Below are 72,089 nucleotides of genomic sequence, written 5' to 3'. Positions count from 1 at the left end.
TATCTTCTAACTTCTTATAAGTAAAGAGAAAATACTTTCTATCTTTGGGATTTGATACTACACCACTCCTCAAAATATTAGGGGATCCATTTTATTAAATAAGTGAATTCCTGACTTTTTTATTTATCATGAGATAAGTAAACAGTTTTTATTATATCAATTCAAAACCGTGTTAATTGATTCTTAGGATGCTTACTTTATCAATTAGATATTTTATCCATAGAAAAAGAGGATATCTAGACATATTGATTTCTTCATATTTTTACTTCTATGAAGTTTCTTTGCTACAACTGATAAAAAATCGTTGTTTTGGACTATATATGTATATGTAGAAAGTCTTTATTATTTATCATTCTTGATATTTATTCTATTAAAATTTGTGGATTTGCTTGTTCTTTTTTTTTCTTTCTATAGTGGAGATAGTCGCACGTAATGACAGATCACAACCATATTATTAAAAGCTTCGAGTAAAAATGAGTTTCGTTCGAGTGTCCGAAAATAATATTCCAAAGCTTTAGTATGTTCTTCGTTACTTGTGTGAATAAGGTCTATGTTATAAAGTATATAACTTTGATCATAGAGATCAATTTCCAGTCACATATTCTCATAATAATTTTGTAAAGCTTTCGCATAATTTCCTTCAGGTTGAGGTGACATTCGTTACGATCGTCATTTGGTTCAAATAATCTCTGTTCCAGAATTGTACGTGAGATTTTCATCTCCATAGATAATATATTATTTTAATTTTTAATATATTAAATATTAATCTTATGATCTTATTAGTTTATTATTTAATGTATTTATCATATTTTGTTGCAATAACATTCTTTATAATTATATATTTCAATTTAATAGTTGAAAAAAAAGAATATTTAATGAAAAAATTGAAACTAAAAAATAAAAACTATAAAAGTATATTCGAACCAAATCACATAAATTGATTTTATTTGGTTCGTTTTTTTTTTTAAATCGAATTATATGTATATTTTATGTTTGATTCGAATATAATTTTTATCAAAAATTGAACCGAATTGCACCCAAAGAGCTTGGTACAAATCATCCTTTAAAATCAATATTATAGGGTGAATTTCAGCTTAATGATTCAACACGTTCCAATAAAGACGGACAATTACTTCATCCATTATATCATTGCACCCAATTTCACTATAAAAAAAGAAAGAAAATGTCTTTAGATAAAATTGAGATATATATAAAAATACATTTCGGACTCTTAAAATTGTTTTGGATTTTTTTTTTCATAACAAACTTTTTGTATTGTGAATTTTTTTCTCTGGAATGAATTTTTTATTTATTTTCAGAATACAATAATTTCTTCCAGATCTACTCTTTCAAAATGTATTATTTTCAATTTCTTTCAGATTTCCATTTCTAAAATAAAAGGCATTTTCGGAAATTTAAAATTGTGTAGGGTGCAGTTTAAAAGGATTGGGTTTTATGTGTGTATGACACAACGAAACATGGGCTGAAAAGGCCAGGCCCAAGGATAAGGAGAGGCCTGCATAGTACCGCGTCTATGGGGATTTCTTCTGCGTAAAACCCTAACAAAAATTTGAGCGTCGACCATGAAACGAATGTGGAGATTCTCTTCTGGCGCAATGCGAGTTCAGTTGTTGCTCTCCCAATACCATTTCCATGGACTCTTCAAGCCCAAAGCCATTCCCTCCTTCTCCACCCCGCTATCTTATCGCAACCTCAACACAATGTCAAACTTGTTCTCAGACCTTGTTCCACTGTTCGCTGCCAAGTCTTATTCTTCAGCCAAAAGGGATCACCACGTCACGATTCTTAGGAACGAGCTAGTTCGGGAATCCTCCGACTCTGTTCGGGTTCAAAGCATTCTGGACGATAAGTATGACCGTCTCAATCGCCGTTACCCCGAGGGATATGTGTTCTTCCAACTTATGAATCAATTGAATTCAAATCCTTCCCTTGCTCTTCAGGTTCAATTTTTATCAACTCTATTTGAAACCGGTTTTTTAATTTGGTTTATTGGCGAATTGGACTTTTTTTTTTTGTGAAGTTATGTTGGATATGGTAAATTGGACTGTCTTTTTTTTTTTAAGTTTCTCTCCTTGCATTAGGATCTTGAAAGTATTGCTATTTTGGTTTATTTTACTTGTGTTTTATTTTAGATCAATCCAGTTTTGTTTAGTTAATGGTGGTTCGTCGAACTTGTATTATTGCGAAATATAAATGAATATAACCGATTTTAATGGTTTTGATTTTTATTTGGATTGTGTTGGTTAACATTCAGGTGTTTAATTGGAGAAGGAAAAGATGTAATGCTGAAAACCCTATGGATTCGAGAGAGTACTCAAAGGGTATAACAGCTGCAGGTAGAGCTGGGAATATTAATTTAGCTGTGAACCTCTTTAACGAGGCTGCTAGGAAAGGTCTCAAGACGACCAGCACTTACAATGCGCTAATTAGTGCCTTTTCATTAAATGGTCTTGCTGATAACTGTTGGTCCTTGTTTTCTGATCTGAAGAGGGATCCAACTTGCGATCCTTCTATTGCCACATTCAACATTCTCATATCTAGTTGTGGTAGCTTGATGCTGATTGATCACATGGAAGCAATCTTCTCTGAGATACGAAGGTTAGACCTTGCCGTGAACATCAGCACTTATAATCACTTAATTGCTGGATATATCACAGCTTGGATGTGGGATGATATGGAAAAGGTGTTTCAAATGTTGAAGTCGAGCCCTGTCCAGCCTAAGACGAAAACCTACCTGCTAATGCTTCGCGGGTATGCAAATTCAGGTAATCTGGAAAAGATGGAAGAGATGTATTCCATTGTAAGGGATCATGTAAATGAACATGAAATTAGATTAATCAGATGTATGATATGTGCCTATTCTAGAAGTTCTGAACCGAATAAACTAATGAGGATAGAATCGCTATTGAAGTTTATTCCAGAAAAGGAGTACAGACCATGGTTAAATGTGTTGCTGATTAAACTCTATGCCAAGGAAGACAGGTTAGAGAAGATGGAGAATTCTATAAATGAGGCATTTGAACATGGAACCTCTATAAGAACCAAGGGTATCATGAGATGCATCGCTGCAACTTATTATCGGTGCAATGCAGTAGAAAGGCTAGAAAATTTTGTGAGACGTACTGAAATCTCTGGGTGGAGTACCTGCCGCTCCTTATATCATTGTAAACTGGTCATGCATGGGTCACAGAAGCCCTTACATGAATTGTATCGTGTCCTTGAGGAGATGGAAAATGTCAAGCTTGTATGCACAAAGAAAACATTATGGATAATGCACAAAGCTTACACCAACCGTGGCCAGAGTTCCATGGTTTTAAAAATACTGGGGCAAATGTTCAAACATGGTTATGAATTTCCTTTGGATGCATTTCCATCATAAAGTATATATATATCTTGAAGTGCATATTATCTTTCCAATGGTATTGTTGATAAGAAGTCTAAAAGTGGAACCACAAACTTCTAACCAACTCAGACCCAGATGTTCCAGGATCTACCATTCAAGTTGTATCTGGAACATTTTTCAGGGTTTGCCTCTCGCTCGGAGCTAAATTACAAAACCAAAATGGTGATTTTTTTTTGTAAACAGAATAAATTGTAGTAACCATTTCTGTTCAGGGAAAAAAATCCATTATTTATATCATGAGAATAGCTCAAAGGCCAATATAAAAATTATATGGCTGTGAATGATTTAAATTACCTGTAAATTAGTGGGTCGAAGTATGTATGGATTTTTTTCCCCTCCATTCTTTGCATTGGGTCAAAGTGCAGGCCACAGTGCATTTAACTCGGGGAAAGAGGACGTAGTACACAGAAGTTATTGAAATGCTGATATTGCTCCACAGAAAATTGATTCTGTAGGTTCCTTCTCCTAATTGTTTTTCTTATCAGCAAATCTCTCCTAATTGTATAATTCACATTTTCTGCAATGCTCTTGATACACATTCATATATACCTGACTTTAGATCAGTGGTATTAAAAACAGAAATAATTCGGAGTTACAATGCGTGTTGTACTGCCACTTTATAATAAATTATATTAGAAAAAGTTTTCTTATACATAGTGTAAATCCTAGTTGAACTTGTTTGGAAGAAAAATCTGTTTCATCATTCATGAGGAGCATTAACATAAAACTAACATTTTATTATGCATGGAAGACTTAAGCGCCTCTCTTATTGCTCATTGGCCTTATTGATGACCTGCTTAATAACATTGCTCGAGTTGGAGACTATATCATTGAGTTTTGTATATCTGGATAATACTAGACGGTAGGCAGCTGTATGATTTTTTATTTGTATTTTAATCCGTATAGATAATTGTTTTGGAAGATATATTGTTTATGGCTGAATAGGTCAAATCACAAGGTAGAGGAGTTTTTTATCTTTTGTTTCCATATGCGAAGGAGAGTATTGAAAAGAAATTCAGAGCTTTGACCTCAGTGTTGGTTACTTTCAATAATACAGCAGGACCTGAAACCTAAGGCTTAAAGAAGAGCAACAGGTCTGCCCTATTTTGAGATGGGTGCCTAAGGTGTGGCAAATAATCCAGGTTTTGGAGCTTGGAACCAGGGCTGCCTCTAAATATCCCCTAATACCAATTTGTTGCGCACACTTACATTGGATAGATCTTAGCTTCTAATCAAAATGTGTAAGTTAGAAAGGTAAGTTTCTCCCAATTTTCTTTGATGTCAGTTGGAACAGTTTTTATTGTCATCTACTGATATGTATGAGTCTCTATTTTTGGATATTGACTTTGCCTAGCCTTTAGTGGTGGTGCATCTTGCAACGTACTTGGAGTATGTTTCATCAACAGTTTTGGTGTTTTTCCTTATCTCTGCATGGTGAGTGTTTTTAAATATACAATCAATAGGGTTTTTAATACTTGTTTTGATTCAGCAGCAGTTGTACTTTCTATCTTATAAAAGGAAGTATTTTCATTAAAATCCAAAAAGAAGTTTATCAAATATATGAAAAGTGAGAATTAAAAAATATTAATCTAAAAGAAAAAGGGGTACACGAGGTAATGTGACAATTTTATTGCGTCATTGTTACAAGAGTTTTCAATATCTAGCTTTTTTCCTTATTCATTATTGTATCTAAAGGCGTAATTTTAAGGTAATAGTAAATTAAGCCTTCTACATAAAATACTTGTTGAAGTCCTCGATTGGTAAGTATTTTATATTATTTTTACTATTCTGTTTTTGGTTGTTTTTTAATGAATAAATCTGCTTCACCATAATACAGCTTCGTATAATTTTTTTATGTTCGTCCCTGAAAGCATGCCCACACTTGGTGTCAATTGTTCGGTTTTAGCACAACAAAAGTTGAGCGGAACTAAATTAGAAAACGGTTCACTCAAATCGAACTAACTTTGAAAATTGATTTGTTAGAATCAAACTGTATTTTAGTTTGATGAACTGTATAATACAATTCACCCAATCTGAATTAAAAATAGAAAAGGGTTTGTTTGATTTTAATCGGTTCAGTTTCATAAACTTGTTTTAATGTTTTGAAGTAACTTTATTCTTGTTATCTGTTTTGTTTTTGTGCTTTGAACTTACTCAAATTTGTAATTTAATTGACTTAGTCTTTACTGAATTGATTTGTTTGAATCAACCAAAAGTGCTATTGGATGTTGAACAGGTTTTTCAATTTTATAAGGTATCTTACACCAAGAAACTATCATTAACACATATTTATGAGCTACTCTAAAATGTAGTTGTATCAAACATTTATAATTTGATAAGCTAGTTTGATAGTTAAAAGGTTAATTTGACGGCTACTAATTAACTTTCAATTAGCAACTAATTTTCATTTAATTTTGTGAAATATAGTAAAAAGTTCGTGCAAGAATAAACTACGTTTCTTCTTATTTTATACAATCAAAAATGAATTTTTGGATTAAGTAAATGCAAATTAAAATATATCGCTATTTTCAATAATTTTGGTATATTTAGCAGGGATTATATTTAAACCGTAATTTTTTATATTATATTATATTATATTATATTATATATATATATATATATATATATATATATATATATATATATATCATTATATAAACACTGTAAATATATGCAGTGGTATCTTTAATAAAAAATTAAAGGGGATGTATTTTTTTTAATTACCCCAATTATAAGTGTCTAACTTCTATGCCTAATATAATGGAGCTCCCCCACTTAAAATAACATAAACATACATTTTCTTAATTTTTAAAATTATATTTGTTTTAAATTATATTTTTTAAAATATTTTATTATTAAAAAATGTTTTATTTTTAAAAAATGTTTTATTTTTAAAAAATGTTTTATTTTTAAAAAATGCGGATATACAACAAGGAGAGGCTCAATTCTCTATCTAACATTATTTATACTTTTATTTCCCTATCTAACACCCATTTGTTTTTATTTCCCTATCTAGCACCCTTTTGTTTTTATTTCTCTATCTAGCACCTTTTTGTTTTTTATTTCCCTATCTAGCACCATTTCAAAAATAAATAAATAAATAATAAATTAAATATTTTTTTGATAATTTTAATTTTGAATACATTAAAAAATAAGTATTTTTAATGTTTAAAATAGTTAGAAATATAATTAATGAATAAAGAAATGAGTTTTTACAAAATAAAATAAAAAAGTAATAAATTAAAAATGTTTAGTTAATTTTTTTTTAAGAATTAAGAAAATAAAAAATTAAACTCTACAACAACATAAAAGTTGAATCTATAAACATAGATTAGTATTTGTTTTTATTATCATTAATGATGTAATCATGTTAATTTTAAGTAAACAATACAAGACATAATTATAAAAAAAATCAAAGTCAATTAGTATTAATTAATATTGAACACACAAATAATATTGAAGTGCCTATCTACCTTAAATGCAAAATCCTAAAAAAAAAACTAATGCAATTGCTACACTTAATGCTTAAAAATGAGAAGAAGAAAAATGTAAAAATAAATAAATATAGAAAATAAGAACAACAACATTGCAACAAATTTTCATGTTATGAAAGACTATTTAATGGAACTCATAAATGAAGAGTATTGGCCTGCATACACTGGTCAAATAGTATGCCTAAGTCCGGACATGAAAATAACCTCAAAGGGGATACATAAGTCAAGTCGAATAAGAACTGATATGGATATAAGAGAACAACATGATTGAACAAAAAAAATGTTCATATTGTCAAACACAGAAAGAACATGTCTCAACATTATTCGATTGTGCACTTCTTGTCATTAATTATGTTTCATTTCGCACAAACTATTTGATGTACCATTAAAGAAAATATTAAATGAATGATCATCTTTCATTTATTTTTCTTTTTATGATCAACATCTACTTATTTAGTATCGTCTTATATCTCTTATCTTCATCTTGTTTGGATTTTTATATTTTTTTATATCTTGTATATTTATCTTATTTTGTTTTGCCTTTATTTTATATCTTATATGTTTTTAGTTATTATTTTTTTTCTGCCATTGTTTATTTATTTTATTTTTTTGTTTTTATTTTCTATACTTATTTATTTTTGTATTTTTTTTCTTCTCATTTTTAAGCATTATGTGTAGCATTTGCATTAGTTTTTTTTTTTTTTTAGGATTTTGCATTTAGGGTAGACACTTCAATATTATTTATGTGTCCACTATTAATTAATACTAATTGACTTTGGTTTTTTTTATAATTATGTCCTGTATTTTTTACTTGAAATTAACATGATTACATCATCAATAATAATAATAAAAATAAATACTAATTTATGTTTATAGATTCAACTTTTATGTTGTTATAGGGTTTAATTTCTTATTTTCTTCATTCTTAAAAAATAATTTAAACTAAACATTTTTAATTTATTACTTTTTTATTTTTATTTTGTAAAAACTCATTTCTTTATTCATTAATTATATTTCTAACTATTTTAAACATTAAAAATACTTATTTTTTAATGCATTCAAAATTAAAATTATAAAAAAATAATTATTTTTTATTTTTTATTTTTTTTTAAATGGTGCTAGATAGGGAAATAAAAAATAAAAGGGTGCTAGATAGAGAAATAAAAACAAAAGGGTGCTAGATAGGGAAATAAAAACAAAAGGGTGCTAGTTAGGGAAATAAAAGTGTAAATGGTGCTAGATAGGGAATTTACCCACAAGGAGAGCGCATTCTATATTATTTTACTTAAAATATTTGATGAAATAAATACTTGTAATGCAAATTAATAAAATAAATATTAAATACTACATTTTGAGGGTAAATTTCCTATCTAGCACCATTTTCACTTTTATTTCCCAATCTAGGATCCTTTTGTTTATATTTTTCTATCTAGCACCTTTTTGTTTTTATTTCCCTATCTAACACCCTTTTATTTTTTATTTCCCTATCTAGCACTATTTCAAAAATAAATAAATAAATAATAAATTATCTTTTTTTATAATTTTAATTTTGAATGCATTAAAAAGTAAATATTTTTAATGTTTAAAATAGTTAGAAATATAATTAATGAATTTTTACAAAATAAAAATAAATTTAAAATGTTCAGTTTAAAAATTATTTTTTTTAAGAATAAAGAAAATAAAAAATTAAACTCTACAACAATATAAAATTTGAATCTATAAATATAAATTAGTATTTATTTTTATTATTATTGATGATGTAATCATGTTAATTTCAAGTAAAAAAATACAGAACATAATTATAAAAAAACCAAGTTGAATAAGAACTGATATGGACATAAGAGAACATAGAACAAAAAAATGTTCATATTGTTAAACACGACACACATAAAGAACATGTTCCAACATTACTGGATTGTGCACTTCTCGTTATTAATTATGTTTCATTTCCCACAAACTATTTAATGTACCATTAAAGAAAATATTAAATGAATGATCATCTTTCATTTTTTTTTTTATGATCAACATATATTTATTTAGTATCGCCTTATATCTCTTATATTTATCTTATTTGGATTTTTTTATATCTTTTATCTTTATCTTTTTTTTTTGCCTTTATTTTATATCTTTTATGTTTTTAGTTATTATTTTTTTTTTGTCATTCTTTATTTATTTCTGTTTTTTGTTTTTATTTTATTACTGTTGTTTTTATTTTCTAGACTTATTTATTTTTGCATTTTCTTCTTCTCATTTGTAAGCATTAAGTATAACATTTGCATTAGTTATGTTTTTAGGATTTTGCATTTAAGGTAGACACTTCAATATTATTTGTGTGTCCACTATTAATTAATACTAATTGACTTTGGTTTTTTTATAATTATGTCTTGTATTTTTTACTTAAAATTAACATGATTACATCATTAATAATAAAAAAAATAAATACTAATTTTAGTTTATAGGTTCAATTTTTATGTTGTTGTAGGGTTTATTTTTTATTTTCTTCATTCTTAAAAAAAATTAAACTAAAAATTTTAAATTTATTATTATTATTTTATTTTGTAAAAAATCATTTATTTATTCATTAATTATATTTCTAACTATTTTAAACATTAAAAATATTTATTTTTTAATGCATTCAAAATTAAAATTATAAAAGAAAAAAAAAATATATATATATATATATATATTTTAAATGGTGCTAGATAGGAAAATAAAAAACAAAAGGGTGCTAGATAGGGAAATAAAAACAAAATAGTGCTAAGGAAATAAAAACAAAAGAGTGCTAGATGGAGAAATAAAAGTGTAAATGGTGTTAGATGGGGAATTTACCCACATTTTGACCTTATATTCTACATAACCGATTAAAAAAGACAATTAACAGATTTTTCATTTATTGAAATTCAAATTCATAATTGAATGATATACTTTTTAACTGTGTGTTGTTTAGAAGAAAAAAATATTACTCAGTGTTGTACTATAATGGTTTAAGTTACACTTGAACTAAAAAATATTGGCTTACGTAAATATGTAAATGAGTTAAAAAAAATACAAACCGTAAAAACTAAAGAAATTACAAATACGATACAACAATTGCCTTCTAAAAATATAACAAGTATCATGAATATGAACATTGAACAATTCAATTTTTTTCTCAAATTTGCAAGAGAACAGAGATACATTCAACCATTAACAAAGAAAGTTGATTTTTTTTCTTTTTATATCTTGCCCCTTAAGAATCATTCTCATCAATTAGGAGATGTCATTGACTACCCCTACCCCAAATATATTTATTATGGGAACAAAAGAAAAGGGAAAAAAAACTGAAGAAGATAGAAAAACTAGCCTGAAGGCTATGGATAAGTATTATAGTATTGGTTTGGTTTGGTTTGGCTTGGTCCACCTCACCTACAACTACAATCACTCAAAGCCTATAAGTAGTATTATTATATTGGGAGTATTTTGTTTTATCATTGTCGTCCAAAGCTCATTAATAATATTTACGAAGCTGGTGTCACATTTCCAAAGTCACACTTTGAAAATGTTAATCAGAAGATTCCATGTGCTTAAGCTGTTCAAAGCCTACAGTTTTTTTTTAATAACAATTGGTGGAGCAGCTAGGAACACAACATTTGAAATTATCTATATCTTCTCCAGTTGTCAACTGCATCATACCATTTGGATCCCATCTCAGGACTATACAAAACTACTTTTGACTTTTCATAACACAACACACATGTCATCATCAAATTCCTGTTCTGCTAAATCCACTCTTCACACTCCATCACAGAATCATAGTTTATAGACCTTTTCAAATCAGCACAAGAGCACAATGAATGGGTTCTTTTCTCACAGAGTGATTGATAAATATTCACTAGAGAAACAAAAATGAAATGCTTGACAATGTCAAAGTAACCACTATTAAAGGGTTGCAGAAAATGATTTCAGACTGAATTGATTCTCTTTGAGTTGGCTTTGTTCTCCTTTAGCATCTTTAAAAACCTTTTAAGCCCATATTTTAAGAAAATAATTTGGTTGTTAATTGAACTTGGAGACATAATTCGTACAATGGACACTAATCACACACACACACCTGAATAGAAGAATGATCATAATGTTGCGAACGCGCAAAGTAGAAGCAATGACTGGTTATTTTTTATATTGTATTAAAAAGCAAGGGACCGACCAAACAAATGAAGGTTTCTGTCCTTAATCCCCCAATAAAGAAAAACTGGTTTGTTGACAATGACTCCTCGCGCTGTCGTATTAGGGAATATTTTCAGGACATAAACAGCTAATTTACTAAGGACAATTCACAATAAGACATGGATTAAGCAAGATAATCTGGTGAAAATCAAAGTTACAAAACCAAACCCAAATTCTATAATGCTCTCCCTCACTCACTCTCTCTCTCTCTATATATATATATATGTTTAGATATTATATGGCACAAGAAAGTCCATAAAAGACAGGGTTCAATGTCATTGTCCAAGCTTAGCTGTTCCCTACCACTTAGTGAGCATTAAACACTTTAAAGCAATCCCAACAGGGTTAATTTTTTTAATTTGGACTTTTTGGTTTCGTGGGTTCCGAAGTGGTCCCTAAGAATACATCCAAAAATCCCAACCACTAAAAAAATGGGTTCCCCCCCGTCAAAACAATGCCAAATTCCCGTATTTGCTGTTTTCCCAAGCTCCAAACAGACCTGATAGAACAGGCAATAAGGAGATGACAAGAATTCATCAGAGTGATGTTGAAAGATAAGAAATTTAATGATTCAAACTCCTGCCAATCATTCTTCGCGTGAAAGCTTTTCTTGTCCTTTTGGTGATTGGGGTTAGGCTTCACGCTCTTAGATTTGTATAACAAAACAACACTTCCCCCTCCCTCTCCTCGACTTCACTTACACGTTTCATCACATTCTTCCTGTCAACCACGTCATTAACAAAACGCAAAACTCTCCTTTCCACCTTCACATTTAGCATCAACTTTTTCGGACGAATCATATTTTTCGAACGTAACGAGAATGGATTATTCAATGAACCCTTAGAGAGAGGGGCAAAAGCAGAGAATATATCAAATGCTTCATCCTTTCTACCACTACTACCTTTTACTCCTATTATACTGTTGCTTATGATTCAGATGCTAAAGAGATGATGACCTTACTTTATATTTTCCAATGTCCCAACGGCAAAATTTAACACAATGCCCTTTTATAACAGACAAAACTCAAAAAGGCTTAACTTTACTTTTCTAGTCAAATGGACACGCCATCTCAATTTTATGTGTCGCATTATCACAGGCTTACTCCCCTTCCCCCTTCCTTTTCCATTCATTCTTTCCCCCCTCTTTCTTTTGCTTCCTTTCAATTCCATTTTACTTTTTCTAATATCCCTTCCATTTGGAAAGGTATGCATCTCCAATAACTCAATACAAACAACATCTGTGACACCATAAATTGAAACTTCTTTATTGGAACCATACCACGATTCAAGAGGATCAAGTAGGACACTGGAGAAGGAGAATTCCAACTAAAATGCAAAACCAAACATCCAAAGGCTTTTTATATAACATAGGTATACTACATATAACATACACATTCATATAAAAGGTTGGGACATTCTCCAGTTCACATTCAGTAATTAGTGCTACAAGAGGAAAACATTCTCTTAATCGAACAAAGCGAACCAATCCTCATCTTCTATCTCCCCTCCTGCTACCAAACTCAAAACGTTAAAAGGGGTTGAGGCGTTGTATACGGTGGTTCCACCAAACCCCCCGAATGAACCGAGTTCTGGTACTGCCAGAGTTGGTGCTGCCTTCCAAAACCAACGAACAGAGGTCAGGAAGCAGTTGCCCGCGGGTCACAGAACTCTCAAATTGACCACCATAGATGTTATGACGATAATAACTAATGCTACACAATTTTATAACTACACACACTTACTACGAAGTAGAGAAAGAAAAAAAAAAATACAAAAGTGGGGGGAAAAAAGAAGAAGAGAGAACCCAAGTAAAATGTCAAGCTTTAGCTATGTATGCCTCCTGTAGGTAAGGTAAGGTTAAGTAGTAGTAGTCTTAGCACTAGTAGAGTATATTAACAGTCAGAATTCACGAAGTTGTTGATTTCCCTCATGAGGCAGTAGAAATGTTCATTGTTTGGCAAGAAGTAGAAGCCAATAGTAGCATCCTGGAGATAAAGAAGTTTGACCTCTTGTCCAGAATCCTCAAGACCTTTTGCATATGCCGATTGCCAATCCTGCAGAAGATCCAAACCAGCCACGCAAACAAGACTTTTGGGGAATCTGAGTCCCGCAAGGCTTCTCCCCCTTGGTCCAAAGGGGTTGCAAGCAGGATGGTCTCTACTCTCTCCTTCAGGCAGAAAAGCCCTCCAATACCAATCACGATCCTTCAACCTCACAAAGTATTTCCCATCCAATCTCAACTCTGATTCCGTCCTCTTCTCTCCTCCAAACAAAGGGTGAAGAAGAATATTCCCCAGGACCTCAATTTCTTCCTCCGCAGCCCTTACCGCAACATGATGAACAATGTTCCCACCAGAACTGTCCCCCGCCAAGTAGACATGAACCTTGGACTCCCTCCCACTTTGCAGCCACGTTCTTGACTTCACCCACTCCAATGCTGCCCAGCCATCATCGTAGGCGCACGGATACCGATGCTCCGGCGATCTCCGGTAGTTCACAGACACCACAGCAGCCTTGCAAATGCTCACAAGGCGCCGGCAGAAGGTATCGTAGATAGCACTATTTGCCGAGGAATGCGAGAAGCTTCCCCCGTGAAAGAATATGATTACAGGAACAATTTCCGTAGTGCTCAAAGGCCTCTCGAGGTCTTTGATACCCCATTGAGCCTCGTCCGCAGAGGATGGCAAATACACCCGGTAAAACAATCCAACGTTTCTATCGACATGGTCGATTGAAAACACCCCATCAACAGGAATTGCATTGGCGGGGACCTTTCTATCAAGAAACTCCGCCAACTCACGATTGAAAGTTCCATCGTCACGTCTAAGAAGCTTATAAGACAGCTTGAAATTCGAGATTAACACCCATGTATTCAGCGGAACAACACTCTACACAAAAAAAAAACAAAAATCAAAACATGTTATGAGATAAGAAGGCGTGTGAATGGTGTGGAGGAGAGGGGCAGAAGGAAAAACAGAGAATGAATTGAAAAACCGGTGCAGGAGAGTGAAAAGAAAGCAGTATGGTATACCAATCCAAGTCAAGTTTCCAACTTGCCAGAACAAGATAAAAAGAGTTACATGGAAGAAATAGAAAAGTACAAAAAAAAACAAAAATCAGATGATCCAATAGCGGGGTCTCATCTTTCTTAACCAAAACCCCTTTAAGATGCTAAGCCAAGAGGAGGAATAAAGCAAGAAGCGAAATGGGAAGTTCCGAAAGCGAAAAAAAGAAGTGGATAATAATTTGTAAGATAGAAGGTACGAGTGGAAGAGGAGAGAGGAGGGTTACCCTAGATTCATTGAGATTGACTTGGTTACTGCCAGCCATGTCTGGTTGTCTCTCTTGTGTCTCTAAAGTGAATATGGAAAGGGGGAACCCACAGAAAAGACCTATGAAGCAGAAGCAGCAGGAACAGCAACAACAACAACAACAGTGATCCCCACGGTAAGCGCCCTCTGGTGCACCCTCATAATAACGAAGAAACGAAGGATGAGAAGAACAGAGTGCAAGACGGTGTGTAGTACCGCGTACGTACCTTGCTACGTACGCACGTACGTATCAGTGTATCTTTCTCTCTCTCTCTCTCTGAGGTTGGTGGCTCTTGCACTACCAACACCACCCAGCACTCGGTGGATTGATCGATCGATTCCTAGTTGAAGGTTTTGCGGAAGAAGGTACACTCGTGTGCGTATGACACTGAAGGAAGAGATAGAGAAAGAGAAAGAGATAGAGAGAAGGATAAGAAGGTGCAGAAGAAGGGAGAAAGATAGATAGATAGAGGGATGAGATGAGAGAGTCAAACGCAAAAGAACGACGGGAATGGACGGAGACGAGAGAGACGACAAAGCGGGCGGCCAAATTAAACTGTTAATATGGGACCCACCATTTTCGTATTTACTTTCCATTTCTTTTTCGCCATTATTTTTTTCTCTTTTCTTTATTCTGGATTTTCCTCCCACATCCATTTTCTTTTCCCTATTTTGTCTTTTTCTCCCCTTTCTCTTTTCCCCCACTATTCACCTCTCGACAACTCCGTTTTCCCCTCGTTTACAATATGCCCTTATTATAACTTCATCTTTCAAAACCCAACTTATACGTCCACACTTCTTCTTTCTTTATCATTTTCCTGCTTCCTCTATACACACCTAATCTATTCTTATTACACATCGCTCCATTCTTCAGTATTCAATTTTATAAACCCTCTTTCAAAGTCTGCACTGCTTGTTTTAAACAAGTTTCCACAAATGCAATCGGTCTATAATGTTAGTTTGGAGATGAAATAAAGTATATTAAAAAGTTATTAATTACTAGCTTTCTATGTTTGTAAAATAAAAATAATAATATAGTTCCATTTACATGCTCAAGGGTTGAGCATAGGGTAAGAATGATGTTGGTTGGTTGGGTTGGGAGTGGTGGTGGTAATAAAAGAAAGGATGGGAGGTTATATTTGGAGGGGTATAATAATTTAGTTGTAACGAATTGAAGAGACGGGGTTTGGTTTTGTAGGCGAAAAAGTACATTTTGTATAGAGACAGTAGATCTGGAAGAGACTGGAAATAGTCAAAAACAGGGTCTGGCAATAGCCGTACCTAATGAAAAATCTGGGTAGAAAGAAAAGAGAAGAAGAAGAGCACAAGTGAAACGGAAGAAGGAGACAAAAGAGTTTCCCAGCGTGCGGCCGACGCCAAGGCACGTGGCGACAAACCCCTCCCTCTCCACGCTTTTGCCAAACACACCATCTAAACCAATTCCCCAAACTACCCTCCCCGTCACGCCCAAACCCCCAACCCTGCCACTCATCCTCTCACACGTCTTTTGTCCACTAGCACCTCCCTCGCTCGCGCATGACGCCATCTTTTTTGTCACACTCTCAAATGAAACCCACCTTTCTTTTCGTCCTTTCCCTGTTTTCTTTTCCTTTTTATTATTATTATTATTATGATAATTTAAAATGTAGTGGTAATATCAGTGAAGGAAATAGTAGAAAGTTAGGAGGGTTTTGGATTTTTGTCGTATTGAGTGAAACCTAGGCGGTTCCGTTGTTTTTTATCTCTATATATGTATCTATCTCTCATACAAGTGGCGTACTGACGTTGCTCTTGGCTGCGGGGTGGGTCCCGCTTGCCAAGTCTTTATTCTCAAAACGAGTTTGATACGATGATCAAATTGCCCTTTCCATGTGGGACACGCTTCGAGGAGACCTTCTCATCCTCTCCACAGGCTTTCCTTCTTCGACACGTGTACATCTCCTTTCTTTTCATTAATCACATTTTTAACACAACCCTTAACAACTACCCATGCAATCACAATGGGATTCAATTCATTTCCTATTGCAACCTATAATATAGAGAGCCCTGGAAATTAACACTTCACATCTTTCATTTTCTTCTTTCTTTTCCCTATTTTTCATCACTTCCTTATCTTTTTCCGACTCACTCACTCAAATAAAGCGACTTCTCTTTTTTTATTTTTTGTCTTTTCCATCTTTATATCATACGTACTTTATTTTTCAATTCGCTTTATATACAAATAAACACTACTAAATTTATTTTTTCCAATATTTAACCTCATAAAAATTTATAAAAATATAATATTTTTCAATTTTATATGTACACTTTCTTTTATTCAGTTACGACCGAAATATTCTCATTCTCGTTGTAAATATATACAAGTATTCATTATAAACAGCAAAATAGATTTTAACCATCTTTATCGCGGTGCATCCGCTACAAAAAAGCTTATCGTTTTCCATGCTGCTTTATTCTTTCTTCAATATGGACAAAATAAATTACCGTTCCAGAATCTATGGCGGCAGCACTTTTGCATTTATTTTTCAAAATTTATCTCATTATATTTTTTTTATATATAAAAGCGTATCATAATGATGCTCGTAAATAGTTCAATCATTCATGTTTTGGAAAATTTACACTGTTTGATTCATTGATAATTTTAATTTTATTATATGAAATTTTATTTCTAAACTTTAGAAAATTATATTTACAATTTTATTACTTCAAGAGAAAACTTAGACCATTTGCTCTCTAAAACAAAACAAACAAAAAATTACGATTTCAAGAGGAATGATGATTTTACACTGATATTATTTTGCTGACGTCACCGACCATTTACGAGATTACAAAGTAGTCGTCGATCTGATCATAATTCTCAATCAAGCAAAACGGCATTGTACATTATCCTTCACTACATAAAAGATATTATCCCAAGTTAACTAACTTTAATCTAATTTACACAGAGGATTTAGCAATGAATTTTTACCTATGATTTAGGTGATTATGATCTTTCCTTTAAGGTCACTTTTTTTTCAAAAGGTTTACAATTTTTTAAATAATTATCTTAAAATGTTATAATAAATTGCGATTTTTTAACAATATATACAGATATATTTTAGCATATGATAATCTGAACTTATTTTAGCACAAACTAATATGTAATATAACATACTCGTGTAGATTTTAATATGAAACTTGTATACTCGTCAAAAGACCAAAATAAAAGCAATATTAACAAGCATTTAATATGTAATAGAATATATAGTATTTCATGTACCTACCATCCACTTAACATTTTAATATTGTTGGTGTGTATTTTTTCCATTATGTTTCTTTCCAATTATCCAAATGTTTGTACCACATACTTTGTTTAGTTTTTTAATGAAACCGTGAAGCTTATATTAACAATAAACATGAATGTTAATTATTTCAAAACGGAGTCTCACATATTTCATAAATAAATAAAAACTTAACATATAGTATATATGTATTCATCTATTTGTTCTTCCTTTTTAACTCAGACGACCTTGACAAGCTTTAATAAATAATTTCTTTCAGTAACTTCTTCTCCAAGCTTTCTTCTAACAATTTATATTAAAAAAAGTTTAAAATTAATAGAAAAACACATTAATGCATCTTAAAATCAGTTTCATTATCGTAAGTAGTTTTACTTCATTTATTATAGGCTCCGTGTTTGTTAAAAAAATTCACACGGAGATAAATTTTGTATAAGGGTTGAATACTTGTGAAGTGTCTATTTTAATTTATTTTTTTACTTTTTACATTTTTTTTCTTGATCTTGTTATGTAGAAAATTTCTTAAAAGGACACGAGTTTAGGAAAATTTATGAATAAAGTATTTTGGATAATTACAAAATGAAAAACTTCAAACAATGAGTTAAAGATATTCTCAATGTATAAAGAAATAAAACAAAAATTTGATACACTTGGAACATAAAATCAAATATTACTACATTAGAGAAAAATAAGAGAAACAGATGATAGAAGGTGACAAAAAATAATGGAGTGAAAAAAAGAAATAAAATAACTTTTGTAAGTTTGTGAGGATCTGTTTTGAAGGAAGTAGATGCCAAGCCTTTATAGGAACCATGCAATGATACATAGAACAACACACTGACCTGTAGTGTATTTCTAGACCTTGTGATTTAGTTGACATGTACCATTGATAAAACTAGATTTTCTTTCCTTAAATTGAAAATAAAATTAATTTCTCATTATTTTCTTGGAATTGACTTATTTTTAAAACTTATCATAAACCATTTAACCTCAGTATTGTATGATGTTCTCTATATGTTAGTATTTGATCCCAAAAAATCTACATCACACTGATAATGAGATTTTTTTTTTTATATACTTCAAATTATTCCTTTAGATTATTTTAATTACGAGTTTAATCAACACTGATATTTTACATATTTAATAAAGACACAAATTCGAGACTGTTCGTATAAGAAAATACGACAAGTACAAAAATAATTAATTAAGAATACCTATAAGTTATCCTTACATATAACTCTCAAAAATATTTGTTGATGATTAATATTTTTGATAATAAAAGAGTTTGGGTAGTGAGTGGATGGTTAGGCAGTTTTGAAAGAGTAAAATGGAGAAGAGAAAAAAGCATGAAGTATGAAAAGTGAGGGAAAAAGTACTTGTGTTCCAGCTGAAAGAAGAAAAGGTAAGCATTTAGGCTATTTTACTGGTGAGAAATATTGATTCTATTTTAGAAAGAGGATTTATTTCCATTAGGGGGAGAAGGGGGGAAGAGCACACGGTGAGATGGATCCATGTCTAAAGAGGTAAAATGGTTGAAGAAAGAAGAAAGAAGAAAGAAGAGAAAATAAAAAAATATAAAAGAGGGTAGCGTGCATTTAAGTATTTGGCTGTATCTGTTGTCCTAATATAGAAGCGGTGGATAAGCATGTGCCACACACACACACATTATTCCAAACATATTTGCCGTGTTGTTTACTACTTCCTTGTTTCTTCCTCTGCTTCCTTTTCCTTTTCCTCTTTTTTCGTCTCTCTTTCTCACTCTGCATTCAATGCCCCATTTCCCCATTTCTTTCTTTTCTTTTTCTCTTCTTTTTTATTCCCTCATTTTAATAATCTAATTTAAAGTTTCTGCGTCGATAACGTGCGGGCCACCTTCCACTTTGGCCTTTTCTGCGTTAGGTCAACAACTAGGAAAACCTTTCGGCCTCTTCTGCCCATTCGCTCAATCCCACCAAATGGACAACAATTCATTTATCTCTCTCTCTCTCTCTCTCTCTCTCTCTCTCTCTCTCTCTCTCTCTCTCTCTCTCTCTCTTCCATCCTCACACCTTCTTTTCTACCAATTCCTTTCTACTCCCACTAATTACAATCCTAATTACAATCCTAATTTCACCTTAACCCCTTCTTCTCTCTTCGATCATAATAATAATAATAGCCATTAACAATAATATCCTTAATACTTTACTCTCTTCTATTCTTAACAATTCCTTCGTCAACGATTAAGGATATTGTACCAACTCTTATTATAACTAATCCTTCACTCTCTCATGGATAGTGTTGGAACAGGAACCACCATTCACGACTTTTTCAACTCTTTCATCCTCAACTTTTTCTCAAGAAAAACTACATTTTTATATGAAAAATTCAAATTTTATAATTAATTGTGAATATAAAAGTATACTCATGAACTTCTAAATACTTTGGACCCCGAAGCTAAGCTAGCTAAGTATCTGCCCAGCATTATTAATACGTTGATAATAGTGATGTTTATTAAGAATTGTGTGTAAGACTCCAAATTCAAATCTCGTTATCATTGTTATATGCTAAAGACTTTAATCTAAAACACTGATAAAATTATTGGCATGGATTCTTAATTCAACATGCTCAAGTACCTAATTGATTTACATTGTGAATACATGAAGTACTGCTTTAATCTTGGAGTTGGAAAGAGACGTCTGAACAGAAATAGTTAATCGAAACTTAGATTGGTGAATACTCTACACCAATACAATGTATAATGAAAAAAATTACATATTTGTATTCTGTGCTAATTTAATAATGTTGTAAGATGTACAAAGCATTGCCTTTATTTAGGGTCCTCTTTAACTCCACTAGGGCTGCTTTTTATTCATGAAGACGAAGGATGCTGCTAGATGCAATGAATGCAGGGTTTTTTGCAGATTAATTCCCTCCTCATATCTTTATTAATGGAGATTTCTACCTAATATTCTCAAGATTTTTGTTCAAAAAATTAAAAGCTATTTTATATAAGAGAATATTGGTGTGTATTTATTATTTACAGTTATTTTTATCTGATAATTATTTTATGAATGTTTATAAGACACTCATTAATTAGCAATATTATTTGAAACATTAGTAAGAACAATGCTTTTAGATATAAAACAAAGACCCACCGAACTTGGTGCAGTGCATTTAGGTCAATATTCGCAGATTAATTTCAAAGATTCTTCCTTGACCAAAAGTAAAAATTAATGTTCTTTTCTCGTAAAAGTTAGGGGGATGAATCAGTGTTGTTCATTTAAAAACTACAACATGTCTAGTAGTATAGTTTCAACACGTATCAAATACAGAAAGAGCTTGGAAATGATTTAGCATAAAAACACCATCACCAAGTTTGAACCATTTTTTTTTTAATTTATGACTTGTGACAATACTAATTGAGAAGAAAATAATTTAAGTAGTAGCATTACTGTTAAGATTTAAGACAAGTTTTTGGTCCATGCAATCTTTAGTCATCTGTTTTTATCTTTACAATTTTTTTCTATATTTTTTTTCCTTAAAATAACTATTGAGGTATTTGAAAAAGTTTTTGTGGAATTATACATATTGTCTTGCAAAAGTAAATTTTGACTATTATAATTTAATTTAATTTTTATTATTTTTTACGAATAACTTGATAAAGGCATATTTGCTTCGCGAGACTTTTGAAGTATTTCTGAAAATATGAAAATAAAAATATTTATTGTTACGTTTGTTGCAAAATTATAAAAAATTCTGATATATTTTATTCTTGTAGAGGTTTCGTTTCTGTATATCTATTCATATTTTATTTTCAGGTGGAGAGGAAGTTCTATTCATGAGAAGTTATTTCTAATTTCACCACAATTTTATTTAACTTTTTTTAATTATTTTAAATTTAAAAAGTATTTTTTCAAAATAGAAAAAAATATGAACAAAATACATTTTTTGATATATCTAGAAATAATATTCTTGATTATAATATGTTTGAAAATATGATACCTTTAAAAGGACATCATCACTTAAAACAAATGTTCCCAAAAACTAGTTTTAGGTTGTTTATTCTTCCACCCCAAAAATTTCAGAGAAGACTATTGTACATCTTCTAAAAATTACTTCCATATTACTCTTCTCAGAATATTTTCAGAACATATTTTATTAATTTCAGATTTATGAATTCAGAAATTAAAAAAATGTGTTATGGAAAAGATATTTTTAAATGATTTTTTGTCTTTTGGATTGTATATTCTGGAAACACCCCTGGTTTATGGAACCCTTATTCGAAAACATTTTTGCTTACGGAATTCTTATTTGGAGTCACCCAAAACAGTAAAAGGATAATTTTGGTATTTCAAAAAATATAGGGGTGCAGGAAGAAACTCTCCTAGTTTTAAGTGTACCTTACAATACTTTTGTGAACTTGTCAAACACCATGTTTGTACCATGGCGGGATCGAATTTGGGCAAAGAGAAACAACTTGGGGCTGATTCTCTCTGCACCCAACACATTTTAATTGGCACCCAATCACATATAAGAAAAAGATAAAATTATCCTTAATGAATTTCAGAATACCACCCAATCCTATTCTTCTTCTTCCTTTCTGCGTGAAGCAGCTGTCGCAGCCACCGTGAGCCACCTTCTTCTCCATTCGTTTGCAGCCATCGTGACCTTCATTATCGCAGGCAGAGCAGCAGCCGCGACAGAGAGCTTCTAAAGTCGGAGAAGGAACCATAAAGGTACGACACGCCTACCGGATATTTGTATCCATAATTCACTATTGCGTTCCGCATAAATTTTTTTGTAATTCATTATTGCATTCCGGATATTTTTATCCGTAGGTGATTAGTGGCTTTCGGATATTTTTATCCGTAATGGACTTTTGACTTACGGATATTTTTATTCATAATACACTTTGGACTTTTGACTTCCGGATATTAATATCCGTATTGAAAATTTTGACTTCCGAATATTAATATCCATAGTGAAAAAAACAGACTTCTGGATTCTGATATCTGAGACCAGCTGAGCTCGAACAAAAACCAAAAACGATTAATGTCTGTGCAGAACAATGAATGTAACCTCCTCTTTTGCAGCTCAAAGCAAAGCTTCACACAACAATGAACTTCCTCTACCTCACCATACAATATTTTCAAAGTGAAGAAGACAAGGGCATGATGGGATTTTAAAAAGTTTGTCGGGTGCCAGTCACAATTGATCGGGTGCAGGAAGCAATTGCCACAACTTGGAGTTCAAGTTGGACCAACTTCATAATGGGTTTGTTTTGGGACAAATCCAGTTCGTATTGGGCTTGGCCCAAAATAATGATTTGAACTTCGTGTTGCACACGGGTAATTAACATTTGAATTCCAGAACGACCTGTGAGATGTGAGATGGCAGAAGCTGTCCTGAACAAGTGAAAGGAGAAGGTGGAAACGCAAAACGACCTGAGGAAGACACGAACACATCTCTGTGGGTGCGTTAGTAGAATGCAAAAACACCCAAAAACGGTCAGAAACTTGCAAGAGTGAGCCACGGAATTGTTACCCAGGTGCGTTCTGCATAAATAGTCCCTACAAACAAACAAATCCACTGTTGTTCTCAAGAATTAGAAACATTATAACATTGATGAATAACATTGACTCCAAAATTTTCACGATGGTCTATGTTTAATTGTTTTTCTAGTACTAATGATGAAAATCTGACCTTGTATTCTGACTGCAACTTTAATTTGAAGGAAACTGTTCACTTTAATCATTGATGGGTAACCTTGTGTTTTCTTTTAAATATACTGGACAATACGCTAGCATAAAAATTGCAGTAAAAAAAATCCAAGTTGTTGAATCAGTTTGAAACATGAGTGATATCCTCTAGCATTTATACATCATGGAAGAAAATTTGTATTGTAACTTCAAATTTCCTCTCTCTATTTCTCTTTTAAATCCTGGCGAGGCCTTACTTAATATTTGAGTGGCATAACTAGAACAAATACTAATGGTTAAAATTAAGGATGATTTAATGTTAATATTGCATTCACGAAGTAGCAAATTTAGAGTTAAGCATGAAGAAGATAAGCAGCGTATAAGTAGAACTGTGTCATACGATAGTCTTATTTCACTAAACGAGTCTGGTTACATGGATCATACAACTCTATTGAGTTCAGTCAATGACCAAATTTTCAAGGATATTATTATCCATGATGATGTAACCCTTTTCAATATTTTCCTATTTGCATATTGGTCCTTCTATTTTTACCGTATTAGAAACGATGCAATTTACTATCCCAACCCAACTGATGTTTCCAGTGGTCATTTTTGCAAAATGTCTTCATCACCTTAACTAATTTTTGGTCATCTTTTTCTAACCTGCTGCCACACTAATGTTTCCTCATATTGAATTATTCATTAGTCTCATCCACAAATAGCATGCATTTAGGGGTGTTCTTTTGTATGTCCTTGGTAGTACATTCAAAACTAGATTACACAAGGACTTAAGGCCGCCCTTGTTGTAAAATCATTGTTTTAGAATAGTTCTTACAAATTTAGAAGATCAGATGTAAATCCATTGTAGTTTGCTGATGCAGAAAAAGGATTAAAAAAACCTCTACAAGACAAATAATAGAAGAACATAAAATTGCAAATTCATTGGATCGGAAGGGATATTTGTGAAGGGTTAGGGGAAGAATTTTGTTGTGAAGTAGAGAGCCAAATCACCTAAGTCAAAATCCTGATTAAGTTCCATGGAAGAAGAGCATCAATATTCTGAAAGTAGTGAAGAACTACAGACCCAGAAACGGGATGGAGAAGATCAACAGTTGCAGCATCAATACCAACTACCTGGAGCTGAAGAGAAACTAGTATTGCAATTTATGGATTCAGTGCATAACTACCTATCTCTCTTTGATACAGTGTCCTCCACACTTCGACAGGTAAAAGCGAAACCCATTCAATACAAGAAATTGGTAGCATCTTTTGATATGTATAATTTTCTGACCTGTCATTCTGATAGAGAAAATGTTACTAATAGAAGGTCAGGTATAATACTGGTTGGATTACTTTGTTCAACTATTTTATGATGAAATGGAGAGGTTGTGAAGTCTTGATTCAGCTAGTAACTCTAGTTGAGCACGTAATTTGGCAACTAAATGTTTTCTTAGATATAGTAAGTGTTCTTTCCTTTTGGTAACCATTTACAATATATTAGCAGGGGTGGTTCGACTTAGCAAGTGCTCGACATTCCATGGGTGCTGCTCGCATTAATAGTTCTTTATTGGACCTGAAACTCCATTCAGCTGCTTCAACATTGAAGATAACCAATTATGATGGTAAAAAAATTTGTACTAAAGGAAATGGTTGCGACTGCTTGATTCTAGTTGTGTCATTTTCTCACCCTAGTGTGCTAGCATGCGTTCGCTTTCATTTTTGTGTAGCCTTCTGTAACATGTTCTTTTTATTAATTTAGATGGAACCTCTGTTTTAATATATAAACACGTTTGTCTCAACAGGTACACAACCATGCTTCATGTTGCGTAAATGGGTATCCTCTGAAGAAAAGAGTGCTCATGAGTTAGAAGATGAGAATGTGCAGCCTCAAGATAGTAGTAGTGTGAAATCTTCCGGTATGTTTTCCCTCTCACTATGCATCAAATAATGGTTCTTGTAGTTCATTTGTTATTTGATTCTGCTGCTTAGTGCTTTAGTAGCTGTTAGCGTTTCTCATTTTGTTACATTTTTGGTTGTACGAACTGCTGAGGTGATCATGGCTAAAGAATTTATCAGGACTTGCAGATAACGATGACGTAAGTATTATACAAAAATTAAACTTCCTCTCATTAACATATATTAAGCATTGCAAGTAGAATTGAATTGGATCTATAATGTAGTTGCTATCATGAAATATAGTGAATAAATCAAAGAATTTTCTTAGCAAAAGTTCCTGAACTGTCAATTGAGCTACTGTACAAACCTTGTTAGTGTTTTTTTATAGATTCAAAAGGAGCGATCCAAGTCCTTATCAGTTTTTGGAGTTTTAATTTCCCCAAAGCTTCGAGCCTCCCAGCTGTCATTTGAGAGAGGTGAATAACAGGACTAAAGATCTTCATTCCCCTCGCTTTCTTTGCAAATGTGATTTTAGTAGTCTGTCTATATTATACTTGTCATCCAGGATATATCACATTCTGTAAATTGAAATTCTTTGCAGCACTAGAGACACTCATAGAAATAGCTAATATGCAATCGTCATTGCGATATTCTTTTCACCAACTTCAGAAGGTGGAAGATACCAAAGAATGAAAAGTACCATACCATCTCCTTCTGGTACAGTTATAACCTTATTTGCTCTTTGTTTCTCTTTTACTCCTTCTGTTTTTTTTTTCCTTTCAAATGCATATCAAAACTATAGCGTTTTATTTGTATAGACAAGTCAGATATTATTATTATTTTAGTAATGTAAATCATGAACGAAGATGAAAACAAATATGTGGAATATATTTTTGCCCTCCACTTAAGGGTGGGGGAGGAGAGAGAGAACATGAGAAATCTGTTTAGAATGGGTTATTGATTTAGTAAGAATTTCGCGGAACTCATGAAGATGCTTTTTTTTCCTACTTTGTGATTAATTTCTTACACAGGCTGCTGCTGGAATGCATCAGATGTGGAAAAGCTGATTTCAGTTTTGGGAATCCAGCATTCGCTGATTTTGGTGTTCAATTTATTGATGTATCAGAAGACAGTGAACACTTCCCTTACATATTTTAATATCGGTTAATGATTGGTTATAATTACATGAACATACAAAGATGGGAGGGAAACTGGGGATGGGTTTTTACCCAACGCCTACAAACAGTTTTGGACAGAACCCTTCTCTGCCATGTCTATGGCCCAAGGTCAATACAATGGGATTGGGCTTCGCTCTGGTTGAATGAATAATTAATTTACTAATGGAAAATATTATCATTCTATAGAACCCTTATGAAGTGTTTATGAGAATCTGTGTTAATTTATTTTAAATGATTTTAAAGATAATTTATATAAAATTCAACAACTTTACCCTTTGAATAGTTAATGAGGTGGCATCTTGTGAAGATCAACTCATTCTTAAAAGTATTTTTGCCTTCTGTATTCTATTTCATTTTTATGTTATTTTCTTGCCTTGACTCAATATATCACGAGGCATCTTTAGCTTTTTATAATGATGGAAATTGTAAAGAAGCATAGATATGTTTCCATGTCGATTTAAATTAAAGTTTTGTAAGATTAAATAACTTGAATTTTTCAATTTTTTATTTATTTTGTGATCCTCGTTTACATCTCTAACACAGTTGGTTCGTTGTTAAATTTTTTAAGTAGCTGTTCTTTTGAGTTTGATTCTTCATCATGTGAACGGAGAAAATTTTGATATGAGAAACAAAATCTACTTTTATAAATTCTATTTACAAATAAAATAGTTTTTGACTGAAAGTTGGAGATATTTTAGGGATGGAAAAGAGGGATTGGGTGGAACGGTATTATCCATCCAACTTGTAAAAAATGAAAGGTTAAATGGTTAAATGTATTCGTCGTGTAATCTGTTTTGTCTAGTTCGTAATAAAGTTCCTTAAATTGAAATTCACATACTGTAACGATTGTGAGGAATAGCTTTGTCTTACTCCAAAATATAAATTCACATTTTTAAAAAAATTTAAAATGTATAAAATATAAGTTTACAAATTTGATAAATAATAAATTTTAAAATGATTATAAAATAATTTAGAAATATATATTAGAATTAAAATAAATTAAAATAAAAAATAATAATATTAAATTTAATAAAAATAAGTATTAATAATTAAAATTAATCTTTTATTTATTATTTATTTTATTATAATATGAAAATAAATATTAATAATCAATAAAAAAATTATAAATGTTATATATATATATATTAAACTATAATTTACATATATAATCAGTATATAATTTATTATTTTAAAAAAAAATATGAGGTCATCTTTATCTGCAAATCTCTTCATGGAGGCAGAGAAAGTTTTAAACAATTTTTTTTATCCTTTTTCGTGTTTTTATTCATTTCTTTTTTTGTTTTTCTAACTTTTATTGCACTCTTACTTTCTTTGTCAATCCTTGGATACAAACAAGTCCTAAAAGAAACCAATAAGTGTGGATAAAAACTAACACCTTCACAATTTTCCCGTTTCTCTAATGGAAAACCTCCTAAACCCAAGCCTTTCCATCCATCCCTAATAGAGCAGCTTCTTCCTGCACCCCCCATGAATTCTTCATCTACGACCACAAATTTAAAACCCCAAAATTATCCTTTAGTAAAAAGTTAAAAATAAAAGGCATAATGTTTTACAGTTGGTTAGTGAGTGAATGGAGTGTGGGGGTTGAAGGTGGTAGTGATGGCGGCGGTTGTTGTTGTGGTGATGGTGGGTTGTGTCGACAACAGTTGGCGGCCATTGGCGGTGGTTCATGGAGTGGTGGTAGTGGTCTTTTTATGTGAGTTTTCAACGTCCTTACCCATGATTGCTTTAAGAGGTATTTGTGGATTTTTTGTCTTCTGGACTGGGTAGCTCGGCGTAAGAACAAATAAACTAATCCGTAAGTTTCAAAATTATGTAATTATGTTATGTTATGGATTGTATAACATGAAACTAACTCTTGGATCTGGATTAACATTTCATGATCGTCTAGTGTACACCATCCCGTCATTTGTGACGTTCCGGACTAACTACAACGTTGACTCCGTGCTCTCATATGATGCAGTGTCTTTATTGACCTGACTACAATCTATCATGCACTAGAGGATAGTGACAATGCGCCTAAATATACCCTGCACCAAGTTCAAGTAAATTAAAGTAGTCAAAAATTAAAATTAATATATTATTTAATTACATATAAAAATAAAAAAAATCTTACCAGATGTGCACGCTCCTCTTGAGATGAGGAACCTAGTTGATGAGCATTTGGACTACGGAGGTGACGATGTGTAAAACACTTCGTCGATCTCCAAGCTCATCTCTGCCAATGTATGGGTGTGACATCATCCTAAATCAACACATGTACTAAGGAACACATGTAGATGGACTAGAAGTAACTGTGAGACTTGTCATCAAGTGGTTAACAAACTGCAACCACCTTTGGTCAATGACGTGTACCAAGACCCTCAACCGACACCGGTGGTCGTGGAATGGTCTACTCGTAGCCAAATTGGCTTAGCACACGCTCAGACATATGTCTCTGCAATAAGTTGCCCAATCGCAGGAGACCCACAAATAAATAAATGTTTTCAAATGGCCTACTCAATTTGTGGTCCTCATACGGAGTCCAAATCATGTCATCATGTGTTAGTCTATCCAACTACACCCGCACATCACTAACAACACAAATATGATGGGCAACGATGTATCGTGTTGCCCGCATGTGTACGTCATATGAGGAATTAATATCCCTCATTCCCATGCTCAAGAAGTGGTCGTAAATCCATGCATGAGTAATTCAATCATATTAATTATAAAATATTTAATATGACATTATGGAATGTAACATGTGATTGTTAATTCTTTGTATGGTTTCATGATAAGTGCCCAATTTCCGTAATATTTTATATTAAAATATAGGCACTTATGAGTATTAATTGCTAATTTACATATAAAATAATCTCTAATTTATGAATTTATACATTTTTGATGATATTTAATTGAATAAGAGCATTTTATTCCCAAATTTGGTGTTAAATGTAGGTTTCTAGGGGAGAATGGAGATTTGGACTAAAGAATAATGATATGTTATAGATTGAGAGGAAAAGACCATTGAGTAAATTGTAACCAATTTGAGATAATAGAAGGAGCTAGAAGTATGCGTGGCTAATTCTACCATTTGGGATTGAGAGTAATTTGTTCAAACTCTTATGTATTGAGGTGATATTTAACTATGATATAATATTATGTTCTTGATTGATTATTGGTATGGTTGTTTTGCTTTTAAATATTTGTGACATGTTTGAGGATCTTGAATCTGACTGGGAAGTATTTTTAGGGTTTTGAACTAATCAATAATACTTAACATATTTGAGTGTTAGGAATAGACTTGAAATGTTAATTGCTATTAAACGTCTGAGCTTGATCCTAAGTTGTTCTTATAAATATGTGATGGATCCATATTTAGGAAACATTTTTAAGAGTTTTATATGCGAGGAATCGATATAAATGACTTTTATACGGACATCAATTTCGACCAAAGAACATAATGTTAACATGCTAATCAAAATATATAAGAGTGAGACAGATGAAACTGAATCCTTATTTTTTCCAATTGAAGCAATTACTCTTTGATTTGTATTATTGTTAATTCTTGCCATTATAACAATCTTCAAACCAAATTTTCATTGTTCTGTTTTATATTTAGCGAATATTGTACTCGAATAGTCAATTGTTCCTTGTGGGATCGATATCCGTACTCAGGAACAAATTATTACTTCTGACAACGCAATGCACTTGCCGTAGAAAGTCATCATTTCATACCTGAACTAGTGTCACATAACTATCCAACCGCTTCACGTTGAAGTAACAAGCATCCCCCACCTGATCATATAGATGTGTTAGTACTGCTTCTCCCCACGTGCATATCCACTTCACATACGTAGATTGCTGGACAACAGTAAGTATGAAACAAATACAAAGGTGACACTTTTATCTGAAAATATAGTGCATCCAACTAGATGTAACAATAAGCTTTGATAACACATTCCCATGTCTCATGAGCACAACGTTCCTCATATATATCTATGAGTCAACTCAATCATACGTGGGTGCTTTGACATTGCCTCATCTCAGCCTTCTCACAAACCTCCTCCACCTAGTAACTCAGTTAAAATTATCGCAAATTCGTATGTAGGGAATTGCCCCAAAATGGGGAGGTGTAAAAGAGATGACACATCATCAAGTGTGATGGTCATCTCACCTATGGAAAGGTGGAAGGAGTTTGTCTCCCCATGCCACCTCTCAACATAGGTTGAAATCAACCTTTTGTCCCTCACCTCATAACTTATGTTGCACAAACTAAACAATTGATAATTATGTGCAAGAAGCTCAATATTTGCATGAGGCATCCCAAATTTATGTAATTTCCACCGTGGAATACCAATTTAAGTTCTCCCCGATCCTAATACAAATATTTGTATATAAAATTTAACTAAATCAATTTAAACAACAATTAACCAAGACAATTTAATTGAAGGCTTTTTCGTTCTTACCTCACCCTCCCACAACCTAGCAACAACATGATCAACAAAATTTACCAGGAACGATAGGTTAGAAGATCCTCCAGGGAACCCTTCCACATGCTCCAGTTGCTCATCATGAGCATCAAGAATCCTTGTTGTTACTCATCATGAACATCATCATCAACACCAATCATTTCCTCAACATCATCCCAATCTCTTATGCGGACTGATGTCGTTGGTCTTGTGCAACCATGTCCCTGGTATCCAACGCCTCTTGTTTTAACCATATTTTTCCACAACAACATGCCAATTTCAATTATTTACAAAAGCAAATATAACATAAATATTTGTACAAAAATACTATCAGATTACGTAAACTATAATTTAATTTTAAAATAAAGTAACTAGATTACATAATTTGGACCATTGCACCAGATTCGGGCCTACAAACTGGATTACATAATCCGACGCATTGAAATCTGAAAAAATATATTTGGTTACGTAATCCGGAAGATATGTTCGGATACAAAAGTAACTGCCAAATTAGGTAATTGCTACATGTTTTTTCAAATTTTCATGTTGCGGATTACATATTCCTGTTTCAATTCGCTCCCATTTTGTACTTGCGGTCTACGTAATATGGGAATTTTGAATGAAAAAAAAACCAACAAGACACAAAATATGTACCAAACATTGCAATAAAACACTCCAAAAAAATGCAAACATTCACCTCTATAACAAGAAAATCGCACGTGAAAGACGAAAACCTTTCAAAAATTGCGAAGAACCACCACAAATAATCTTGGAGGTGCACTGGAATGAAGGAGACCAGCCTTAGAGGTGTGTTGGAATGAACTAGACCGTCAGAATGAAGAAAAACCTCGGAGCTACTTTTGAATGAAGACCGTAGAGGTGAAAGCGGTGTTAGAGAAAAAAGCAAAGAGAGAGCGTAAAGGATAAAGTTAAATGTTTAGGTTTTTATTTTTTTAAACTATTTACCTTTTCCACCTTTCCTACTCACCCTTTTAGTTTCCTAAGCTCCAGCTACTCTATTTGAGGGCACAAACCCTTTAATTTGGTTTTTTCAAGTTTATTACTTTTTTATTTTTTACCAAAATCCTAAATTTTCTCTTCATATGGTTGCCTTTTTCATGCAGAGAGACACTTTAGGCTGGTTTAAATGGATTTGCCAACAAAATCATCAGTTGATTTATTCACCCACTTTTTCCAAGACTTTAAAGTTATGTTTTTGGCCACCTTAGTCCATATATCTTAGTCCCTTTATTGAACTTGATGACCACCTACATTTCAACCTATCATTCCACACCATCATTGACACACCTTCCCTTTATACCTTTAAGTTTAAAGATCAAATAACAAACTTACCATCAATTATATTAACTAAACCTACCCTAAACACTATAATCAAGAAACCACCAAGAACCATACCATTAGGTCTTCCTATATGCATAAAAACATACAAAGAATTTACCAAAAACACAAACCAAGATCCACATACATCTTACCTTAAGCTTTGCTCCAACTCTCGGTAAATTTTTTCCAAAAACTTCATAAAGAACCAATATACCTTAAAAGAACTCAAAAACATCTACAAACACCCTTTTTAGAAGCATAGCTCAATTTGATCATCTCTTACATTTGTAACTTGTTTTGGACTCTCTTTGACCTTTTTGTGAGCCTTTAATTAGGTTCCCATTAGAACTCGACTTCCCATCAACCACCAAAAATGTTTCTCAAAATGTCTCGCAAGTGATTGCAAACGTTTCTACTTCCAACACAACTTTTAAAGGATTTAAAACTCTCAACTACTCAATTTGAGTCCAGGATTATTTTCAACCAATAAAACAATATTCAAGTCTATCCAAATGTTCAAGACAACCAATAAATCTATCTATAATAATATATACAAATAAAGGTACAATGGAAAGTTTTTACACATATCGCAACCACAAATTTTGTTAAAAAAATATTAAAAATAACAAATTCAAAAAATATATAATTTTTCAAATGATAATGTATTTCAACCTAAATATTTATTTTCTCACAAACCCTGTATCTCTATTTGCTACAACCTTTACTCCACCATTCAATGGTTTTCCAAATTCATGCTACAAGCTCTATACATGACCTTTCTCGATTTTGGTAAGGTTAATTGTTATATAGACAGTAAGATCTTTGTCCATGTGCACCAAATCAATGAAATCTTTTGCCTAACATTCCAATGTTTAAAATTTAAAATCGTAAATGGAGGAGATCTTTTGTTGCATCAAATGTTCCTTAAAGTTTAAAATACAATTTATGGTATTTTTTTGTTTTGTTTTGATTTTCGCTTTATGGGTTGGAGTTGATTTTGTTTGGAAAATTATGCCACTAATATTTGGAGTTTAATTAAAGTTTATTTTATTTCAACAAAATATTTAATATTAAACATATTATGGTTTACAATTTTACTTTCTAAAGCATAATAGTCATTAGACATTGTTTACTAATCAATTATTTCTTTAATATTTTAGTAGATTTATATGTTCACTCATGTTTTTACATGAAAATTTGGTACTAAACCATCACAGATTTTACATGTCGCTCTTGCAAAAGTAAATTCACTCTGTAGAGGAAGTCTCTTTTGAAAAAGAAAACTGGAATCTCATCAACAAGGTTATTTGATTGTAGTTCATGGTAGAATTCACTAAACTAAAGTTTCCATTTTCAATGGAGTTGGTCATACAAGACAAAAATGTAATATCTCATTATTTTTTTACCTCATACAATGACTATTGTACTTATTTTGAATAATTTAAGGCCTTTATAATTTATAGATTTCATTACTAAAAAATATTCATGCAGGGACACAATCCATGCTTCAATCAGAATCAGAAGAACCCTAATTTACAAATTTCAAAGTAAATATTTGAAGACATTTAATATGCATTCTATCTAATCTTTCAGCTTTGCTTCAAATGGTGGGTGTTATATAACAACCTATCACCTTTACAAAATTAACTTTTAGTTTGGAACAAAGGTAGTTTCACAATATAATATATTGGTTCAAAAAACAAACCAACAATACATACATATTTCTATAATCACTGCTCTTGACTTGTCACATACTAGGTTGAACTATTAGGATTGAATATCATCTCAAATTAATTACATTTTTTAAGTGTAATGAAGGCATTATTTTATGTGTATGTCATGAGAGTACTCATGAGTGTTGGAACTGAAAAAGAATTACAAAGAGTTGTCGAAAACACAAAGTTGAATGCCATATCCAAAAGGTAACATAAATGTTGTTTTTACAAATAATATTGTATTTTTCAAATTGTTTTACCAATATTACTTTTCATAATAGTTTTCAAATTGAATGCACTTTTTTGGGAACTATGTTGATGAACTCAATGCATTCCTCACATACGAAGAAATTCAAAATGTTGTTATTCCTGTATAGTTTGTCAAGGTGTGTAATTCTAGTAGCAACTATATTCGTTAATGAGTAAAAGTTTCATTATTTTCTATGATATTATTTTTCTTTAAATTTAGATAATGTGTTTATTCAAAACTATATTAATTATACAAAGATTGTTTACAATGTGGATTGCGAAGAGCCAACCCAACTAAAAAATGTAACTTTATAATTCAACATTTAGTTTGTTAGGATAATAAGTTTGTGTGAATAGGAGGTCTAATATAATCAAATGTTTATATTGTACATGATGTGTGAAAGTATTGACTCACCATCACAAGAATTAAGTCGGTTGTTTGAATTTTTTAAACAGAACATTGAATATGAGTTTCTTCAAATGATAAAATTTTAGTATAAAAATGATCAAAGTTTCATATATGAACAATTATTTAAAGTTAAATTTTTTGTATTAATGACAATATCATTCAAAATTTAATGATGATGGCATGAAGATAATGATATGTACTTCATTGTTTTATACAATTTTTTTTTGTTTATTCATTCTTATTTTAAAGGTAACTACTCATTGAATTTCGTATAGGTTGTATTTGTGCAAATGATAATGAATTTAAACTGAAAATTTACATATAGATTACCATAACCATGTGGTTCACTTTGAAAATTTTTGTAAAATAATTGTACCACATAATAGATAAAAATATATTAACAATATCTTAATACAATGAATAATGAGTGTACAAATTTACTCTAAATATAAAAGAATTTATATATATATATATATTATATATTCATAATATAGCATGTGACATTGTAAATTTGATAAATTATGTTTAATTATTTAATTTGTTTGGATTTTTTTATAATACTAGCATTAAAGTAAATTATAAATCTCATGCAATATCATCCTCGAGTTAATAAATATCTCTAAACACAAAAATGTAATCTTCACATAGAGAATAAAATGTCTATTGTAAGATTTTAGATTTTATCTTCCTATAAATATATTTAATAATTTATCTTAATACTGTTTGATGCAGCTAAGATAAAATATGAACAAGTCCTCACAAAAAAAAATCTTTATATTATCTTTTTGAATAAAAATATTATTGATGTGATCCATGATCACTATATCACATATTACCTAGACATATTATATATTCATGGAGGTTGACAGCTGAAACAATTTATATTTATTATATATTATTCATCATTATTTTAAATTGTTCTATTTTATCAAATTAAATTTATATAATTAATATATTATATTTTAAGATAAATTTCAAAGGGTGAGCCGCTAAAAAAAATACTAGTATACACCATTTAAAACCCCATGACACCCACATTTACACTGTTGAATACCCCATGTTTCCACTATCCTACACCACTTTGCAAGCTTAATGAACATTTTGGTACATCACACTTTATAACTACATGCAATTAATAACCATTATTTAGTGTATACATATTTCATAAAAAATAATATTAAACTAATTAGGACATTCACAAGATGTGTTTCACCATTTCACCATATTTTATTAAAATAAAGTAAAAAATAACTTGAGAATAATTTAATCTAAACATAATGTTTTCAATAAAAAATATTCGTAAAAAAAATATCGAAACATTACTAATCATAATTCAAAATAAGTAACAAGAATGTTACTAAAAATAATATTTTTTATTTTTTATTTATAATAAATCACTAGAAATTGCATTTATAATGATTTTTAACTATTAGAATTTGCAATTTTAACGGTTACAAATGTTTTTTAGTGTATAAAAAATTAAAGGAAAATAATATTAAAAGAAATTGAAAAAAAAACTCCATCAAAATTTAAAGATTTAGTTATAGAAAATCACATAATTAGATAGTAACATTTGTACTATATAAAACTTACAGGTTTAATATGACTTCATATGAAAATTATTGGTTTATACAATATTAAACTTCTTTAATTTTCAAAATTTTTGTGAATGTTCTACCGAAACACGTAAATAAATTTTAAATTTTTAAAATTTATAATATTTAAATATTATTTTTCTAAAATTAAAAAAACAATTACTGACACTATAGCATGATGACCTAAACCTATTAGTCAAGAAACACGCGTCCTCCGGGGAAAATGAAAAACAAAAATTCACTTTCCCTCGCGCGCCCAAACTCAAAACTCAAATGACGATGAGTTGCCACGCTGGCGATCCGGGACAACGCGCTTCACCCAATCGCAATCACTGCTCACACTCTATATAAGCTAAAAACCATAACCAAAGTTTTCATAATTCAAAAATAATTCCTCTGCTTCTCGCATAGTGCAACATCAAAATTCAACGATTTCAACTTCAATCCTGAAATCAACCACGATGAGTTCTACTGAGGTTGCAACAACAACGAAGAAGGGTGGAAGGGGCAAGCCCAAGACTACAAAGTCCGTTTCCCGTTCCTCCAAAGCTGGTCTACAGTTTCCCGTTGGCCGCATCGCTCGCTACCTCAAAGCTGGTCGCTATGCTCAGCGTGTTGGCTCCGGTTCTCCGGTTTACCTCTCTGCTGTTCTGGAATACCTTGCCGCTGAGGTTAGTTCAATTGTTCATTTAACAATTTTTAGTAACATTTTTTTGTTGTGTATTTTGTCCTGATTGTTTTGGTGGTTTAGGTTTTGGAGCTTGCGGGGAATGCTGCCAGGGACAACAAGAAGTCGAGAATTATTCCAAGGCACATTCAACTTGCGGTTAGGAATGACGAGGAGCTCAGCAAGCTTATGGGGTCGGTGACCATTGCCAGTGGTGGGGTTCTGCCCAAAATTCATCAAAATTTGCTGCCCAAGAAAACTGGCAAGGGAAAAGGAGAGATTGGATCTGCTAGTCAGGAGTTTTAGATTTTAGTGTTTAATCTTAAATTTTAAGATATGTGACCGTTTCTTATGTAGTTTTGATATATTGAAATTAGGATCTAGATTTGATGATGTATAGTCCTTCAGTTTGTGAGAAATAATTACTTGTTTTTCTCATTATATGGTTTCTATTCTATCTTTTCTTTCTAATGATGTCTCTTTTAAAATTTAGCCCTTTTACCAATGGAATTGAATAAAACCGGAATGTGTTGCATAAATAATGTTTTGATTAAAATTTCATTAAAATAGATAATCAAAAATTAATTTTTTATGTAGAGTTATTGTATATAAATGAAGTAAAGTTTCTGTTTCTGTTTATATATAGACCTTTAAAGGGCACTTAATATGTATTCTATATTCTTCAACATTGTTGCTCACATCTTATGAAAAAACTGCTTCTTCTTCCCTTTTCTCTGCACTCAATCCTACCTTGTTATCTTCAACACCACAAATCTTTTTCTTCTGCTTCGCTTTTGGCAAAGCAAGCTAAATGGAACTCCAAAACCAACGTCATAATCACACATCCAACCCTTGTTGTGATGGAGTCATGTTCCTCCATGTTTCAACTCAGGCAGATTCAAGCACGAATGACACTCACCGGCCTAATCACCCACACCTTTCCCCTCAGCAGAATCCTAGCTTTCTGCGCCCTCGCCGCCGATGCCGGCGACATCTGCTATGCCCACCGTCTTTTTTGCCGTATTCCTCAACCCAACACCTTCATGTGGAACACCATAATCCGAGGTTATAACAAGGCTCGAATTCCCGTCATGGCCTTTTCCTTCTTCCTCGACATGTTTCGACGCCGGGTTCCATTCGACCCAAGAACCTTCGTCTTCTCTCTCAAAGCCTGCGAACACTTTTCGATGGCTCCACAGGGGGAGTCCGTGCATTCCCTTGCTCGGAAAACTGGGTTTGATTCCGAGTTGCTCGTGCGGAATGGGTTGGTGCATTTTTACGCTGTTCGTGGTTGGTTGAACCACGCCCGCGGGGTGTTTGACGAAATGTCTGTTAAGGATGTTGTTACTTGGACCACGATGATTGATGGGTATGCGGCGTGCAACTGTTCTGATGTGGCTACGGAGCTATTTGGTTTGATGTTGGAGGGTGATGTTGAGCCTAATGAGGTGACGCTGATTGCGGTGCTTTCAGCTTGCTCTCATAAGGGTGACCTTGGTATGGGGAAAAGGATTCATGAAATTATGGAGAAGAAGAATGTGAGGTGGGGTTTGAGTTTACACAATGCCTTGTTGGATATGTATGTGAAATGTGGCTGTTTGGTGGCTGCTAGGAAGGTTTTTGACAGAATGGAAAGTAGGGATGTTTTCTCTTGGACAACCATGGTCAATGGGTATGCTAAATGTGGTGACTTGGAGTCTGCAAGGAGGTTTTTCGAACAAACTCCTCAGAAAAACGTGGTATGCTGGAGTGCGATGATTGCAGGATATTCTCAGAATGACAAACCTAAGGATTCATTAAAATTGTTTCATGAAATGCTTGAGGAAGGTTTTGTTCCGGTGGAGCACACCTTAGTGAGTGTGCTCTCTGCTTGTGGCAAACTAAGCTGCTTTAGTTTGGGTCATTGGATACATCGGTATTTTGTTGACCGAATAAGAATATCGCTGAGTGTTACTTTGACAAATGCAATTATAGATATGTATGCCAAATGTGGAAGCATAGATGCGGCAGCGGAAGTCTTCAGTGCAATGTCGGAGAGAAACTTGGTTTCTTGGAATTCTATGATTGCAGGTTATGCTGCCAATGGTCGAGCAAAACAAGCTGTTGAAGTTTTTGATAAGATGAGATGTATGGGATTTGAACCGGATGATATTACATTTGTGAGTTTGTTGACAGCTTGCAGTCATGGTGGATTAGTTTCTCAAGGTAAGGAATACTTTGACACCATGGAAAGAAAATATGGGATAAAACCCAAAAAGGAACATTATGCTTGCATGATTGATCTTCTAGGTAGAACTGGCCTCGTAGAAGAAGCTTACAAGTTAATAAAAAACATGCCAATGCAACCTTGTGAGGCTTCTTGGGGTGCCCTTTTAAGTGCTTGTAGAAAGCACGACAATGTTGAGCTGGCCACTTTGTCTGCTTCTAATCTTCTAAGCTCGGATCCAGAAGATAGTGGTGTTTATGTGCTTCTGGCAAATATTTGGGCTAATGAGAGAAAATGGGGTGATGTGAGGAGGGTGCGAAGTTTGATGAGAGACAAGGGTGTGAAGAAGATTCCTGGTCATAGCTTAATAGAGATAGATGGTGAATTCAAAGAGTTTTTGGTGGCAGATGAATCACACCCTCAATCTGAGGAGATCTATCGAGTACTGGATGAAATACTTTTGTTATCAAAATTGGAAGACTCGGACTGTGACTGCGAGTTATAAGCTTCAGTCGGGACAAATATGTCTCTCCATGAAATTCCATTAAAACCCGAAACTGAAAACCTTATCTTGGGAGTAATATACAAGATTGGTAAAGAATTTGATAATAAAGTGGACGGTGAATGCGGAGTTTCCTGCTCTGTCCGATAATTGCTCGAACTACAAAGGAAATATACTTGTATTGCTATCTTTATGGTGGCTATTTAAGGCAGATAATGTTATGTATATATTCCTGTTCACATCTCTAGGAACCTTCGACATGCTATTAGGCTTAAACTACGTTAACAATACAAGGAAAAAAGCTGTTAGCTTCTTATACACGCCTAAATTTAAGCTACAGCAGAGCAATTCACGAGTTCAGTTCATTAAGGACAATGGGTTTCATTTTGACTCTGATAGACTGCTCTTGTCAACTTGTATGCAAATTGTGGTGCTGTGCGATGGATTTTAGCTAAGGAAATCTATGATCACCTTCCATCCAAATAATTGGTTGTCTCAACTTGATTCATACGTGATCCTATGGTTGAAAATGACTTGTTATGTTGGAGTGTTATGATATCTGATTACACTGAAAATGACCAGCCTTAATAGGCTCTTCAGTTTGTTCAAAGAAATGCAACGACAGACAGAGAATAGTGTCTGATCAGATCATGATGTTCAGTGTCATTTCTGCGTGTGCTGGTGTTGGTGCACTTGTTCAAGTGTCAATGTTAAATGTTACAAAATAGTTTTTTTTTTTTTTTTCTGTTAAATTTAAACACTTGTTGATATTAATTAGTCTTTTAGTTATTTTTTTTGGAGCTACTTGACCCACAATGCTCGGATTGAACATTATCATCCTCTTAAAGAACAATTCTCCAATAGACAGGAGTTATGACTATTTGCAACTTTAGCCGAATATATATACCTTTCGTTAGTACCTCCATGGCTAGTGTTGAAGGCTTTGTTTTTTTTTTTTCTTTTCTTTTATTTACAATTCCGAGGAAGTAAATTATCATATTAAGTTAAAAATCCCAATAATATGCACACAAACACTCTACCTTGTACTACCAAAACATCACCCTCTCTCTCTTAGTGTCATTTCTTTCGAAGTGGTTTCCGTCATAAGACACCAAAATAATTTCATTCTGATTAACTCTATAGATATCTTTTTGGTGAACTAATTTATGCTTATATGTGGATAATATAAAAAGACTTAGAAAGACTAAAACCCAGTTCAAGACTGAGATAAACCCATGATGAGAGAAAGCATAGAGAAAGGCTTGAAAAGGCTTTGGAGACAATGCAATACAAGTGGGCAAATTCTTCCCACACCCAACAAAATTTGAAAATTCCAAAAATACCTTTTATTCTAAAAATAAAAATTCGGAATTGAAAATAATACATTATGGAAAAGTAGAATCGGAAGAACTTTTTATATTTCAAAAATAAAAATCTAGAAACAAAAATTAAAAGCCCATTCTTAATAAAAAAATCTGTAATACAAAAATAATACAGACATTTTCGTCTTTTCCACTGGAATTGGGTGCATGATATGGTGCAAGAAGCAATTGCCTACAAGTGACTCATAATTTTTGAGGCCTGTTGAAGGCCCAATACTTTGAAGAAATTAATATATTTGGAGTACTAAAATAAAATTATTATTATTTTGTTTATAATGGATAATTTTTTTTAATATAGGGATTCTATTTTTCTTTTATTTACTTGTAAACACGATAAGATCTATAGTTAAATTTGTATTTATATATTTTCTAAAACTCAAGAATAATTATTTTTCAAATTAATAGTGAGAATATATATATATATATATATATATATATATATATATATATATATATATATTCTTCTTTATATCTTGTAATTTTATTAAAAAATCTCTAATTCTTGTAGTAATCATTCTTAGACTTATTAAACATTAATTGTAGCGTCTTCCTTTATCTAAATTTTCGTTATTATATTTATAAGTTATAATTTTCTGTTTTAATTTATTTTAATTTTTAATTAATCTTAAATTCCTAATTTTTGTGTTAATTCTACATAATAACCCTATGGGTTATATTAGGAGCACAATGAAAAACAATTTCTACATAATGAATTTGATTGGAGAATTAGAATATACACAACAACACTATAAGAAAATGATAAAAAAATGGTAAGAAGAGGAGATGTTTCTTATCCTCTTAGGTGTATTACATCACTTCATGCATAGGAAATATATAGGGAGTTTCTCCCTCCAAATTACAATCTAATTAGGTAGGATACTAATCATGAGATTCTATAATTATTAAATTAATTGCATATAATTGGGTACAATATCGTCAAATATTGCATACAATAATTGCATATAATTTGATAATTATTATTTCTTTAATACTCCCTTCAAGTTGGTAGGTGAAGATCAAGAACCCCAACTTGTGTCGTAGCGTCAAAAATAGTTCCTTGCCCAATGCCTTCGTAAAAATATCTGCGAGCTGATACTGTGTTGGTACATATGAAGGACTGATTATCCCAGCTTGTAATTTTTCTCTCACAATGTGGCAGTCTATCTCAATGTGTTTTGTGCGTTCATGAAATACTGAGTTTGCTGCTATATGTAATGCCGCTTGATTGTCACAGAAAAGTTGAGCTGGCAAGTTACATGGCACCTTTAAATCCTGCAATAGATATCGCAACCAAACTATCTCCAAACAAGTATTGGCCATTGTGCGGTATTCTGCTTCCGCTGATGATCTTGATACGTTTGTCTGCTTTTTTGACTTCCATGAGATAATAGAGGAACCAAGAAAAATGCAATATCTAGATACTGATCTCCGAGTTGTTTGACAACCTCCCCAGTCTGAGTCGCAATAAGCTGTCAATGTCAGATTGTTTTCGGATGGCAATAGCAATCCTTGTCTTGGTGATCCTTTGATGTACTTTAGGACTTGAATTGCGGCATCCCAATGAGGTTTCCGTGGATCCTGTATATATTGACTTAGGGTCCGAACCGAAAATGTTATGTCAGGCCGAGTAACCGTGAGGTATATCAATCGTCCCACAAGTCGCCTGTATTTGACTGGATCCTTTAATAACTCTCCATCGTCTGGTGTGAGTTTTAGGTATTGTTCCATTGGAAATTTGTCTGGACGAGCACTTGTGAGTCCCGTATCCTGCAAAATATCAAACGCATATTTTCTTTGGGACATGTAAATACCAGTTTTGGAACGGGAAAATTCAATCCCTAGAAAATATTTTAGGTCTCCAAGATCTTTAATGCGAAATTGTTGTAATAAACAATCTTTAACACGCTGACTTTCTGTCAAATCATTTCCTGTCAAAAGAATATCATCCACATAAATCAAAAGGGCAGTAAATGATGAGTTATTCTGTCTTGTGAATAAAGAGTAATCTGTCTTGGACTGTTGAAATCCTACAGATTTAATCACATGAGAAAATGTTGAAAACCATGTTCGAGATGCTTGTTTGAGACCATAAAGGGATTTGTTGATTCGATATACAATGTTCTCCCCCTGTCGATGATGCCCGGGTGGCAAGTCCATGTAAATAATTTCATGCAATGTGCCATGTAAGAAGGCATTTTGCACATCTAGCTGGTGAATAAACCAATTTCTGGCTACTGCAATGGTGAGGAGACACCTCAAAGTTGTTAATTTTGCTATTGGTGAAAAAGTTTCAGAATAATCGACACCTTCAATCTGAGTGTACCCCTTTGCGACAAGGCGCGCCTTATATCTGTCGACGCTACCATATGAGTTGTACTTTATTTTATAGACCCATTTGCATCCGATGGGTTTCTGCCCAGCGGGTAACGGTGTCAAGGTCCACGTTTGATTTAGCTGCAAGGCGGAAAGCTCTTCGTCCATTGCTTTTTGCCAACTTGGATCAAGGATAGCTTGAGCATAAGTGTGAGGTTCTTTGGTGGCTGTGATGTTAGCAAGATATGCACTATGTGAAGAAGAAAATCGTCAATTAGAAAGAAAATGATGCATAGGATACCTGGTTCCATTCGGTCGGTCTTGGGCAGTGGTCGAATGATTGGCTTGGGATCCCGTTACGTAGTCTTGAAGCCAGGAAGGTTGGGTTGATGTGCCACTGGATCGTCAAACAGGAAGGTCGGTTGGAGAAGGTTTGGTAATGGGTGCTAAACTTCTTGGCATGGGAGAAGAACGTTGGTCTATTGGAGGTTCAGGTGTATTATGATGAGTAGGAGAAGTAGGTTGGTTTGATGGAGGTTTAGGTGCATTGTGACGAGTAGGAGAAGAGAGTTGGTTTGATGGAGGTTCAAGTGTATTGTGACGAGTAGGAGAAGAAGGTTGGTTTGATGGAGGTCCAGGTGCATTGTGATGAGTAAGAGAAGAAGGTTGATCGAGTGAATGTTGGACAGGAGTGGGTAAGTCAATGTCAATAGTGGGCAAAATACCTTGTAATGGAGGTGAGGATTGTGTCTGTGACTGTTGGCAGAATGGGAAAACACTTTCATGGAAGATGACATCCCAACTTGTAAAAAAAGTGTCTACATCTATATCAAATAATTTGTATGCTTTTTGACTTTGAGGATAACCAATGAAGATGCATTGTCGGGCGCGCGGTTCAAATTTTTGCTTAGGTGAAACAACAATTGCGTAACAGAGGCAACCAAAGTTTTTAGGTGAGAAACTGAAGGTGGTTGATTATATAGTAGCTCAAAAGGTGATTTATTTTTTAGTAAAGGTGATGGCAAACTATTAATGATATATGTGGCGGTTAAAACGAATTCTCCCCAAAATTCTAATGGTAAATTGGACTGAAATAGGAGGGCTCGTGCTGTGTTTAAAACATGTCTATGTTTGCGTTCTACTACCCATTTTGTTGAGGAGTGTAAACGCAAGTGTGTTGACATTCAATACCTTTTTTGAGAAAAAAATCATACATTGAAATAAATTCCAGTCCGTTGTCAACGCGAATTGTTTTAATAGATGCCTGAAATTGATTTTGTGCAAATGTAATGAATGACTCTAAGAGATGTTGGGTTTCAGATTTGTGATTCATAAGAAATAGCCAAGCACATCTGGTATAGTCATCAACTATAGTGAGAAAAAAACGTTTTCCAGAATGAGTTGGGGTTTTATGAGGACCCCAAATGTCACAATGCAATAGATTAAATGGAGAATGAGATTTTATTGTGCTTAAAGGAAAGGGTAGCTTTGTCTGTTTAGCTTTGGGACAAATACTACAATGATTATGAATGGGAATGAGATTTTTACTGATAGGGATAGGTAGTAAGGAAGATACAAGTTGTAGACACGCCGAAGAAGGATGTCCAAGGCGCTTGTGCCATAAATCAGGATCGGTCGATATTTGAGATGCGTGGGCTTGGTTTGGAAGAGGGAACATGTAGTATAAGCCTGCGTGTTGTTTACCCGAGCCAATCATCCTCCCCGTAGCCAAGTCCTGTAAAATGCAACCATGTGGAGTAAAAATGACACAACAATTTAGTGAACTGGTTATCTTACTAATGGACATGAGATTTAAATTAAAAGAAGGAACACAAAGAACATCTTTGAGAGTGATCTTGTCATTGAATTTAATTGTGCCTGTAGATGAGATGGGCGCAGTTGAGCCTGTGGGCAGATTAACATTTGAAATAAATGATGATGAAGTGTGTGTGAAAAATTGTGAATAAGATGCAATGTGATGGGTTGCTCCGCTATCCAAAATCCATGGTTTCGTAAAAGCATAATTAGAAGAGGAGTTATGGGCAAGCAGACCTGCAGAGCTAACAAACGTGTCACTTTTACCGTTATTGTTGAGCGAGTAAATAGTCCTTGCCAATTGCTGAATTTGCTCGGCACTGAAGCGTTGTACGAGGTTTCTATCAGACTCGTTACTGGTGCCTTCTTTGCCAGACATGATTTTTTATTTAGGGAATAAAAATGGAGAGGCTGTCAGGGCACCAAGATCGGTGCTCTGATACCATATAAGAAAATGATAAAAAAATGGTAAGAAGAAGCGATGTTTCTTATTCTCTTATGTGTATTACATCACTTCATGCACAGGAAATATATAGGGAGTTTCTCCCCCAAATTACAATCTAATTAGGTAGGATACTAATCATGAGATTCTATAATTATTAAATTAATTGCATATAATTGGGTACAATATCGTCAAATATTGCATACAATAATTGCATATAATTTGATAATTATTATTTCCTTAATAAACACGCACTTAGAAAGGGACCCTGGAAAGGCGATCTCTATATATAGACAAATGATTTGTACGTACCATAATGAATGATATACTATGATGATTTTTCTAAAACATTTTGATCTTTGAGGGGTACATACTATGGAAGGCTCAATTTTGGGAATGAGATACGTCAATGGGAGGTTCAAGTTTTGATTTTAGTGGTTTTTCTAAGCACAAATAGACGGGGCTAATGACAAGTAGTAAGTTTGGTGTGGATGGTTTTATGTTGTGTAAGGTGATAAGTTAGAAGTGAGGTTTTTATCATGATGGGGTTATTTTTTTTGCTTTTTATTAAAATGAGATCTGTTTAAAAAAATTACAAATTTAGGCAAGTCGTACCAATTTGGCACAACTTCATATGCACAAATCGTCCCAATTAGACACGACTCTGCCATGTCATACTGAAGTCGTGCCCCAACTTGGCACGACTTTTGCCACGTCATTTTTTTTAAAATAATTTTATTGTTTATATATTGGGTAGTAAGTTATGTAATGTTAAAATTTAATTTGATACATAAGTTTCTAAGAGTGTTAGTTTTAAGGAACAAAAAATTGGATAAATATCTATTGAAATATCGTTATTTAAAAGGCCCCAGTATATAGTCTGCACAATATTTTAAAGGCTTACGAGGTCCAATTTAATCCAGCTCGAAATCAGGATTATTGGTCTACTTACACGAGACCAAATTTCTTACCTGACCCCATCATGCATCGACATCAATCAGGAAGACCTAGCACTCAACGCATTCGTAACGAAATTGATGATTCAATTCCAAATAAGCAAAAAAAATGTTCATATTGTAGAACGGAAGGTCACAATAGAAGAAATTGTCTGCACAAACAAGCTGAATAATAAAATTCAATTCAAGTTTGATTATTAATTTCCTCATTTTCTTTATTTATGTATTTATTCATTCATAACACTCTTAGAACATTCATTTTCTTTATCTATATATTTATTCATTCAATTCAAACATGATTCATACACGATTATCCAATATTTTGTTCCTTAAAACTAACACTCTTAGAGAATTATGTATCAAATTAATTTTTAACATTACATAACTTACTACCCAATATATAAACAATAAAATTAAAAAAAATAAATTATGACGTGGTAGAAGTCGTGCCAAGTTGGCAGACTTCAGTATGACAAGGCAAAAGTCGTGTCAAGTTGACACGACTTCAGTATGACATGGCAAAGTCGTGTCTAATTGGGACGATTTGTGCATATGAAGTCGTGCCGAATTGGCATGACTTGCCTAAATTTGTAATTTTTTTTAAACAGATCCCATTTTGGTAAAAAGCAAAAAAAATAACCCCATGATGGTCAAAAACCCGTTAGAAGTGGTTTTGCATGACAAAATGAAAAACATGAAGAGTTAACTATATCATGTTAAATGTTATGAAGTGTAATGATATTGGAGCATATGATTGTTAGAGTGACTATTCTTTAGATGTTGGCTACGAGTGGAATGCATGACCTTTGGAATAAAGTTGATGAATGAGAGGTTTAGTCTAGTAAGAAAATAAGAATAGTTTGAGAGATTTTTTTTCTTGTGCTTCGCTCGATGAGGGTACTAGTTGTTACGTTTTACAATATAAAACAAGAATGACTTCGTTAAATAAGGTTGTTTGTTGTGGATGTGCTATTTGAAAGATGTAGTCAATTGAGATGTAGAGAGATGATTCGGTTAATATGAATATGGATGAAAGTTGAAGTTTAACTTACAAGGCCAATAATGGAAAACATATTGGTAGCACATTTGCATAACAAATATGATTAGCCCAATATTGTAGAAGGTTGGAATAATGTACAATAGAACTTGTGGGCAACTGAATAATGTTGGAAAAATGGTATTCAAGAATTCATATGTAATTAAATAAAAAATTCGAGAGATGAAAAAAAAAATTTAATTAGTATTATGTAAGTAAACAAAAATATTGGAGCCAAAATGAAGAAGAAGAAAGAGTAAACAAAAATAATATGAAATAGAGAAGAGAAGAGAAAGGGAGAAGGAAGAGAAGATCGACAGGACTGACTGTTAGAATTGTAGGCCTAAAACAAGAGGGAGGGTGAATTGTTTTTAAACATTTTTTGCAAACTTTGAAGGTGTGGAGAAAGCCAATGAAGAATCAAAGCCAAAGGAATGAAAATGTCCAAGTTACAAAACTGTTTCAGTCCAGAAAATCAACTGGTTGTTTTTGCGATTCAACCGATTGTTTTTATCAATAGTTAATAAAAACAACTTTAAAAGAGATATGACAGAGATTAGGGAAAGAGATAATCACACAAGCAAATTTATACTGGTTCATTTTTACACCAAGAGCTACATCTAGTCCCCAGAAACCACTAGGTATTCCACTATGTAATCAAACCTAGATTACAAAACACAAACACCAAAGAGGTGATCATGAACCCTTCAAAAACACTCACCCTCTTTGATACACAATTCACTACAAGTCAGAACACCCTCTAACTGTAGACACCAGTACCTTACATATTTTACAAATATGAAACGAATACGAGTAAGAACAAGAAGGATAACACTACAAAAGGATTACAACAATTCCATATTCCACTCTTAACCAAAGCAAAGCCTTAAGCAATCTTGCAATCTTGAAAAACTTTAATCTTTTTGGTAATTTGATATATCTCCTTTTCATAGATGTAAACACCAATTATATAGTCTCAAAAATAGTCGTTTAAGACTTTTAATCAAATGCCAAAATAGTTTAGAATCATGGAAAACAGATTTACCAAACTTAACAAATTCTGTTAAGTTTTTTTTTTTAAAAAATCGATTGAAAACTCAATTGAATTGGCCTTGACTGTTAGGTCAGTCAATTTAAGCTTTTTCAACACTTTGAAAAAACTTTTCTTTTGAAAGAACTTGATTGATCCAGTTTTGGATTAAGCTAAGACTGAATTAACAAATTCTAATCTACCAAGAACCCATGCCCATAAGCAGTAACCCAACCTTCAAGCAATCTTCATGGATTTTGAGACATCAAAGCTTTAAGTTCAACAATCTCCCCCTATTTGATGAAGACAAATTCCTGGTTTGCTTGGGATGTTTTGTTTGAATTTGATAATACTTGCAAAACAACTAAAATATGTAGTACTAGAGAGTGATCATTTCCAGATCCCCTTGCACCACCAAACCAATTTTCACTATGTGATTTTCACAAGGAAAATCACCAAAATCAATGTGAAAAACCAATAAGTTGTGAGATACACAATCAGAGTTTCTACATAGCTTTAAACTAGTAATTGCAATAGCTATAAACTATCATACAAACAACATGCATGCAAACTAAACTAAACCAGAATAAACCAAACCAGAACAATTCTCTCCCTATTTGTCTTTACAAATAAAATAATAGGAGGGATAAAAGACAATTATGAAAGAGTGTGAGAGTTAATAATTCCTAACTCATTTCTTAAGAGAAAAAACCTGTCCTTTGGCAAATGCTTAGTGAAGATGTCTGCCAGTTGCTTTGTTGTGTCAATGAATTGCACTTCACAATTCTCCATTACTGACATGATCCCTTATAAAGTGATGATGAATCTCTATATGCTTTGTCCTGAAGTTCTGAATCTGATTTTTGGTAAGATTTATAGCACTTGTGTTGTCACACAACAAAGGTACCTTGTTAACTTTCAACCCAAAATCTTCTAGATGTTGTTTAATCCAAAGAATTTGTGCACAACAACTTCCAAGAACAATGTATTCAACTTCAACAATTGAAAGGGCTACTCAACCTGGTTGGATTAGTACAATTCTTCGTTCAACTATGTTTTCTATCAGAATAAATGAAAATTTGGTGGGTTTTTTTCCTTGCAGTAGAGGTGTTACACAAAGTGATCATTTGTCTCTTCTACTTTTCTGTCTTGCAGAGGAAGTTCTTAGTAGAGGTCTCTCAAAGCTTGTGAATGATAAGAAGACTACATATGGTTAGTCCACAAGGTTTTCTCACTCCCTCTCATATTTTATATGCGAATGACATTTTTGTTTTTTGTAGGGTAGATCATAAGCCTCTTAGAAATTTGAGTTGATTTCTCGGGTCAATATGTTAATAATTCTAGGAGTAGTTTTTTCACAATGGATAATTCTACAAGTTTTGTCACCAAAGTTCAGCGTATTCTTTCTTGTAGTCATGGTTGTTTGCCTTTCACTTATTTAGGAGTGCCTATCTTTGTTGGTGCTCCAAAGGGTCGTTTTCTTCAACCTTTGCCTGATAAAGTCAAATTGAAGATTGCTTCTTAGAAAGGTAAATCTCTTAGCATGATGGGTCGGGTTCAGTTCGTCAATACCGTGATTACATGTCTTCTAGCTTATAGTTTTAATTTTTATAAATGGTATGTCTCTCTTCTTAAGCAAGTTGAGCAGTGGTGTCAAAATTTTATCTGGACTGGTGATATTTTGAAAAAAGGTATAACTACGGTTAATTGGGCTACGATTTGTTCTCCCCTTGAGAATGGAAGTTTGAAGATTATTAACCTTCACCATGAAAATAATGCATATATTCTTAAGCTTGCTTGAAATTTTGCTTATAGCAACAAGCCTTGGTCTTTGCTCTTGAAAGCCAGAGTTCTTAAATCAAAATACAAGTTTCGAATGTTTATAGATCCTCATCTCTTTGGCCTGGAATTAAGCAATTTTATTCTACTATACTTGATTATACTTCTTGGACTGTTGGTACAAGTTCTTTTATTAATTTCTGGAATGATAAATGGTGTGGTACTACTTCTTTAGCAAATATTGTAGGATTATCTGATGGTGCTAACATTCCAGATACAGTCTCTCAGTTTTGGACAGGTGGTGATTTGAATATTCCATTGTCTTTACAACAAATGCCTCATCTTTTTAGTCATATCATGGTTAGGACAGAACAAGATATTTCTAATTGGATTCTAGATGAGTTTGGTCGTTTCACTCTTAAATTAGCTAAGACTTTTTTTCTTGGATGCAGGAGTTCCCCGTGGTTGGGGTAAATTTATTTGGTCTTCATATCTCCCGCCTTCCAAAACTCTTGTCCTTTGGAATGTTTTTCTTGGGTGGCTTCCTACAGATCAACATATTCAAAATAAAGGTTAGCATATTTGTTCTAGGTGTACGCTTTGTGAAAAACACGATGAATCTATTTAACATTTATTTTTTGAATGTTCTAATGCTTTGTGTATTTGGAGTTGGGTTCGACAAATTGTTCCTACTTCTCACTTCTTTAATAAGGATGATGTTTTTGTCCTTTATTAAGAGTGGTGATAGTCCTTTGGTTAAATTGATTAAACTTGTTGTGTTAACTTTTTCTATTTGGATGATATGGCGTATGAGGAATTATTCTCGTTTTCAAGATAAGATTGAGGTTTCTAGGGCTATTTCAGTTATTAAAGATTTAACTTGTCTAGTGGGTAATTCGTCTAAAGCTTCAATAAAGAATGATATGTTGGATTTCAATGTGATCAAGTTTTTTGGTATTAATACTCGTACTGGTAAAATTCTTCATCCTCTTCCTGTTAGATGAGAGTTTCCTTCACTAGGTTGGGTTAAAATTAACACTGATGGGGCTACTAGGGATATTTTGGTCTTGCTACTTGTGGAGGTATTTTTTCGTGGGAGTATGGGGGAGTTTAATGGAGCTTTCTCTGCGTTTCTTGAAGTTCAGACTACTCTGGTTGCTGAGTTTTATGGGGTTATACATCTATGGAGGAAGCTCAAAAGATGGAGCTTACTAATGGCTGGCTAGAATGTGATTCTGCTTTGGTTTGTGCTGTATTTACTGCTAGGACCAATGTTCATTGGATTCTTCGTAATCGATGAAATAATTGTCTTAATTACTGTGGAAAAATCAGGTTTATGGTTAGTCATATTTTTTGTGAAGGGAATGCGTATGCTGATAAGTTGACTAATTTATGATTTATTCATAGAGAATCTTTTTCATTGGTATAATAGGTTACCATCTAGTCTGTTATTAGAATTCTTTATGAATAGGTATAATATATCTAAGTATCGTTTTTGTTAACATATGAGTTTTGGTTTAGTTCCCTATATTTTTGTATTTTTTTTAATAATACCTTTTTTTATGTTATGACAAATGATTGTTGTTATTTGAAGTATCAGCATAACTGAGATGTCAAGTTGCATAGTAATACATAATGAAAGCTTTTATTTAAAAAAAATTAAACTTAATATAACGTGATGATTTTTGCCATGAATAATAACTTAAAAAGAATTAAAAAATTATATAAAATTGGCTCGATTTTGTTTCCTTCATCTTACAGCATAAAACTAAAATCGGAAATCGGTTTTTATTTCAAACTGTGAAAGCAAGAAAACATATAAGGCTTTTTTTATATATAAAAAATTATATAGCAAAAAATAAAAAAAATCTATAGTTCTTAGGATATCAATTTTGAATTTTGAAAAGAAAAACGTAACAGTTATTTTCTAAAAGTCTTATTGAATTGTATACTAATTCCATAATATGATTAGTCGTGTTGAATAATTTAAATGGGACATTCTATCTATCGTGAATATGTCACCCCATACGCAATCCGAGTTAACTGATTTTCTCTCTCTCTAACAATTGTTTTTATTAAATTCACATCTTCAATATTTTTAAATTTTTATACCTAATATTTAATAAATATATAATTTTTTTAACACACATAATATGTGTTTTTTTTAATGATGCACCTATTTAATATTAATAAAGCTTTATTTTGTTGAATGTGTCCCTACATATATTATATAAAATAATAAAAGATAACCTAGTAGAGTTGATATAGATACTTCGTTGTAGAGATTAATAGCATTAAAATTGTCTTCTGCACTATACTTTCAAAAATTTAGATCATATATTCTTGGAATGACCTCACCTTAAGGATAAGAATGAAATTTGAGCTACACATTTTTATACCTAATAATATTTAATATTCAACCTTAGTTTTGCCACCTACCACTCATTCTACTTCAAAGTACTTAGAAAAGTCAACTTTCTTCTGTCACTTGCATAACATTCAAGACATGAACAAAATGTCCACTAGTGAAACATTTTTCTTTCACTATGAAACATTTTTCAAACTTTTCTTTAATTTTTTTGGAAATGATTTGTGTCACTAGAAAAGTAAACATTGATTAAGGTTCCAAAAATATTATATAAAATAAATATAATGTTCAATACCAGACCAGAATAAGAAAAGTGACTCAATGAATGAATATATACAGACATAGATATATGTATATATATAAGAACATTTAAAAAAAAAATACTTTTAAAGAATAGTAGTTCTTAAAAACACTTTTATTAAAAATGGGAGATTAATATTTTTTTTTATAAACTAGACTAATTTTATGTTGAATGAAAACGTTTTAAGAACTATTGTTCGATGAAATATTTCTGGAAAAATTTCTGTATAATAATTACATTTTTATTATTTTTATTACAATATAAATTGTTTATCATAAATATAAAATATATTTGATATGTTAAAAATTATTTATCTGTTATAAATTTTAATTCTAACAATTTATATATTTAAAATTATTTATTTATTATAAAATTTGAGTTATGCAAATAAATATTTATCTTTATTGCACAAAATGAAATACTAGTTTATGATATAATGTATATTATTAGTTGTGTATGTTTTAACTTATCTTTAAAATATTTAAATTTCTATCTTTTAAACTTTACTTGAGTTTAAAATATTCATACTTATTAGAAGATAGTAAATACATGTTTTGTTTTCTTATGACTTTTTGTTTTAACAAGTGTATTGCATACACTAGAGATTTATTTTATATAAATAATATTTACATTAATAAAATAATTTTAATACATAAATTATATTAAAATTAAAACACAATAAATACATATTTTAGTTATTTAAATTATATTTTAGATTCATGGGACAAAAGGTTTATATTGTGATACACGCATATTTTGACTACTAATAATTTAAAAAATAAGAGAAGGGTAAGTGAAAAGATATAAGATATTTTAAAACAATTCAAAAATTCTCTTATCAAAGAATAATATTTTATTTTCTAAAATAATTATTCTAACTTTGTACAGCAGTTTAAAAATTAATTGAAAAAGAAAGTAAAAACATTATTTTATCTATAACTATAAATATAAATAATTTTTCTTTACACATGTTTTATTTTTATTTCTATACCCATCAATATTATTTCTCATTTACAATCTATTTAGACTTTTTAAATTATTTATTTTTTATACTGATACATACTACAAATAACTTATTATTTATGATGTAACTATGATTATTAATACAGAGATATTAGTGATTTTCTTATAAGTTTGTTTCTAGTGACGTTATAGTATGAATCTACTCTCAACTTACGTTTGAAAATAATTTTCAAAACAAACATTTAAAATTAAAAAATAGAAGCAGTGAGGAAAAAAAATATTTTTCTTGTACGTGAGTGCTTGTTATTTTGTTTTCTTGGTAGCTTTCCATGTTTGAATACTTGTTCCTCAGTGACATGGAATGCCGTTCAAAGTTGCTAAAGGGACTTGTAGAAAATTATTTGGAAATATTTCCTATTACTTAATTTATTATCTCCATCAGTCTAAAAAAATGTATGTAATTATTTAAAAAATCTAAAATAAAATAATACACATACAACATATAGTCGAGATGGTCTCTAAGATCGAAAACATCTTGACAATCCAAAACAAATGTCTCTTAAACATGATTTTGCAAAGAACTTGTATTTCAAGTCAAATTAATGCATAGATTAATTATAGTACTTAGGTTAATATCAATCTATCACGAGAGTCCAATATATTTCTATAAATATATTAACTAACATTAAGAATCTACACATTTAATAACATATATTTAATAATATTAATTATCTCAATCACTAAATATCGACTATTAGTTGTTTTGGTGACGATGATTTTTTACAGGTATTCTATATACTTAGTCTAAGATTAAGATTTGTAATTTATCTAAAACTGACACTGTACCGGTCGGCACCGGTCGAGCGGTTTACGTCGAATAAATCTAATTAAATCTAGTTAAATCCACTACGATTGTTTCGCGTGAAGTGGAAAGCAGTTACAACGACCATTGACTAAGTCAAAGCACGTCCTCTGGACCACTCCCCTAATTTTCAGGACACCATCAAACACGACCCAGAAGCCACTAAACATGTCTCTGACCACCAACTGCTTGGCCCACGTGATCAAGGCCCAGGTCAACCTACTAAAAGGGACGTCTAAGGGGGAAAAATGTACGTTTTTCATACTATCAGAGATTCTCACTTAAAAAACATCGATGACTTGAGCGTCGGAGTACAATCGCAGGTACCCCCACCGGCCGACCGAGGCACACAAGGAAGTAGGAGACTTGAAGAATAGGACAACCGAGAGCGAAGTAGACACCTTGTATCGACGTGGATCAACATTACTCAGTCCCCAATATCCATACAGGTACAATTGGCGCCCACCGTGGGGTCAAGTAATCACTATTCCCAGACCTAGAGGTACCAACACTCGAGGATGGGTTCAACGACGAACAACAACAATGATGCTGCCACGGAAGAACATAGGACGATACTTCAAACCCTCCAGATTCAGATGCAGGAGTTGCTCCAGAAGGGAGTCACTGATCAATTACGTCAAGATGAAGAGAAGAAGAGACAAGAAGAGGAATGCCAGCGGCATGCAGAAGAGATAGCTCAACTGAAAGAGCAGAACAAAAGATTGATGGAGAGACTCAAGCAATCTGAGCGTGAAGGACATTCGCGTGCGCCTTCTCCACTACCACATCAGTCAGGAACAAAGACAATAGCCCAAACAGTAGCCCAAACTATGCCTCCCACATCGCTCGTTCAGCACACCCATCAGAGTGTGAAGCAGGTAACCCCAAACAGGGTAGCAAATCCGAGAGGTCATCCATTCACCGATGATATCATAGCCACCCTTCTCCCTGACAAGTGGAGAGGCCTAACGATAAATCTTTACGATGGATCCACAGACTCGGACGAACATCTGAATATATTTAGAACCCAAATGACCCTTTACACGAATGATCAGACGATGTGGTGTAAAGTCTTCCCCACCTCTCTCAGGGAAGGGCCCCTTGGATGGTTCTCTGACCTTCCACCCAATTCCATTACAAGCTTCGACGCTTTGGAATTGAAATTCACCACACAATATGTCACAAGTAGACCTCATCGGACATCCTCCATGTCCCTCCTTAATGTCAAACAAGAAAGGGGAAAATCTTTAAGAACATTCATGGACAGATTTAGCAAAGTGTTTATGAGCATTCGTAACCTTAATCCAGAAATAGCCATGCATCATTTGGTCTCAGCCATACTGCCTGGAAGGTTCACTGAAAGTCTTATCAAACGGCCCCCGTGCAATATGGATGAATTAAGAACAAAAGCGACAAAGTTCACGCAGATAGAAGAACACATTGACTATCATCGAAAGACGCATGTAGAGAACACGGACAGGGGCAAAGGGATTCGTCCCCCCATAGTGCCGACCGACCGAGATCGTCATCGCCCCAACAGGGGTCCCCGCTTCCACAACTACACCCCCTTGATTGTACCAAGGGGTAAAGTTCTAGACGAAGCAGTACAAATTGAATTGATTTCGGCACTAAAGCAGTCGCAAACCCCTCCAAATGCCGATACCAGTAAACGTTGCCAGTACCATTGTAACTACGGCCACACGACGAAGGATGCCAAGCACTAAAAGATAAAATTGAAGAGCTCGTCCAGGCCGGTCATCTCCGTAAGTTCGTGAAAACTACCGTTACTGTATCCAGGTCACCCCAGCGTGATCATGATCTCCGAGAACGTTCAGGACGAAAAGACGACCGAACCCGTGACAATCACTATCGTTCGAACAGAAGGAAAAGAAGCGAAAGTCCGGTTAGACGAACGAGACCTAAAAGCGAAAGCCCTGAGCGTAGGAGCCAAACTAAACAGAAAGTTCGCGCGGTCATCAATACAATCGCTGGACCGGTATCACTCGGCCAGCCCCCTCAAGAAATTAACTACATTGCAGGTGGTTTTGCAGGTGGAGGATGTTCTAATTCAGCAAGGAAGAAACATTTAAGAGCAGTTCAATCCGTTCATTCGACCTCCACACAACGCCGACCGCACATACCACCAATCACTTTCACCGACGAAGATTTCACAGCAATTGATCCATCTCAAGATGACCCAATGGTAATAACTGTGGAGATAGATAAATTCTCAATCACAAAAGTCTTAGTAGATCAAGGTAGCTCGGTCGACATCCTTTACTCGGAAACATTTAAGAAGATGAAGATCCCAGAGGCAGAGATACAACCCTACAACGAACAGATAGTTGGTTTCTCAGGAGAAAGAGTAGATACGAGAGGATTTATCGATCTATACACTACATTCGGCGATGACTACCTCAGTAAGACCATCAACATATGATACTTACTCGTCAACGCCAACACCTCGTACAATATTTTGCTCGGTCGTCCATCTATCAATAGGTTGAAAGCCATTGTCTCAACCCCTCATTTAGCTATGAAGTTCCCCTCGGTCAATGGGGATATAGCAACCGTACATGTAGATCAGAAGATAGGACGAGAGTGCTATGTAGCTAGCCTAAAGGTGGAGCCAACCCGAAGGCTCTATACTACGTCGGCCGACCGAACCACAGAGCGAAGAGGCCGGTCACCAGAAAGACGTTCTAAAGGAAGAGAATCTAGAAGACACTTAGTCGCTTTAGTTGATCTAGATCCTCGGCTGGATGATCCCGGAATGGAAGCAGGGGAAGATCTTCAACCCATATTTCTCCGTGACAAAGATCGCAAGACACACATGGGGACATCTCTCAAGCCGGACGACCGAGAAGCGATCGGTAAGACGTTAACAAAAAATGCTGACCTTTTTGCTTGGACCGCCGCAGACATGCCAGGGGTAAAATCAGATGTTATCACCCATCGATTATCCATCTATAAAGAGGCCAGGCCGATCGCTCAAAAGAAAAGGAAACTAGGTGAAGAACGACGCAAAGCCGCATGGGAGGAAACAGACAAGCTAGTTCAAGCTGGTTTTATTCAGAAGGCCCACTACACAACGTGGTTAGCCAACGTGGTGATGGTAAAAAAGGCGAATGGAAAATGGAGAATGTGTGTAGATTATACAGACCTTAACAAAGCATGCCCAAAGGACTCGTATCCCTTACCTACAATCGACCGACTGGTCGACGGTGCGGTCGGTCATCAAATTCTAAGCTTCCTTGATGCTTATTCGGGTTATAACCAAATACAAATGTACCACCGTGATCGAGAGAAAACCGCATTTAGAACAGATTCCGATAATTTCTTCTATGAAGTCATGCCGTTCGGTCTCAAGAATGCCGGAGCCACATACCAGCGACTTATGGATCACGTGTTCCACGACATGATCGGTCGGAACGTGGAGGTATATGTGGACGACATTGTCGTCAAATCAGATTCTTGCGAGCAACATATTTATGATTTAAAAGAAGTTTTCCAAGCCTTGCGTCGATACCGCATGCGTTTGAACCCGGAAAAGTGTGCGTTCGGCGTAGAAGGTGGGAAATTCATGGGCTTCATGCTCACCCATCGAGGCATAGAGGCTAATCCAGAAAAATGCAAGGCAATCACTGAAATGAGAAGTCCTAGCGGACTCAAAGAGATTCAGAGACTAGTCGGCCGCCTTGCATCGTTATCTCGATTCGTACCTAAGCTTACCTAAACTTTTGAAGAAAACAACTAAGTTTGAATGGACAGATGAATGATGCGAACATAATTTCCAACAGCTAAAAACATTTCTGGCATCCCCACCGGTCATCCAGAAACCGAACGCACGAGAGCCCATTGTGGTCTACCTCGCTGTCTCCAATGAAGCAGTGAGTTCCGTTCTAGTACAAGAAATTGAAGCGGAGGAACGACCAATATATTTCGTCAGCCGAGTCTTACACGACGCGGAGACCCGGTACCAAATGGTCGAAAAAGTTGCCTTAGCTTTAGTCATTACCGCACGACGGATGCGGATGTACTTTCAGAATCACAAGGTTATAGTTAAGACTAACTATCCCATTATGAAGATTCTCACCAAGCCTGACCTGGCCGGACGAATGATAGGTTGGGCAGTTGAGCTGTCAGAATTCCATATCGAATACCAACCCAGGGGGGCCATCGAGTCCCAAGCCCTTGCTGACTTCACAGCAGAACTCACTCCCTATCCGACCGAAGAAACTCCCCAATGAACACTATACGTAGATGGATCTTCGAACAGTCGCTCGTCCGGGGCGGGAGTTGTACTTGAAGGACCAGGAGAGATTGTTATCGAACAAGCCATGAAGTTTGAATTTAAAACTTCCAATAATGAGGCCGAATATGAAGGTATAATCGCAGGTCTACATCTGGCACTCGAGTTAGAGATAACAAACATAATTTGTAAGAGCGACTCCCGTCTAGTCGTCGGACAACTCATAGGGGAGTATGAGGTAAGAGAAACATTACTTCAGCAATATTTCCATTTTGTGAAAAATCTTCGAAACAGGTTCAAAGAAATCTCATTCCAACACGTACGGAGGGAAAATAACACTCGGGCGGACGCTCTATCAAGATTGGCTACACTAAAAAAGAAAGGTGTCCACCGGTCGGCCATACACGTCACCCTCGCTAAACCAAGTGTTGGTACCGAAGAATGCATGGCGACCGACACTCAACCCAACTGGATGACTCCCATAAAACAATATCAGACTTATGGTGTATGCGATCCACACTTGGAGAAGACAATGAAACTACAAGCCGCCTGATACATACTCATTGGCCATGATCTCTACAGGAGAGGGTACTCCCGTCCCCTCCTAAAATGCCTTAGTCCAGAACAAGTCACCTATGTAATGACCGAGTTACACGAGGGGATATGCGGAACCCATTCAGGAGCACGGACTATGTCCGCCAAAATTTTAAGAGCTGGATACTACTGGCCGACCGTACAGGGAGACTGCACCAAATATGTTCAAAAATGTGTGAAGTGTCAGGAGTTCGGCACCTTGTCGCACCAAAAACCAGAACACCTACACTACATCCTATCCCCCTGGCCATTTGTGAAGTGGGGAATGGATATTGTTGGACCTTTCACACCCGGAAAAGGGCAATGCAAGTTCCTATTGGTTGGCATAGATTACTTTACCAAATGGATTGAGGCCGAACCATTAACAGCCATCACCGCCCGTAACGTTCAAAGCTTTGTATGGAAAAACATTGTCTGCAGGTTCGGCCTACCTCAGATCATTATCACAGATAACGGTCGACAATTCACCGACCGAGGGCTAGCTGAATTCTATGAGAAACTCCACATAAGACACATCGTAAGCCATCACCGCCCGTAACGTTCAAAGCTTTGTATGGAAAAACATTGTCTGCAGGTTCGGCCTACCTCAGATCATTATCACAGATAACGGTCGACAATTCACCGACCGAGGGCTAGCTGAATTCTATGAGAAACTCCACATAAGACACATCGCAAGTTCGGTCGAACACCCTCAAACCAACGGTCAGGCGGAAGCAGCCAACAAAGTTATTCTCAATGAATTAAAGAAGAGACTTGGCCCGTCCAAGGGAAATTGGACTGAAGAATTGTTAGAGGTGCTATGGGCCTATCGCTGTACTCCCCAGTCAACGACTCAGGAAACACCTTACAGCCTGACGTACGACACGGAAGCCATGATTCCAGTAGAAATCGACGAGCCTTCACTGCGTCGACAGACATTAGATTTAGACTTGAACAAGGAAAGTCTACTGGTCGGCCTCGACCTCATCAATGAATTAAGGGACAAATGCAAAATAAGAGAAGAGGCATGCAAAATACGAGCAGCACGAAGATACAACTCGAAAGTGAAGCCACGAAGCTATCAGAAGGGAGATTTAGTTTGGCGCATGCGCAACGACGCTCAGAAAGACGGCGAAAAATTTTCAAGTAACTGGGAAGGACCATTCCGCATTTCCGACACAGCAACAGGAGGAGCATATTACTTAGAATATTTTTCAGGAAAATCTATACCGAGAACGTGGAATGCCACGCATCTCAAATTCTATTACAGTTGATGAATGAATTCAGTGCACTCTTTCCTCGCTCGGTTGTTTTATCCCTAAGGAGGGTTTTCTACCGAGAAGGTTTTAACGAGGCACTTTAAAATTACCAACCTTGGTCAGAAATTAATATTTCCATTATTAATTAACCGTTCGTTCGGTCAGAACATATAACTAAGGTTATCTGAATTTTAACTTAAACGTTATTTACCAACCTTGGTCAGAAATTAATAATTCAATTATTAATTAACCGTTCGTTCGGTCAGAACATATAACTAAGGTTATCTGAATTTTAACTTAAACGTTATCTACCAACCTTGGTCAGAAATTAATAATTCAATTATTAATTAACCGTTCAATCGGTCAGAACATATAACTAAGGTTATCTGAATTTTAACTTAAACGTTATCTACCAACCTTGGTCAGAAATTAATAATTCAATTATTAATTAATCGTTCGTTCGGTCAGAACATATAACTAAGGTTATCTGAATTTTAACTTAAACGTTATCTACCAACCTTGGTCAGAAATTAATAATTCAATTATTAATTAACCGTTCGTTCGGTCAGAACATATAACTAATAACTTAGGTGTTATCCGAAAGAATAACTTCAAATACTGGAATGGTCTTTCAGATTAAAAGCAGAACGTAATAAATGATTGTTCGAAAGCAATAAAAGTGAGTGGAAAAAGTAAGACTAAAGCAATTGATTGTTCAAGCGCCCACAACCCGGGTCCAGATATACTTCATAAATTATACTATTTCGATAGCATCATCCTACTGGGGGTCCTCCGATACAGGTTTCGTCCAGGTTTTGACATTCATCCTCCGCACCTTCGGCCTCCTCACCTTCTTCGCCTCCAAGAGGTACTAGGCAGCCATCCACCACATCCATGCCCGGATCGTAACGAACATCATCAGCCGGCACACCATGGAAAAAAGCCACCTGACGAACGCCCTGGTTGAAACTTTCTTCACTTACGCGCAACATAAAACTTTGGCATTGTTCGATCTCGGCGTTCAAAGTTTCCTTTTCGACCATCAGATCATCTTTTTCTTTCTTCAAGAAGTTTCGTTCGGCCGTCATTTCAGCCAATGCGGTCTTCAAAGCTTCTTGCTCTTCCTTCGCCAGCAGGTTATCTCTCTCTCTCTCTCTCTCTCTCTCTCTCTCTCTCTCTCCCTTTGGCATTCTTCAACGGACTCCAAAGCTTTCTTCAAAGAAGTGGCCGAGTCGTCGAGCTTACGCTTCAACTTTGGAATCACAACGGACTCGGCCCTCTTCAATTTCTCGCCAATAGCATGGCTTACAACTGCTGCCCGACACTGAAGTTCAACCATTTCTGCAATAAGGTCCAAAGTGGGGACGGCGGCCAATATTCCCTCATCCTCAGGTCGCAGATCAAATTTCATGGTGGGGGCAACTCGTATCCCAACTCCCAACATGCTGATGGGTTTGCCTCCAGAAGAAGAGCCCGCCTCGATTCTCGGCACCTTAGCCAGACGACCCCTTTTCTTACTTGCGATTGGGGCAGCAATAGCAATCTCGGTCGGCCCCTCCCCGATGGCAGCAGTTGGGGACTTCGATTTCACACCAGCAATAACAACAATCTTGCTCTTCTTCGCTTGTCTTTTCAAGCTGTTCATGAACTTACTCAAACTCGGATCCATCGTCACGACGATATCTACAAAACACACACACAGTTAAATAAAGTCAAGTATTTAACCGAACGACCGAAGAGCAAAGATGCTCACCGTTCAGATCTGCCCATTGCTTGGACGATCCATAGAGAGCTATCAGTTCCCGAGTGGGAAGTCTACACGGCAATTGGTTTATAATCATCAAAATCTCCTGATCAATAGGGGATAAGGACTCCCAAAATCGATTATCAAGTGTGGCAGGTTTCTCGGTCCAATGAAAGGGAAATTTAGTAGTCCCGTCGGCATTCTAAAAAAGATCTCGGCCATCCGGCTCCACAAAAACTTTAAAATAATAATCTTTGAAATTTTTGTAAGAGGAGGTAAGCGCAGCGAAACGCACATTACCCGGACGACTAGATAGGGATAACCAACCAACAGGATGGCTGGGATGAGTATTATAATAGTACAAGAAAGACTCAGGAGTAGGCGTGAGGCCAAAAATTTGACAGATAACCCGGAAGGCTTGTAAAATTGCCCACGAATTCGGATGCAGCTGGGTCGGTGCAACGTTAAGTATCCGAAGGATACTCATGGTAAAATCATCAAAGGGAAAAGATACATACAAATGAGAAAACAAAGTACTATAAACATAAAAGAAATCGTGGGGAGCGTTCTCCCGACCGTGGCATACCCGGTCGGTCGCACTGCATATATCTACAACCAACGCCTCGGTCGGGCAGTCGAGCGCTAAGAAACTCCTATGACTTGAAAGAAATTTATCCAAGTCATTAGAGGACTTGATTTTGCTAGGCATACGAAGGACAGACGGATCGACCCAGTCATAGTTTGGGCCGTCCGAAGACTGACTCGCATTACCAGATGCAGTCCGAGTCAAAGACGAATCCATATCATTAGAAGACTCCTTAGAAGAAGGCATCACTAACCTTAAAGCCAGGTAATTCAGAAGAAAAATCGACGACAACCCTGACAAATCGCGACAGACGCGACACTCAGAGCATAAGATGCAAGATCCAGAGAGCAGAAGAAATACGCAAACCCTCAAAAGTTCAAATGAAGCGATATTTATAGGGTGAGAAGTGAGAGTAGAAAACTCCAACACTCGTCCAACACCGTCAGATCAAACCCAATCCAACGGCTAAACGCATTCGGCAAATGAAACGACACGAGATCCTCGCCATTGAAAGCATCACGATGGGACAGCCCCTCGAAACCGCAATCCTGCCATACGTCACATCTCTGCCACACATTTAATAATGCCAGCTAGCGAGCACCACCCCAAGAGTTTCGTGCGTCTTATACGACTCTTCGGTCATCCATGCCCTCGAGCCTGGGGGCAAGTGTACCGGTCGGCACCATATTTCTCCGTGCGGTTTACGTCGAATAAATCTAATTAAATCTAATTACATCTAGTTAAATCCACTACGATTATTTCGCGTGAAGTGGAAAGCAGTTACAACGACCATTGACTAAGTCAAAGCACGTCCTCTGGACCACTCCCCTAATTTTCAGGACACCATCAAACACGACCCAGAAGCCACTAAACATGTCTCTGACCACCAACTGCTTGGCCCACGTGACCAAGGCCCAGGTCAACCTACTAAAAGGGACGTCTAATGGGGAAAAAGGTGCGTTTTTCATACTATCAGAGATTCTCACTTAAAAAACATCGCTGACTTGAGCGTCGGAGTACAATCGCAGGTACACCCACCGGCCGACCGAGGCACGCAAGGAAGTAGGAGACTTGAAGAATAGGACAACCGAGAGCGAAGTAGACACCTTGTATCGATGTGGATCAACATTACTCAGTCCCCAATATCCATACAGGTACAGACACAAAATGAAAATAAGATATTTCCGTTTCACAGAAGAATAATTAATATAACTTAGTTATGTATTATAAAAATTAATAATTTCCAATAGTAAATTCATTAGGTGCTATGTAGTTTAGACACTTGTACAGACACGGATACAAAACAGACACGAAAATACGTATAATCTCTAAAATATAAAATATGGAAGAAAGATTTATATATTATATAATTATGAATTATATAAATTTTTTAGTAAAAAAATGTTTTTCATGACTGATTTAAAATAATTTGTTCCTTATTTTTATAATCATAATAAAAATTATATAATAAATTTGAGTTTTTAGAAAATTAATGTATTTTTCTTTTTTAAAATTATGTTAGACTTGTGTTAGAATTGTCAAAAATCCAACAAATATTTTTTGAATTGGACACTTCACCGATACATGTTCTACGAGTGTCATACGAATGTTGACGTCCGATACGACAGATACACCATTTAAGAGAAGTATTCGAGCTTCATAGATTATAGATTATGTAACATCTCTCGTGTGTAACTTTCTTCTTAATTTCTCTACCTCCTCCTTCCTCCTTCTGTATATATAACGTACTCGGTCACTACCTTGAATTTTTGTGACGTTTCCAAAATTGAAGATAACACTACTTTTTTCACAAAGTCAAGTTATGCCCACCATCAAGACCCTTCTCATGGAGATATTATTAACGTGGTCCCCATTAATCACTCCACATTGTTTGGATTTTCTCTGTTTCATTAGACTCAACTGTCCCTGAGTTCAACCCCACACTCAAAATGCTTCTTAGTATCTCTCTTCAATATCGACAAATGATATTCATTTAAGTATGTTTGTTGCTATTTAACAATTCAAAAATAAATTTTAATTAACTTTAAAATAAAAGAAAAATAATATAATAAAACAAGTAGTATCTCTAAAATGGGATTTTCCATTTAAATTATTTTTCAATTTGACTTTTAATCATATTTAACGGTTTGTAATAAGATTTAAAATAAAGAGCACAAAATAAAAAAATAAAAAAAATAAAAATATAGTAGAGTTCAAAAAGGAAATAAATTAACACATAATTGGAAAAAAAATCTCACCAAAATCAAATAAAATAAGTATCCGTGTTCTGCGTTTATAATATTTCATTTTATAATATTTCATTTTACATAATACAACTATTTTTATTATAGTTTTTATTTGTTAGAAAATTAAATAAAAGATATATGTCGACGAAAGAAAATATTAGAATAAGAATTAAAGTATATCAATAAAACTCTCAATAAAAAAATGAATAAGGAAGTCGAGGAAAACATTAAAGAATGAGTCACTAGTGCAAAATGTAGAAATAACTATTGTTTATTAAGTGTGACTTTACAAACAAACACACTTATAAAAAAATGCGGTGACATTTTTGAAATTAAGTTCATTTACAAAAGATGTATTGAAAACATTAAGATTACAATTATAATCCTTTAGATACTCATGTGGTCTTTTTATTTTTGTACTCATTCAGAATGACTGATCTAATTCATAATTTTGTTTTGTGTCGTGATCTTCATTGAGGTTTTGGTCTATATGGGAACAAATTTCTTCTGAAACCTCAATGTTTGATTCACAATTATTATTATAGTTATTTTCATCATTATCACAAGGTGCAAAAATGACTTGTGATGGTTGTCTCAAAACAGGTTAATCTTTAGTAAAAAAAACTCTTATCATGAATGTTATGATTGTTAGTTTCATTGCTAGTATCTTGAACCCTTTGATATGAAAAAACATGTTCATAGAAGACAACATCTCTAGACACAAAAATTTCTCTGGATTGAATATTCAACAAACATATCCTTTTGTCCTCATTTTAAAACCAATAAAAAAACATTTTGATGCGCTTGGATCAAATTTTCTTCTATTTGATGACAAAGTGCTAGCATAATATAAAGATCCAAACACCTTTAATCCATTAAAATCTTCTGCAATTTTGTAAAGCATTTCATGAGGAGAAAAATAGTTTAAAACAAGTATGAGAAACATGTTTATAATATGCACAACATCTATCACACAATATGACTAATACATTTTGGGTAAATGTGATTGTATCATGAGAGATCTTGCTACATTTAATAAATGACCATGTTTCCTTTCAACTATATTATTTTTTTGTGGAGTATTGACACATGATGTTTGATACACTATTTCTTTGTTGACAAAGAAATTAGTCATGAAAAATTCAGTTTCATTGCCACTTCTTATTATTTTTATTGCTATCTCAAATTGTGTTTGAACAAAAACAACAAAATTTTCCAAAGTCTTGACAACTTCAAATTTTTGGTTTAAAAGAAAAATCCATATGTACCTCGAATAGTGGTCAACTATGGTCAAGAAATATTTATGACCATGAATTAACGATATTATGGTTCCCATAGATCTACATGAATCAAATCAAAATATTTTTTAGATTTATATGTACTAATAGGAAAGGAAAATCTTTTTTATTTTGCAAAATGACAAGTATCACAAATTTTAAGTTTTTTTTTTATAGCTTGAGCGAAAATCTCGTAAGTTGAGTGAAAATATAGTCTCTTGAGCGAAAATAGACCCACGAGCACCCAATTTTTCACCGTATTTTTGCTTGAGCGAGAATTTTCTCACTTGAGCGAAATAAGTCTGGGAGCAATCCAAAATTCACCATCTCATTCTAACTTGAAAGAGAATTTTTGCTTAAGTGAAAATCCCTGCTTGAGAAAAAAAGTAGATTAACATTGCAACAAAATAGATTTCCTTAATATTTTCACCAAAAATTCTCATTCAAACTTGTATTTCTTAAATCTTATCATGTTAAAATAACAACACTTTGCTTAGAATTGTAGAGGTACTCTCATTAAATTCATATGTCAACCTATATATTCAACTATTCATGATTTCTAAACCAATTTCAACCTTCAAATTCAAAACAACCAATACTTACAAATCTTACATTTCAAAATGAATATTAATACAATTCAAATCAATTCATACTACCATTCAACACTTTCAATCTCAAACAAAAGACATTCAATAACTTATTCATATCGAATCAGCATATACTATCACTACAAGAAAATCATTAGATAAAGACTAATTTTAGAGACAAAAATTAACTAGTCACTATATTAAATAAATTAGATACTATTTTAGAGATTAAAAAAGTTATTGGTATCTAAAGTAGTTTCTATTATTAATAAATTAGTATATAATTAGTTACCAAAATTTTACCTACCAACTTTATAATCTAATTAGTTGGTAGCTAATTAGATATCAATTTATAAAATATTTATTAATAATAAAAACTACTTTAGGTACCAATAATTTTTTTAGTCTCTAAATAATATCTAATTTAGTTAATATAGTGACTAGTTATTTTTAGTCTCTAAAATTAGTCTCTATTTAATGATTTTCTTGTAGTGTACACACAATTAACATAATCAACCCTTTCACATTTAATTTCAACCAATACACTACTTTACTAAAAAACAAACAATCATATTGTTGGGAAAATTAGAACAAATTCTACCTTTTTGGTGTAGATACAAAATAGGCACTTGCGAAAACAATAAGTAGATAAAAGAAAAATAAAGCAAAATAGAATAATGACACCGAGAATTTTTAACGTGGGAAAACCTTTTCAATTTGAGAAATAAAAACCCTCAGGACCTAGTCCAAAAAATGTCTCCACTATGAAAGTAGGATTACAATATTTGTTTCTCTCACTCTGTGACGATAACACTCAATTTCACCCAACAAGGATAGAATACAATGTCTCTATAGCTTTTCACTATGATTTCTAATCTCACACTATGGTGGATATATATTATCTCATTCACTCTCTATGTTGCTCTTCTCACTTGTCTGCCTTTCTCTTCCTCATAAGTTCATTTTATACTGAGAACGACATGACGACTTATCACATAAAGAGATAATGGATAATTAAAACTTATCACATTTTCAAGAGAAATATAATTCCAAGATTCTTGGAATGACAATCATTGAATATATTCAATGGATCAGTATTGGTCATGGTCCCTATTAAAATAAGGAGGGATTCCCAACACATATAAGAAGATTTGAAAATGACACCCCCACATCTAGATCTTCTAATCTAGGGTTCCATTGAAAATTAAAACTACATTCTCTTACTTAACTTTGAATATGTGTCCTCACAATGAGCTCCAATCCTACAAAACCTAAGGATAACTTAACATGTACCATAAAGTCATTATCAATGATCTAACCATACCACTAGGACTCTATAGTAAGAGAGACTAATCCTGAAGCTAAAAACACTACATGCAAAACATATGCCAAAAACAAATCTAAAAAGTTCAAAACTAGTTCAAAGGAAAATTTGCAAAAATGAACTTACTCTAACTATGATCAAAGAGTTTTGTAGTATTCGTTGTCAAGAATCCAATAATAGACTTCAATTGTTAATATGATAAACGAGGATGTCAAAAATTTAAAGAAAAGGTAGATGAAGGAAAAAGAAAATTTCTAAAAAGATTGTGGTTTTTTTAAAATGATATATATATATATATATATATATACTTCAAGAAAATCATTAAATGAAAACTAATTTTAGAGACCAAAATAATTAGTTACTATTTGAGTAAATTAGAGACCATTTTATAAACTAAAAAAATTATTGGTATATAAATTAGTTTTTATCACTACAAGAAAATCATCAAATAGAAACCAATTTTTAGATATCAAAATAACTAGTTGCAAAAGTAACTAAATTAGAGACCATTTTAGAAACTAAAAAAAAAAGATTTCTAAATTAGTTTCTATTATTGTTAAATAGTTTTTAAATTAGTATCTAATTAGCAACCAAGGTTTTAACTACCAATTATTTATATTCTAAATTTGGTTGCAAAAATCTTGGTTGCTAATTAGATACCAATTTAGAAACCATTTAACAATAATAGAAAATAATTTAGAAACGAAAAATTTATTTAGTCCCTAAAATGGTCTCTAATTTAGTCACTAAAATGGTCTCTAATTTAGTTACTAAAACAACTAATTAATTTTTGTCTCTAAAATTGGTTTTATTTCATGATTTTCTTGTAGTGTATTATTAATAAAAATTTATAAAATAGTTTCTAAATTGGTATCTAACCCTTAGCTACCAATATTTTAGTTACTTACTACTTTATATTATAAATTAGTCTCTATTAGTGTTTTAGATACCAATTTAAAATTTAAAATATTAGGAACTAAAACCTAGGTAGCTAACTTAGATACTAATTTTTAAAATATTTTATAATTTTTTATTAATAATTGAAACCACTTTGGATATCAATAATTTTTTGTCTCTAAATTAATACCTAATTTAATTAATATAGTGACTAATTATTTTTATATCTAATTTAATTGTTATTTATGGATTTTATTTTAGTGATATATACATTTTTATTGAGCCAATTATATTTGAATTGGATGGTATTGAATAAGACTAAAGATAATAATACTCTTCCACCAAATATTTGAGTAAAATGTCACCCAATAATTTCTCACAATTAGTTGTTAAACTTCAAAACGTGCTATTTTTTTAATAATGATACATTGACATTCTTATTTTCATTTATATTTAACTTGCAACATTATGAATTATTATTTTATTATAATTTTTTATTATTATTACAATATAATATTTTAATAATTTCATTTATATTTAACTTAAAAATTTATAAATTATTATTTTATTATAATATTTTATTTATACTTTTTTGTTATTACAATATAATATTTTATTATTAAAAGCAATTGCCAAGTGGATGTATACATAAAGGTAGTGTCAAAGAAAAGTTTCCAATTTTTATTATACCATTTCAAAACTTTTCAACGTTTGTCCTCAAAAGTGACGTCTGAAGCCAAAATTTTCCTTTAAAAATAATAATCGAGAAGTGGAATAGTCAATTGTTGCTGTTTGGTTGCGTTTATGCCCAAACTAGCAATTTCCTCTTAAAATATCAGATAATTGCAAGTGGTCATGTAGCAAAGAAGAAATTGCAAATGGTCACTAAATTCTACATTGTCTTTTACATAGATAAGTAAAATTTATTTATGAGATATTTAATTTAAAGAAAAAATAATTGTGTAATCAAATATATATATTAGGATATCTAAGCCTTTAAAAAAAGAATATTGTTTAGTATATGGTTCCATAACCAGAGTTCTCTTAATTTCAAGTGAAGTCTTGCATGCTCTATCTCTTAATTTGTATAGTACAGTTTATATATTAATTATAATATAATGTATACATTAAAATATTTATTTATTATGAATTTTATAAACTATAGTGTCACGTGAGCTTACCTAACATCAAATAGTTCACACTTCTACTTTGTTATAAATACTCCTCTCATTTGGTGAAGAAGTATATCATCAAATCCTACCAATTAGAGAACCATCTTCCTAAACCTTTTAGCTACCTTCATCCATGGCTAATTTCAAAGCTTTTTTTGGTCCTCTAATCCTTTCCTTCCTTTTCACTTCGCTAGTTTCTGCCACCTTCTACCAAAATATTTCTCCCGATCAGTTACGTTCTCGTGAGAAGCTCACACACATTCGCTTCTACTTTCATGAACTTATTACAAACGAGAAACCCTCCCTCATCATAATCGACCCTCCTAAGATTATGTCTAACTCTCCTCTTCCATTCGGGTCCATGGTGGTGATTGAGGACCCATTGACGATTGGACCTGATGTTGAGTCGAGACAGATAGGAAAAGCTCAAGGATTTTACCTATCTGCGACCCAAAGAGCTGGTTTGGATTTGGAAATAGTAATGGGGATGACCTTGACATTCTTTGAAGGAGAGTTCAATGGTAGCACTTTGAGTTTGTTAGGGAGGAATGAGATCATTAATCCAGTGAGGGAGATGCCAATTATTGGTGGCACAGGTGCTTTCCGCTTCGCTCGTGGCTTTGTTCTAGCTCGCAGTGTCAAGGTTGATTACAACAAAGGTGATGCCACTGTGGAATACAATGTCTACGTCTACCATTATCCCTCTACCACCTCTTCTTCTCATCACCATTTCAACGAGGGACTGCACTTCATGACTGATCCTATTCTTAACAAAATATAACCTTTTAATATCTGAACGTTCTATACCCTTTCTCATTCCTACTTTAGTTGCTAAAGTTTAGTTGCGTGTTTCAACTGGTTTATAAACTTGCAAATTTTGTATTAGAAGTTAGAATTGTCTAACTGATACAATATTCTCGTAAGTTTTAAACTAACTTACACACATGAATAAGTCAAGAAATTAGACAACATCCCTAGACAAATTTTCCTAATTCACTCCTTTAAAAACTACGAATAATTTTGTTGTCCAAGTCTTCTTTGATGTAGTGCAAGTTGCGTATACTGTGTCTCTTAAATAATTTTTCTTAGCATATGTTTACCGTTGTCTTTATTGTATAATAGAGTAGAGACCTAAAGAGGGAGAAAAATACTTCATCAGGAATATATATGAATAATAAACGAAATTATTTGAAAGAAATGTATTTGTTTATTTATTTATATATATATATATATATATATATATATATATATATATATATATATATATATATATATATATATTTTGGTCTGTTTGTTCGGAAGATG

General features: G+C 33.4%; 6 protein-coding genes across 9 annotated transcripts; 5 read left to right on the top strand and 1 right to left on the bottom strand.

Annotated features, from left to right (window-relative positions):
• The first annotated feature begins 1,538 nt into the window (after positions 1–1,538).
• Positions 1,539–3,893, top strand: LOC137814173 (pentatricopeptide repeat-containing protein At2g30780). The gene is made up of 2 exons (XM_068616765.1): positions 1,539–1,961; positions 2,276–3,893. The coding sequence occupies exons 1-2, from the start codon at positions 1,584–1,586 to the stop codon at positions 3,398–3,400; spliced, it is 1,503 nt and encodes a 500-aa protein (XP_068472866.1). The 5' UTR covers positions 1,539–1,583; the 3' UTR covers positions 3,401–3,893.
• Positions 3,894–12,447: 8,554 nt separating this feature from the next.
• On the bottom strand, positions 12,448–15,185 carry LOC137814172 (gibberellin receptor GID1B-like). Its single transcript, XM_068616764.1, has 2 exons — positions 14,412–15,185; positions 12,448–14,008 (listed from the first exon to the last, which is right to left on the bottom strand). The coding sequence occupies exons 1-2, from the start codon at positions 14,448–14,450 to the stop codon at positions 13,013–13,015; spliced, it is 1,035 nt and encodes a 344-aa protein (XP_068472865.1). The 5' UTR covers positions 14,451–15,185; the 3' UTR covers positions 12,448–13,012.
• A 7,861-nt stretch (positions 15,186–23,046) lies between these two features.
• On the top strand, positions 23,047–26,649 carry LOC137814171 (uncharacterized). Of its 4 annotated transcripts, none has more exons than XR_011081610.1 (8): positions 23,047–23,236; positions 24,269–24,613; positions 24,892–25,009; positions 25,190–25,303; positions 25,464–25,483; positions 25,659–25,759; positions 25,885–26,000; positions 26,315–26,649. XR_011081610.1 is itself a non-coding variant. In XM_068616762.1 (8 exons), the coding sequence occupies exons 2-7, from the start codon at positions 24,425–24,427 to the stop codon at positions 25,974–25,976; spliced, it is 612 nt and encodes a 203-aa protein (XP_068472863.1). In that variant the 5' UTR covers positions 23,047–23,236; positions 24,269–24,424; the 3' UTR covers positions 25,977–26,000; positions 26,315–26,649. The 4 variants fall into 4 exon arrangements, 3 of the variants coding, with proteins under 3 accessions (XP_068472863.1, XP_068472861.1, XP_068472862.1); XM_068616762.1 differs by having other exon boundaries at positions 25,473–25,483; positions 25,672–25,759; XM_068616760.1 differs by having other exon boundaries at positions 25,672–25,759.
• Positions 26,650–36,625: 9,976 nt separating this feature from the next.
• On the top strand, positions 36,626–37,353 carry LOC137814168 (histone H2AX-like). Its single transcript, XM_068616759.1, has 2 exons — positions 36,626–36,916; positions 36,997–37,353. Exons 1-2 carry the CDS (start codon positions 36,707–36,709, stop codon positions 37,216–37,218), a joined length of 432 nt encoding a protein of 143 aa, XP_068472860.1. The 5' UTR covers positions 36,626–36,706; the 3' UTR covers positions 37,219–37,353.
• A 220-nt stretch (positions 37,354–37,573) lies between these two features.
• LOC137814167 (pentatricopeptide repeat-containing protein At2g22410, mitochondrial-like) lies at positions 37,574–39,957 on the top strand. Its single transcript, XM_068616758.1, has one exon. The coding sequence runs from the start codon at positions 37,617–37,619 to the stop codon at positions 39,621–39,623; it is 2,007 nt and encodes a 668-aa protein (XP_068472859.1). The 5' UTR covers positions 37,574–37,616; the 3' UTR covers positions 39,624–39,957.
• A 30,906-nt stretch (positions 39,958–70,863) lies between these two features.
• LOC137814166 (pterocarpan synthase 1-like) lies at positions 70,864–71,802 on the top strand. The gene has a single exon (XM_068616757.1). It carries the CDS (start codon positions 70,918–70,920, stop codon positions 71,563–71,565), a length of 648 nt encoding a protein of 215 aa, XP_068472858.1. The 5' UTR covers positions 70,864–70,917; the 3' UTR covers positions 71,566–71,802.
• The last annotated feature ends 287 nt before the right edge of the window (positions 71,803–72,089 follow it).

This window comes from Phaseolus vulgaris, chromosome 1, assembly GCF_000499845.2.
Source record: "Phaseolus vulgaris cultivar G19833 chromosome 1, P. vulgaris v2.0, whole genome shotgun sequence".
In the NCBI taxonomy this organism is placed as follows: Eukaryota; Viridiplantae; Streptophyta; class Magnoliopsida; order Fabales; family Fabaceae; genus Phaseolus; species Phaseolus vulgaris.
Note: the sequence above shows the minus strand (reverse complement) of the source record. Positions and strands in the feature narration are given on the sequence as shown.

What these genes read in the sequence shown, in the direction of transcription:
- LOC137814166 (XM_068616757.1), top strand. Translation starts at nt 70,918, where the DNA reads ATGGCTAATTTCAAAGCTTTTTTTGGTCCTCTAATCCTTTCCTTCCTT.
- LOC137814172 (XM_068616764.1), bottom strand. Translation starts at nt 14,450, where the DNA reads ATGGCTGGCAGTAACCAAGTCAATCTCAATGAATCTAGG. An exon ending in TCAATCTCAATGAATCTAGG is followed by an intron (nt 14,009 to 14,411) that starts GTAACCCTCCTC and finishes TTTTTTGTGTAG; the next exon opens with AGTGTTGTTCCGCTGAATAC.
- LOC137814168 (XM_068616759.1), top strand. Translation starts at nt 36,707, where the DNA reads ATGAGTTCTACTGAGGTTGCAACAACAACGAAGAAGGGTGGAAGGGGC. An exon ending in TGGAATACCTTGCCGCTGAG is followed by an intron (nt 36,917 to 36,996) that starts GTTAGTTCAATT and finishes TTGGTGGTTTAG; the next exon opens with GTTTTGGAGCTTGCGGGGAA.
- LOC137814167 (XM_068616758.1), top strand. Translation starts at nt 37,617, where the DNA reads ATGAAAAAACTGCTTCTTCTTCCCTTTTCTCTGCACTCAATCCTACCT.
- LOC137814173 (XM_068616765.1), top strand. Translation starts at nt 1,584, where the DNA reads ATGAAACGAATGTGGAGATTCTCTTCTGGCGCAATGCGAGTTCAGTTG. An exon ending in ATCCTTCCCTTGCTCTTCAG is followed by an intron (nt 1,962 to 2,275) that starts GTTCAATTTTTA and finishes GTTAACATTCAG; the next exon opens with GTGTTTAATTGGAGAAGGAA.
- LOC137814171 (XM_068616760.1), top strand. Translation starts at nt 24,425, where the DNA reads ATGGAAGAAGAGCATCAATATTCTGAAAGTAGTGAAGAACTACAGACC. An exon ending in TGTCCTCCACACTTCGACAG is followed by an intron (nt 24,614 to 24,891) that starts GTAAAAGCGAAA and finishes ATATATTAGCAG; the next exon opens with GGGTGGTTCGACTTAGCAAG. An exon ending in GACTTGCAGATAACGATGAC is followed by an intron (nt 25,484 to 25,671) that starts GTAAGTATTATA and finishes GTTTTTTTATAG; the next exon opens with ATTCAAAAGGAGCGATCCAA.